Genomic DNA, 72,089 nt, shown 5'->3' with positions numbered 1-72,089 from the left:
CGAGATGCATGCTGAAATTCAAGAGAGTCTTAAAGGCTTTTTGGGGAGAAGCCCTTGTGACAGCCACTTATAAGCCAAAGGTTAGTCATTTCAAAGTTTTTGGCTCAGTGGCATGTGCTTTGGTTCCACATGCACATTGGACAAAGCTTGATGACAAGAGTGTCAAATGCATTTTTGTGGGGTATAGTACTGAAAGTAAGGGATTTAGGCTTTATAATCCCGCTACCAAAAAGGTAATAATCAGCAAAGATGTTCTCTTTGCTAAGAATGAGTGCATGCAGCCCACTAGTGCAGACTTGCCACCATATGATGACACCCCTTTGGACATCATCCAATTTGAGGATGATGAGATGAAGTCTCTTGATGCTTCCCCTTCTACTTCTCATAGTTCAGATGGCTTGCCACATGTTGAGGATGGCTCTCCCTCAAATGTTTTAGATTTGCATCCAATTAATGAGAATAGACCGCCTCATGTTTAGAGGCATTATTAATGTCGTGAGGCCACTAAAGATGTTGATGCAGCCCTGAGTGGTACTGCAGAGAAATAAAAATCCCTTTTGGTTGCCAAGGGATATGCACAAGAGGAGGGGATAGATTATGAGGAGACATTTGCTCCAGTGGCCAAGATGACCACCACTCATTCGATCATCTCTCTTGCTGCATTTTATGGTTGGTCAGTGTACCAGATGGATGTCAAGACCGCATTCCTCAATGGAGATCTTAAAGAGGAGGTCTATGTACATCAGACCCAAGGTTTTGAGGGAAGGGACAAGAGCACAAGGCATGCAAGCTCAAGAATGCTTTATATGGGCTAAAGCAAGCACCTCGTGCATGGCATCAAAAGATACATTAGTTTTTGCTGTCCCAGGGCTTCGTATACACTGATACAGAGCCAAATCTATATGTTCTATAGCAAAAATCAGAATTGGTCATTTGGTACTATATGTGGATGACATCATACTCACTGATAGTGATTTGCAAATTACAACAGTGCAATCCACTTTATGTCACAACTTTGACATGACAGATTTGGGCCTATTGCATTATTGTCTTGGCATTGAGTTTTGGCAGACCCATGATGGGATTTCTATGTCACAAACAAAGTATTCAAAGGGGTTGTTGTAGAAATTTAAAATGGAGAGCTGTAAGCCTATGGCTACTCCATTGGAAAAGGGACTCAAGCTGAGTAAGCATGATACTGCTGAAAAGTTTGATGGCACTTTGTACAGGCAGTTGGTTGGTAGTTTGATATATCTATGCTCCACACAACCTAATATTGCCTATGCCACAGGGCTTTTGAGGCAGTTCATGCATTGTCCCACGATCACACATTGGAATGCAACAAAGAGGGTTCTCAGATATGTCCATGACTCTCTCTCTCTTGGCTTGCATTATGCTTCAAATTGTGATCTAAAGCTGAGTGGTTTCACTGACTCAGATTGGTTAGGGGACATTGATGACAGACTGTCCACTACTGGCTATTGCTTCTCATTGGGTTCTCAGCGTATATCGCATGGCTCAGTAAGAAGCAAGAGCGAGTCTCTCTTTCCTCCAGTGAAGCAGAGTACAAAGTTGCAAATTCAGCCACTACGGAGTTAATGTGGTTAAGGAGGCTTTTGCATGACTTGCATCATGCACAAGATGGCAAAGCAAACTCTATCTTCTATGACAACTAGAGTTGCATTGCCATAGCCAACAATCATGTCTTTCATGCTCGCATGAAACACATTGAAAATCATTATCATTATGTATGGGATTGTATTTCTGATGGCTTCACTGATCTCATCTCTTGTCCATCTGAGGACAATGTGGCGGATATCTTCACCAAAGCCCTGTCAACAGATCTTTTCACATCGACATGGCTTGGGGATCAAAGACATTCTCACAATGTCAAGGGGGGTTGTGAAGTGATTCACAATGACATTGTTTTCATGTACTCCCATAGGTTGCATATCCATCTGGATGAATTTGTGCAACCATGGTACTTTAGGTACTACAGGGTACACCTGAGATGTTTCCAGGGTACTTTCAGCCATATCTTTGAGGGGGGATTTGTAAGAGATTACAAAGATATGGTGTTGTAGGCATAAAGTCAACCCTATGGTGGACCAGTAGTACTTGGGTACTATATATACCGAGTACTTGTATTGTTTCATTTGAACATTTCTATTGGAGCTTTCTTGTGTGTGCACTCTTTCTCACTTGTGTTCACAACTTGTCTCCACTTTGTTCCTATAATGCCTAGTATAGGCATGTGTTTTTTGATGTGATAAAGAAGATGCCTGGAAGAACTTCGTTAGAAGAGATTGGAGCCCGTTTAAGAGAACTAGAAGATTGTGAAGGTGATGCTCAAGCTATTTGCACAGTCATCATGATCATATGCTTTATGTTTGCACTCTTGAATATGTTGGTGAACTGACAACTCCGTCAGTAGGCACAATGATAGATTGGGGATTGTTTCATGCACTAGTAGCTTGGTGTGAAGAAGAGTTGAGTCTTTGGGTAGTTTTTGACTATAACAGTGGAGTGGTGATTCTCAATGCTTTCGACTTCTTTTTCTATGCAAATGATGAAGAGTACAATATCTTGAAGCTGTTATGTGCACTTCCAATTGTGACAAGGGTGATTCTTGAATGCATGTATACACAATGTTTTCATGGTGCTGGTTGGTCACTTATTTTTGAAGATTTTGTTGAGGATCACATTGTGAAGGGTTTTCAACAAGTGGTTATGCATAATATGATAAGAAGATGTGCTACAACATCAGAAGCCATAAAAAGAAAGTTGTCAAGGAGGAGTCATCAACATCAAAGAGTTGGAGCTCTGACTTAATTGATGAAGAAGAAGAGACAGGTGTAGCTCCGAGGAGTCTAGCTCAAAGGGTGAGGTGGAAGGAGTTACCTTTGGTCTTTGTCTTGCTGTTGATCGGGATGAGTCATGAGGGAACAAGTTGGTGGTACAAGAAGATCCTATAGAGACACTTCAAGTGGAGGATGTAGAGCACACTAAACAATGCCAATGCAATGAAGAGCTTCTTGGTGATTCTCTATCAAGTAGTGAGAAGCTCCAATACTTGGATATGCTAGATGATTTCCCATATCTCTTTGCAACAACAAGCTATTCACAGGTTTGACTAGTCTCTCTTGTGGAGCACAAAATTGAGTTGAAGCCAGAAAGCAAGCCAGTTGTGCAATGCTTAAGGTGATTGGGGGTGATCCAAGCTGAGGCACTAAAGAAAGAGGTAACACAACTACTTGAGGTGGGATTCATCTTTCATATTGATGATTCAGAATGGATATCTCCTGTAGTTGTCACACCAAAGAAAGGAAATAAGTGGCGGATTTGTGTGGACCTTTGTCCTTTGAATGCATGCACATAGAGGGATCATCTTCCTTTGCCATTCCAAGATGAAATACTAGACCAAGTAGTAGGGCATGAGATTTCTATATGTGATGGGTATTCTGGGTACTTTCAAATTCATATTCGGGAGGAAGATCAAAATAAAACATCATTTGTCACACCTTGGGGAGTTTTTGCTTACAAAGTGATGCCTTTTGGGTTGACCAATGCACTAGCTACATTTCAAAGGTTCATGAGTCAAGTGCTTGAGCCTTACTTGGGAAAGTTCATAGGGGTGTTTTTGGATGATTTTTGCATTTATTCTCAATGCATAGATCACATGGAGAAGTAAAGATGGCCTTAGCTAGGATTGATGAAGCAAAAGGGTGTCTAAATCCTACCAACTGTCATTAGGGCTCAAACAAAAGTAGTCTTGTTGGGGCATATTGTGTCTGAAGAAGGCTTTCAAATGGATCCTGACAAGGTTCAAGCAATCATGGCATTGCCAAGTTCCGAGAGTGTCATTGGTGTTCGTAGAATTCTAGGAAAGAGCAAGTATTATCAACGCTTTTGTGATGATTTCACAGAGATAGTGCATCCCATGAACTTGTTGACAAGAAAAGGAGTTTTTTTCCAATGGGGTGTGGAGCAACAAGAGTCTTTTCAACAACTTAAGGAGGCCATGAGTAAGGGCCCAATATTGAACCCCCCTGATTGGTCTCAAGACTTTTATGTAAATCCAAGTGTATCTTTGCATTCAGTTGGTGTTGTATTGCTACAAAACGGAGAGGCAGGTAGAATGCAACCCATCTATTATGCCAACTGACAGCTTACAGAGGTGGAAACAAGGTTTGAAGAAATGGAGCAGCAAGCTCTCTCTTTGGTGTTTTCAGTCAGAAAGTTTCACTCCTATTTATTACCTAGATCATTTTGCTTTCTTACCTCTTAGTCTGTATTAGCATATCTAGTTCACAAGCCTAATCTTAGGGGAATATTTTCAAAATGGTTGTCAGAGCTTCAAGAGTTCTCTTTCTCTTTTGTCACTGAAAATACCACTAGGTCCACTATGGCAGATTGCTCATAGGACGGGAGGATCTAAGAGAAGAAAAGAAATATAAGGAGGACATTACTGATGAAAGGGAGACACCACCAATAGCTTTTGTCTTGTATTTTGATGGGGCTTTTAGTCCTTCATGCCAACAAGGAGCCGGGGGATGGTCTTGATGAATTCTAAAGGTCAAGAAGTATGGGCTAGAGGACAAGAGCTTCCAGGTATCATAACTAACAATGCAGCTGAGTATAATGCTTTGATTCTTGGTTTGGAGGGTTGTCTTCAAAGTCAAGTTAAAGAATTGGAAGTAAGAGGAGATTCTCAGCTTATTATAAAGAAAATGCAAGGGTATTATAGGATAAGAAGTCCTCATTTGAAGGAGCTTAATCAAAAGGCCATGGCATTATGTAGTCAGTTTGATTTTTGCAAGTTTGTTCATATAAACAGAAAAGAAAATCAAAGGGCAGATGAGTTAGTTACTCAAGCCATTGTAGTACAAGACAGGGGGTGGTTTCTTTGGTAGACACTGGATGGCCAGAACTGCAAGATGTTCAGTAGTATGTGGAAGAAGGCATGTTTCCTCAAGGGTTAACTCCACAACAGAAGCAGAGATTTGTAAGGAAGGATTGTCCCTATACTATTGTTGATGACATTCTTTATAAATTGGGAAAAGATAAGGTGCTCCGTCGAGTGGTCCATCCCATGGAGACTAGGAAAATCCTAGAAATGTGTCATGAATGCTCTGGTCATTTTGCTTCAGCAAGCATAGCTAGGAGAATTCTTAATGCAGGTTACTTTTGGCAACGCCTCCATAAGGATGTATATGAATGGTGTCAAAGTTCTAAAGCATGCCAAAAGAAAGTTTGAAAGGTGACAGTTGATTCCTGGGCCCTTGAAGCCTATTCTAGCATATGGACCATTTGAGAGGTGGGGGTTGGACTTTGTGGGACCACTCCCTCACTCATCTCAGGGTAAGCATTATTTATTGGTGGCCACAGATTATGCGACTCAGTGGGCAAAGGCCAATGCACGGTGATAACTAGATGCACCAATGAGTATTGCCTTAAATTTGTTGGAAGGGGAAAGATATGACGCCAAAAATTGATATTTTTTATTTGGCATTGGTATTGTTTTTCTCTATGTTTGATTAGAGTTTGAGTATCAAGTGATAGCCTAGCGGCTCTCACTTATTTCTATTTTCTAAGATATTGTATGGAATTGAGAGGATGAGTGGAATGAATCATCATAAATACCATGTGTATGAATGATAACACCTTGGTATGTGGTGAGAGTTATTTGTGTATGGGATATTATGGGGTTTCTTCGAATATAGGAAGAGTGAATCATATAAAGAGGTGGGCTCATGTCCATGTGTTCCAATAATATAAGAGAGGCCACATGCTAAGCGTGTGGAAGGCATGTGGAGGAGTGTGGAGCCAAGAGGAATCCTTCTAGAATTCCTATGTGGAATAAGGAGGATGTGGACATATGGAAAAGAGAGGGTCCCTATGGGCTCCATGTGGGGAGACGCTTGAGCATCTTTTGATGGGACACATGGAAAGAGTAGCCAAAATAGACATGGATGGTGACATATGGGCTTATGTGATTGATGGGGAAAGGAATCTACAGGCAGCAATTGTAAATGGGTGAAGGAGGGTGACAAAAACTCTATAAAAGGAGCCCTCCTCTCCCTTGTTCATCATCTATTCCACCATTAGGCCTCTTGTTGCTGTAGCTCTAGTCTCCTCAAGCCTCTTCCATGAGCCTTCTCCCCCTCTTGTAGATATTCTCTTATGTAGACTCTTCAGTCCACCTCTCTCTAGTTTATTCTCTCTCTATGACTAGTCTTAGAGCTTCTGCTCCTCTTGTATGTATGAAACCTCTTCTTCTCCCTTGTGTTTATAGTATTTTGAGTTGCATTGGAGTGGAGTCTCACTCTATTGACAATGAAGATTACTTCGTATTCCCTCTCTTGAGTCTCTCTTCCCTTTTTTTTCTTTTTAAGACATAAAAGTTCTTTCTATTTGGCCGCTCATTGCACACACATGGTCCATCCATCTCCTGAGCCACCAAGGGAGTTATTACCCTCTTCTAGGCAAAATCTATGAGTGGTGGATCATTGATGAAGGTGGAGACTTGAGGGAGCATCCTGCTCAGGCAAAATTAGCATGGGTGGAGGGTAGTTTCTATGACAGTTTGACCCATTGTTAGTGTTTTGCTCATAACTTTCTGCTTGGTAGTCTGATTTTAATGAAATTATATGAGTGCAAATCTCTCTTCAGGGTGCATTTTTCTATGTGATTAGACCTTGAATCAGATATTACAACAAAAATTTATGAGTCTGTGTTTGATAGTCTATTTTCATGAAAGTTTTTACCCCCATCTAGTAAACTGCCCGTTACTTTTTGGCCGCTTCTTTGTTTCTTACGAAATGTATATCAATGTGAAGCCCATCTCTAGGTTCATCTCTAGATGTGTTTGAATCTTTGACATCATGTCTCTATTGAAAGTTGTAGGCCTCTATGTCTAATGACAATTTGCAGAGTGTTTTGAGCTAATTGTAAAGGTATCTATGAAGGAGGTGCAATGTTTTCTTGGAACCTACCCATCTGACCCAATCAGCCCCTTCAAACTCCTCGATATATATCAATTCATGTCATGTTGAGCCACAAGATCTTCTTTCAACAACGTATCGCTCTTCTCTTTAGCGCAGACTGGCTTGTTGAGATTATGGCCTTTGCTGATCCTTTCCTTCTCCCTATGCTTGAGTACAACATCACTTGGGATGTTACCATCTTCATTCTCATCTAAGGGAGGAAATTATGGTGTGGTATCTTGGCATAAAAGCTTCTTTTTAATGTCCCTTTCTCAGTGATAAATATCTTTCTCACTTAGTTGAAAAGCAGTAGGAAGTGAAGAGGTGCGTGAAGTTTATTACCCCCAACTTCATGTCACACCAGCTACAGGAGATGGTCAAACAAACAACCAATGGGAAGAGCAACATGATTTTGATGGAGAGAGATGCCACCAAAGACCCAAGGTGAACGAGGAACAACTAAGGAAATTTTCCTATTTCCTCTCACAGTGGAGAGAAATCCTACTCGACTTATAGACATTCACCGAACTGTATCTCTAATGCCTGAAGACAGTACCAACCGATTGTAAAAAGGTAAATAGCGTCCTCATATGCATGAAGGCGGGTATGGCAAGTCAAAGGATAGTGATTTGGTCCTTCCAAATGGAAGACTTGCCTACTCAGGTTATGGAGTAGAAAAGTCTAAGTCCAGCACCAACATCAAGGTAAATTTTCAAATTTTCACTTGCATAGTTTCTTGCGAGTCAATCGCATCAATGGTGCCACAATAGATGAGGAGTACATGGATTATTTTCTGTGTACCTTTAAAAAAATTCCCAAAGGTGGTTTAATCAATTTCTAATTGAATATTTCCTTGATTGGTATGCAATATCCGAAGCATTCCTTGCGAGGTTTAGGCAGGAAATTAATGAAGAAGATGTTCGAACGAAGGTAAGTGAGCTGAAGCAAAACAAGGGAGAGTCCGTCTAAGACTTTGTACTTAGGATGCGAGCTCTTATCAATCAGTTGATCATGGTTCCCGATGACAAGTCTATGTGAGCCTAGTTGATCATAGGTTGCACGCAGGTAGACTTGCACAAGCCAGAGATAGTCAATTCGGCTAGAACTTATGAAGAATGGCTAGACCGAGCTGTTGCTCTGGAGAAGAGTGAAGGATTAAAGAACAAGGTAGAGAAGAAATATGCTGACAGCAGTGACATCGAGGAGACGCCAGCAAAGAAAGATCAGCTCAAAATTGAGCTGAAGAAGGGCTTAAAAGAATTGGGCATTTGAGGGAAGCTAGGTAACAATGAGAAACAGAGTAACAAGTGTTCTAGGCATTGACACGTGGAAGAGGAATGTAAAGCTAAGTATTGCAATACTTACACTAAGTTTGGGCATGATGAATCCGAATGTTGGTTCAATGGTAAAAATTGCCAAGTGTCAGTGAACCAATTGATGAGACTAGACTTCTACAGGGTTGAGTTCACATTTTCAGCCTCAGCCTTGGTTTCTTTCTACCTCATTCCTCTTAGGTGTTTTTTATTACATGCTTAGCATGTTGTATTTTTGCACAGAGCTTGCTCTAGCTAGTTTCTTTCTTTCTTAATAGAAGTCTCTTTTTTGCAAAAAAAAAAAAGTTGATGAGACTGATGCTCAGCCATCAAATGGTAAGCCACCACATCCTGAGCAGAAGGAAAAAATTAAGAATGGTAAGGAGAAAATAGATCTGTCTAAGATCAAGTGCTTTTGTTGTGGGGATAATCATCTGTGTTTTGACAGTCCAATAGGGCCTGAACATTTCAAGTTTCTCAAGACTAACATGGAAAGAAAAGAAGTGGATCTAGAATGCCAAGTAGATGTAGTCGAGCCACGAGATACGGTTGATGCCCAAGTGGTCACTTGGTCAAAAGGATCAGTTGCAACCACTAAAGATATGGATTCTTCAAGTAAACACATCAATTGGAAAACTCAAAAAGAGTTAGCTGCTAAAATTGCAAGGGAGTTGAAAGGGAAAGCTCCAACAGTGGAGATGCCCAAGCAAATTCAATAGTCTATTATTGAGCGAGGGGAATCCTTAAAATCTAAGGCAAATGTAGCATAATTGAGTGCTTCATTGGAACCTAGCTAAAGCTAGCCCAAACATGGGAAATATTCAAGAACATGCAAGTTAGTCTGACATTCACCGATTTAATTTGAATACCTTCATACTATCGGGATTTCTTTGCTCATTAAATCAAAGAATCATCCGAGCAATCAAAAGAGGTACAATCTTTAGCCATCATACCTATGATTGATACTCCAGTAGTTCATGAGGAAGTGCTAGTAATCACGATCAAGGTTAAGAAACAAGTGAGTACAAGTATTCGTGAGCACTGCCTTAAGTTGTGCTAGATGCAAACAATTGTCAAGATGAATGGATGATTAATTTGCCACACCTATGATGGAAGCTCGTGAGTAGAACCATTGGAAAGTTTGAATGCTTTAATGGAACCTCTTGCAAATGCAAAGCCATTTTCAAACTCTATGTGTATGTGTGTGTGTAATTCATTATTCCCTCAATAATTGAACCATACAATCGATTCAGTCATAGATTGGCCTTAAACTAAACAATTAAAATTTAAAAATAATTCAAATATAGAGATTTAAACATTTAAAAGAAATGAGATATAATTTTATTTCAAAGGTATTGCAGCCAAACAAGGTAGGTTTACAAAAGCGTCTAGAATCCATCCGGTAGTTCAGACTCCGAGGTCAGGGTTCACTTACCTGCCACCATCCAAGAAAAACTAGGTGTTAGAATGTCATAGTTTCAATTGGGTAGACAAGTAATGGCTATATTTCATGGCATGCTATTGCTTTACCTAGGAGCAAAGACATCCATCTAGATTTAAAAATATCAAAAATTTGCATGTACAATGTTATAAGTACAATCAGTGTCAGAAACCCATCAATAGTTTGCTATCAAAATGTGTGAGACAATAAGGAGGGTAGTCCATACCCTTAAAGGAAAAAAATGAAGTGGGGGAAACTCCACTCCCCTAGGTTAGTTAATCTCAACTTTTTATTTTATAAACCAAAGAGGAATAATAACATATTAAATTAACCAAGTCTACAACAATTGATAAAAAATTGATACTAGAATCACCAAGGGATGAATCACCATTTTAATAGAATAGAATATAATTGTGGGAGTTAGTAAATCATAAATCCTGAAATACTCGACAGGGGGCAATCCACACTCTTCTCAAGATTTCTTTTTAAGTTTAGAAAAATCATGAAGGAGGGGGGTAGTCCACACCCTCAATAGAGACATTCCAAGGATTAGTACCAAAGGTCGATTTTCCATGCTTTTTATCTCCATAAGAAGAATTAATAATTAATCAATTGCTTGCAATTATATCTATATATATATATATGAAGAGCCAAAGGTATAAAACTAAAATCAGTTGTATCACTAAAGAAGAATATAATGAACCAAAGGGGAAATTTTAAATATATAATGAATTTTATATATATATATATATATAAGTATGTATACTTATACGTAATTGAACAAAGGTTTACAAATAGAGGTGTGTGAAAATAAAAAATGGGGGGTCCTAAAAAAAAAGTATAGAAGCACTATCTATATTAATTAAAGGGACAAAACGGAAGACATAAGAGAAAAAGAAATAAGGAAAACGGAAAATTAGAAGAGGAACAAAGAGAAAGACCTAAGTATATAAATAAATATACATGTATATATATCCTAAAGACATAACTATAAAAAATCAAAGAAATAACTATGTATATATCCTAAAGAAATAACATATATATAAATCCTAAAGTGTAAATAAAATGCTAGCATCATAGATAGAAAGAAATACGTGGTGCAAACATAGGCACAGGGGAGGCTTCAAGAAGCAAGAAGATGCATGTAGTAAAGGCACAAAGGGGAGCTATGTGGTCACCAAAACAGGGGTCATCCCAGTGAACCGAGAGAAGTCTGGAAACAGTAACTTCTACCGCCCGAGTTGAAGTTAGAGAGCAGCCATTACCAATAGCCAAGGTGAAAAGGCACTTGAAGAATCAAATGCAAAGCAAGAGAAGAGTTGATAATGAAGCACAATTGAGAATTCCACGTGCCAGACGAAAAGTACAATCAAGCCAAAAGAGCTGTAGGTGACACAACGGAGAGCTTTGGGAGGCAACATAAGCCTCATCAACAAAATTACTCAAACACAAAGAGTCTGTAAGTACAAAGCCACCTGAGCATCAACAAAGACACAAATGGAAACCAAGCCATCAATCAAAAGGAAGCAACAAGTGGAAGGCATGCCTATGAGAGTACGCAACTCATCAAGTATGCATGCAGTTCATCAAGTAGAAGGAACCAGGTCCAAGAGCAGATCACACAAGCTTGAAAAAGGAAGCTGAGACTTGAGTAGCGTTTAAGGAAAACCAACCGAAAGGAGGTCGCAAGGACTTCAAACTTGGAGAGAGGTCTCTATGGAGATGACGAGGTATATATAATGGATGTAAGAAGTGCAGATCATCATGCTGTGGCAGACGAAAAAGGAGGAGAGACCGTCAGTAGAGTAAAAAAATACACAAGACAAAGGTCACTTAAACAACGAGAGGTGAGAACCTAGACTATAGTAACAGTAAAGAGAAGAGAAGTAGTAAGAAAGGTTGGCTAAGGAGCAGCAAACCAGAGTCGTGAAGAAGGCAAGTGGCCAAGGGTGATGAAGATAAAGCCGAGCAAAGTAGGCATGCCGATCTTCTTGAAGGAAGAGGTAATGTGAGTAACTAAGAAAGGGGAGCACCTGAGAGAAAAGTCTAACCGTGAGGAAGTCGTTGAGGGCAAGCCGTTGAGGGGAAGTTGTTGAGGACAGATAGAAGAGCTAGGGAGCAAAACTGTGTACCATGAAGCACAAGAAAAGCGACGGAAGATGGTGCCATGTAGACAGTCAAAAAGTCAAGAGTGGCTGAGATGAAAACACCAATTTTAGCCAAGGAAATCGAAGTGCAAAAGAACAACAACCACACTCCAAGCTGCCAAAGAACATGTGAACACGTATGTGAGTCAAAGCTAAAAGGAAGGCATTTGACAAAGAGGAAGGGCAGAAGCCAAGAGCAATGAAGAGGTAGCTAACTATAAGGGACTTGTGAAGGAAAGAAGTCTTATGCAATAAATCAAGGTGAGGCAAACGTTACAAGAAAGTCCAAGGTTGGTGAGGTTGTTACGGAACAAGCTAAAAACGGGAAGGGGGACTGTGCCAAGAAGGAAGATAAAGTGTTAGCACAAGGTAGTGGGGAAGAAACTATGATGTAATTAAAAGGAGGTAGTGGATAAGAGGTTGTGGCTATTTTCGGTGCAATTACACATGAAATGCCACAGAGAACGTGTGAGGAAGGAGAGAAATGGTGAAGGGTGTAGCTATGTGAGTCTAATTATAGCAAGAAGTTTGTAGGTTAAGGGTGGTTGGGGTAGAGGTGGTAAGTGTGTGGATTAGGGTACTCAAGTTCATCCCTCGCACACATTCGCTAGTATCTGGACAGACACGGTACATACTTTGATAGCCGTATGGACGAGTATGCAGGGAGACTCTTGTGCAGCCTCAGCTAGGAGGGCTTCTTTCTTCAGGGAATGGAAGGATTCTCCTTTCTTCTCTGAGACTACTACAGGGTTGAGGTGGCACTTTCAGCCTCAGCCTTGGTTGTTTTCCACCTCACTCTAAGGGGGTTTTATTTATCCTCATGATTGCATGATGTATTCCACTTTGAGCTTGCTCTCGTGGGTTTTTTCTCTTACTTAATAGAAGTCTCTTTCTTGAAAAAAAAAAAAAAGCCACAGAGAACATGTGAGGAAGGAGAGAAATGGTGAAGGGTGTAGCTATGTGAGTCTAATTATAGCAAGTTTGTACATTAAGGGTGGTTGGGTTAGAGGTGGTAAGTGTGTGGATTAGGGCAGTTAAGTAAAGGCTTTGTAGCCTTTAAGGAAAGCACACATCAAGGGGTAAATTTAGTAACTCTAAACAAAGTTGCACACACACACACATTGGCAGAGGATACCGATTAGGGGCATAAATTTTTAGCGTCAATAAAGAAGAAATTTAAGAAATAAGGAAGGGATCACAAGGGTATAGGAAAAAATTCCGCAGAAATTTAAGAAATAAGGAAGGGATCACAAGGGTATAGGAAAAAATTCCATGTTAAACAGACCCCTGGAGGGGGCAAAAAACTTTTGGAGTGAGAGATTAACATAATGAATAAAAAGGGTTTAGGAGGGGCAATACCTTTAATTGAAAAATTATAATTACACTAAGGCCTTAGCTTTACAATATTTAGAAATAGGGTTGAGGGCAAGGGAAGCATCCTAAACAAATTAGCAATTGATAAAAATTTGATACTAGAATCACCAAGGGATGAATCACCATTTTAATAGAATAAAATGTAATTGTGGAAGTTAGTAAATCATAAATCCTGAAATACTCGACGAGGGGCAATCCATACTCTTCTCAAGATTTCTTTTTAAGTTTAGAAAAATCATGAAGGAGGGGGGTAGTCCACACCCTCAATAGAGACATTCCAAGGATCAGTACCAAAGGTCAAATTTCCATTCTTTTTATCTCCATAAGAAGAATAAATAATTAATCAATTGTATGAAGAGCCAAAGGTATAAAACTAAAATCAATTGTATCACTAAAAAAGAATATAATGAACCAAAGGGAAATTTTAAATATATAATGAATTTTATATATATATATATATATATATATATATATATATATATAAATATGTATACTTATAGGTAATTGAACAAAGGTTTACAAATAGAGTTGTGTGAAAATAAAAAACAGGGGGTTCTAAAAAAAATGTATAGAAGCACTATCTATATTAATTAAAGGGACAAAACGGAAGAGATAAGAGAAAAAGAAATAAGGAAAACAAAAAATTAGAAGAGGAACAAAGAGAAAGACCTAAGTATATAAATAAATATACATGTATATATATCCTAAAGAAATAACTATAAAAAATCAAAGAAATAACTATGTATATATTCCTACAAAAATAACATAAATATAAATCCTAAAGTGTAAACTAACCGCTGGCGTAGAAAGAAAGAAATACGTAGTGTGAACTTGGGCAAAGGGGAGGCTTCAAGAAGTAAGAAGATGCAGGTAGTAAAGGCACAAAGGGGAGCTGTGTGGTCAACAAAACAGGGGTCGTCCAGTGAGCCGATAGAAGTCTGGAAACAGTGCCATTCTACCACCCGAGTTGAAGATAGACAGCAGCCATTACCAGTAGCCAAGGTGAAAAGGCACTTGAAGAATCAAATGCAAAGCAAGAGAAGAGCTGATAACAAAGCACAATTGAGACTTCCACGTGCCAGACGGAAAGTATAATCAAGCCAAAAGAGCTATAGGTGGCACAGCAGAGAGCTTTGGGAGGCGTAAGCCTCGTCAACAAAATTACTCAAACACGAAGAGTCTGTAAGTACAAAGCCACCTGAGCATCAACAAAGACACAAATGGAAACCAAGCCATCAATCAAAAGGAAGCAACAAGTGGAAGGCATGCCTGTGAGAGTACGCAGCTCGTCAACTACGCATGCAGTTCATCAAGTAGAAGGAACCGGGTCCAAGAGCAGATCACACAAGCTTGAAAAAGGAAGCTGAGACTTGAGTAGCGTTTAAGGGAAAACCAACCGAAAGGAGGTTGCAAGGATTGTGAACTTGGAGAGAGGTATCTATGGAGATGATGAGGTATATATAATGGATGTAAGAAGTGCAGATCGTCGTGCTGTAGCAGACGGAAAAGGAGGAGAGACCGTCAGTAGTAAAAAAATACACACAAAGGTCACTTAAACAGCGAGAGGTGAGAACCCAGACTATAGTAACAGCAAAGAGAAGAGGAGTAGTAAGAAATATTGGCTAAGGAGCAGCAAACCAGAGTCGTGAAGAAGGCAAGTGGCCAAGGGCGATGAAGATAAAGCCGAGCAAAGTAGGCATGACGATCTTCTTGAAGGAAGAGGCAACGTAAGTAACTAAGAAACGGGAGCACCTGAGAGAAAAGTCTGACCGTGAGGAAGCCGTTGAGGGCAAGTCGTTGAGGACTGATAGAAGAGCTAGGGAGTGAAACTGCGTACCATGAAGCACAAGACAAGCGACGGAAGGTGGTGCCATGTAGACAGTCAAAAAGTCAAGAGTGGCTGAGATGAAAACACCAATTTTAGCCCAGGAAATCGAAGTGCAAAGGAACGACAGCCGCTGCCAAGCAAAGAACATGTGAACAAAGAGCAATGAAGAGGTAGCTAGCTATAAGGGACTTGTGAAGTACAGAAGTCTTACGCAATAAATCAAGGTGAGGAAAACGTTACAAGAAAGTTCAAGGTTGGTGAGGCTGTTACGGAACAAGCTAGAAACGGGAAGGGGACTGTGCCAAGAAGGAAGATAAAGTGTTAGCACAAGGTAGTGGGGAAGAAACTATGATGTAATTAAAAGGAGGTAGTCGAGAAGAGGTCGTGGCTATTTTCGATGCAATTACATGTGAAATGCCACAAAGAACGTGCAAGGAAGGAGAGAAATGGTCAAGGGTGTAGCCGTGTGAGTCTAATTATAGCAAGTGTGTAGGTTAAGGGTAGAGGTGGTAAGTGTGTGGGTTAGGGGGGTTAAGTAAAGGCTTTACGGCCTTTAAGGAAAGCGGTAAATTAATAACAAAGCAAGTATTAGTAAGTCTAAACAAAGTCGCACACACACATCGGCAGAGGATACCATTAGGGGGATAAATTTTTAGCGTCAATAAAGAAGAAATTTAAGAAATAAGGAAGGGGTCACAAGGGTATAGGAAAAATTTTCGCTTTAAACAGACCAGGGAGGGGGTAAAAAACTTTTGGAGTGAGAGATTAACATTATGAATAAAAAGGGTTTAGGAGGGGCAGTACCTTTAATTGAAAAATTATAATTACGCTAAGGCCTTAGCTTTACAAGATTTAGAAATAGGGTTGAGGGCAAGGGAAGCATCCTAAACAAATTAGCTTTATTTAAAAAGTTCTTATTAAAACTAGAAAAAAGTTAATGATAAATAAATAAATATTAAAAAAAGGGGATGTGAGTCTAAGTGTCAGAGAAATGTGTGTGTGTGTGTGAGAGAGAGAGAGAGAGAGAGAGAGAGAGATCAAAATAGAAGGGGGCCACTTGGCAAAAAATGGTGTGGTTTTTATACAAAAGTGTTAGTATAGTGTTGCCTAGAAGGCAATGCTAACAAAGTATAGTAGGAGTGATAATGGATGGTGGTTCCGGAGTGAACATTATTTGTAAAGAAATTGCTCAAAGATTGAAGTTCAAGTCCTACAAACCATAACCTTTCTGAGTACGCATGGAATGACCAGTTGACCCAAAAGGTATGTTATAGGATGTTGTCATCTCTATAGGTGGAATATATTATATAGTTTGCTTTATTGTGATTTCCATGGAGCAACATGCCTATCCGATACTATCGGGATGACCTTAGCTTAAGAGTGCAGAAGTACTTTATTATTGGGGTTCAAAATAGAGGATCATTAAAATAGATAGTCAAGGTGTGTGCATTCCTACAAATCCTTGGAAGGTTCCATTTAGTTGTCAACCAAAGAATTTGGAGATCATAGATCCATTTCCTTATGATGTTAAGTCATGATTGATGGAGTTGCAAAGCTTACCTGTGGGTGAGATGGTGAGATTGATATTTTCCAAGTGGCTACAGATATCAAATAGAAGTTGAAAGCCGAGTACATTGTGAAAGAAAAAGATCTCTTTCCGAGTAACTTCACCGAAGACATTGAAGGGGAATGAGAGTTGGCTAAGATACCGGTGACTATTACCGGACTGGGTATTGAGCAGTTAGTACCAGAGACAACACAAGACTAAATCTCGGAACAGAAGACAACCCTACCATGCTAGTAGTAAGTGCCAATCTTTCTTCCGAGCAACTAGGGACTACAAGAGATTTATTTGTCAGGTATAAGGACATGTTTGCCTAGAGTTACACTGACCTAAGAGGAGTCCCTCCTGAGTTGTGTCAACATAAGATACCTTTGGTGCCAGATGCAAAGCCAATTCAACAACAGAGGTACAGAATGAATCCTAACTATGCCAAACAAGTAAAAGCAGAGTTAGATCAACTCTTGCATGCTAGGCTTATCTATGCCATTGACCCTAGTGATTGGCTATTTCCTACTGTGGTTGTGCCTAAGAAAAATAGCAAACTTGGAGTTTGTGTGGACTATAGAAAGTTGAATGCGCAGACAGGACCCGTTCCCAATATCTTTCACTGATGGAATCTTGGATCAAGTTGCAAGACATGAGATGTACTCATGGTTATAGTGGCTTTAATTAAACCAATGTGGCTCCAAAAGTTGAGTCTAATACTGCCTTTATCACAAAATGGGGTGCTTATGCAATGCAAGTTATGCCTTTTGGATTGACAAATGCCCCATCAACCTTTCACAAGTTTATGGTAAAAACGTTTCGACTTAGATGATTTCTGTGTTTATTCTTCAAACAAGGATCATATTGGGTACCTGGAAAAGGTTTTTCTGAGATGTAGACAAGCGGGCATATCACTAAATTTGGCTAAGAGTGTATTTTGTGTCCGAGTAGGAATATTACATAATTTCTCAAGATGGTATACGAACTGAGCCAGGTAAGATCCGAGCTATACAACAAATGCATGTGCCTCAAACTGTAACTCAATTGCATTCTTTTGTGGGGTTTATCAAATTCTATAGGTGATTTATCAAAGATTTTGCCAAGATTGTAGCTCCATTGTATGAGCTGACAAAGAAAGATGCCAAGTTTGAGTGGACTACCGAGTCAACTGTGGTTTTCCATGAATTGAAGAACCGAGCAATGGCTACTCTTATTCTAAGGCAACCAAGGTGGGATGTTATCTTCCATGTGCATGTAGATGCTCTTGGGTATGCGTTGGGAATTATTTTGGTTCAACCGGATGGTCAACTAGATTATCCAGTATATTATGCCAGCCGATTGTTGACACCTATCGAGTCCAATTATATTATCACCAAGCGATCTGAAGCTTTAGGCATGATATTCACTGTGTAGAAACTAAGGCATTATTTACTTGTGGTAATCCTTTTATGTTCTATGTGGACCATAAAGCATTGCTTCATCTTAGCAACAAGACTGTTATTCAAGGACACTTTGTATGTTGGATGCTTCTTCTTCAGGAGTTCAACTTTAAGATCATTCATAAACCCGAGGAAAGCCATGTAGGAGATGACTATTTACACAGAGATTACCTACACCCGAGGATACACAAGGGGTCCACTGAATTGCCAGATGTTGAACTCTTTGTAGTTGATTATTGTGAGCATGAGTATGTTGAATTGATGGATTATTTGTCTAAGGCCGACGAACACAATGCCTCAGGATAGGCACTGACAATTGGCTTTGAAAGCTTGGAAATACACTTTTATTGGGACATCTCTATTGAGAGTGTCCAGATGGAGTTCTTTGTAGATGGGTTATGCCACACGAGTGAGCAGTTGTGTTGCAAGAAGTTCACTCGGGTCCATCAGGAACACATTTCCAAGGAGAGTTAACTGCCAAAAAAGTCTTGCAGGCAGGCTTATGGGTGGAAACCTTGTTCAAAGATGCTCAAACTAAGTGTATGCATTGTGACGTCTGTCAATGCACTAGACGGTTATTGTCCAATCAGTTAATGTCATTACAACCTACTCATCCGTGGGAAACCTTTCAAAGATGGGGTTTTGATTTTGTTGGTCCATTCAAATGTGCCAGGTTTACATAGAATAAATACATCATTGTCACCACAGAGTATGCTACTAAGTGGACGGACACAGGAGGTATCTATCTTTTGAAGAAGGCGATTAGGTGCACTTTCGCCTCCATAAGAAGCCTCGCTGAAAGGTAACACCAACACGAAGCTTGCTCACAGGTATTACGGTCCCTACAAGATCATCCACTAAGTTGGCGAGGTGGCATATGAGTTGGAGCTACCCAGTACCTCCAAGATTCATAATGTTTTCCATGTGTCCTTGCTGAAGCCACATGTCGGACAGCATGTCCAAGTCCTCCCTGAGCTACCACCTATGGATGAGGAGGGCCTCATACTCTATGTTCCAGAGCGCATCATGGGTTTCAAGGATCACGTACTCCGAAACAAAGTCTACACCGAGTATCTTATCAAGTGGGAAGGACTTCCTAAGGATGAGAACTCATGGCAGCCAGAGAGCATTGTCCAAGACAACCCCTATCTCCTATGGGGCTGATTATTATTTGCTGTTTTGCTGCACCTATTTAACAGCCCACATATAAAATTTTGAGGGCAAAATTCATTGGAGGGATGGCTGTAATGAAGGTGGGAAATAGTGGGGAATAAGGTGGGAAATAGGTGGCAAAAAAGGAGGGAAATTGGTGGTAAGATAGGAGAAAGAAGGGGGACTATATAAGTCAGCCCCTAATGATTTGTGTGGTACTTTTTGATGTGACATCTAATCCTATCTACTCTCCCTCCTTCCTGCTGCCTATGCTCACACTCTCTCTCCTCCCTCTATCTCTCTCTATCCCCTCATCCTTCTCTCTCTTCCTCTCTCCTTCCCCTTCTCCTCTCTTCTCCTCCCTTCCTTCTGCTATTCTATCCCCATCTCCAAATCTGCCCCTTCCCCCTTCTCTACACCCTCTTGGATCACCACCTGCCTCTCGTAGGCTTTAGTAGCTTGCTCGCTTGCTCTAGGGTGAGCTCTGCCTGCTGCTCCCTCCTGCACACACATGTACTCTCCTGCAGCATGTATGCATGTACCTTGTGGACCCTGAGGGTTGCTGATACACGGAACTGAGGAACCCTCTCAACAGGGCAAGCTAAGTAGATACAGGTCCTGCCAAATCTGCCAACCCCATCTGTGTGGTCTACCATGCCACGTGGCAGTCTGCCACTGGTCTGACCCTGCTGCAACATTGGCTCCATACTCTGCCCTCTGATGACCTGCTGCAGACAGTTCCAGACTGCTGCCAACATGTCAGATCCATCCCAGGACCTATAAAGGCCCTGCCATGTAGGAGGCCCTAGCTTGCAGCACTCAAAATGGGCCCATGGTGAGGCATCTTTCAGCCCCACAGCTAGCCCTAAAGATGGGCATGTGCACAGCCCTAATGAAGGACTGTAGGACAGGTCTGGTGGGTTTGGTGACCTATGTGGCTGCCCCAGATAGACGTGTGCACGTGGCATACTCTCCCAATCCCCCGAAGCACAGTATACACCCAACAACCAGTATGTGTCAAGCCCCATAGCACTCCTCATTTGGGGGCTCAAAGGTGGGGCATTGACCCTAGATTTCCAACACCCAAAATGTCCATATTAATCATCACTCCAGTCCTAAAGACCAACACAAAGGATTAGTGTCCTATCACATAAATCCATGCTAAGTTATTCAGAGCATAGGCTGGCTTTGAGCACTCTAAATGTTTTTAAGGTAACCTTGCCGAATCCACAGCTAAAAGCTTGAGATTCAAGAAACTGTTCCAGTAATAATATACCTTTGTAAGACTAGAATATATCCATTCATACAAATTTAGATTTTTTGGATGTTCTAAAGTCCAAAAATCTACACAGTTTTTTTGGAAAAAAAAAAATCTACACAGAAAAGAAATTCCTCCATTGATTAGTGAAAAGGAAAGAGGGGTGGAATTGAGAGGGGAAGAAAAGGAGAAGGGAGGAACGAGAGGGGTCCCAGGTGAAAAGGGACAGTAAGGGGGGACGTGGATTAAATGTGGAGTGAAGACCTTGTCGTACGTTTGATAGAGCATATGTCACACAGCCCTCCAACGCTGCAAAACACCTAAATCATAGACTAATGACTACTTAATTTCCACATTAGCATAATTTAAAACGCTAAACATATTCAGTTTGACAGAAGTATGTTTTAGAACTTCCATTAGAAAACGACCAACAACCTATAGTCCCCTAACAAGGCCAAACAAACCAAAACCTCGTCCATTCAAAATGGCTAGCTTTAACATTTAATCTTATTATTACACAGCTAAACAATAGATGATTGTAAGCACAATCCCATGGAGCCTAACCTTTTGTGGAGCTTCAAAACGTAAGTTTAACTACAAAGTTGAATCTTACAAATTGAATGAAAGAAAACCACTATAAGCATGGAACTCGTTACGACACCGTATAGCTGCAGACTACCATCAAAGTACTTTTTCACTATAGGTTTCTGAAATGCTTAGGTTATGAAGAATGTCAAATGCACAAACAAAGCCTCACATTATCTATTTAAAACACACGATGAGAAACGGTGAACTCAAGTCTTGCTAATATACAATATAATTGGACGCACAAAGCCTCGTGGCATACCCTTCAATCGTAACAGAGAGAGAGAGCGACAAAGAGACTCTCTCTCTCTCTCTCTCTCTCTCTCTCTCTCTCTCTCTCTCATACACACACACACACACACACACACTTTTTTTTAAAAGTAAAATCCAGTGCTGTGTATTTATAATGTCATGACTTTACAAGAGGGAAAGAAGATGGAGAGTATTCCACAGATCAGAAGCATAAAAAGAAAAGCTCAATGCAAGATGCATGTATATCACCCTCATGTATACACACACACACACACACACACACACACATGTATATCTAGACAATTAAGCATATTGCTCAAACTCTTAGCATAGAAGAATAAAAATCGTCCTGGCTGGCATAGAACAGAATTTATGTTAGTGAACGCAAGGCTTCATGAGAGAGGCTAGCAAACGGCAAGCCATAGTTTTTCATTCAAACACGATGACTTCAAAGAAAAGCTTTTCACAACATGAGTATGCTTACAAACAAAATTCAAGTCTAGATATTAGGGGAATACCAGACTTTCATGATTTTAGCCCAGCAATCCTCTATGTTATAGCATCTGACATAATGGTTTCCCTTGCATCCGCCTTGTAAGACAGCATCAATAATAAGTTAAAGCATCTGACATAATGGTTTCCCTTGCATCCGCTTTGTAAGACACTGGACAGCATCAATAATTGCTTAGGGAGATCCTAAACAAGCCCTAGGTGTCACCGTTGTGCTGCAGCACACCACTCGATCGAAGCGAGGCAAAGGAGATGGAAGCGAAGGGAGCTTCTTCCATTGGTATTGCCCCTCACTTATGTGACACATGCAGACTGGATAACCCGTGTAATGCGATTCGCTGTATACATAAACCAGATTGCCAGAGCCCACACATCTCAAGCTGGCTTCTTTCTGGAAAAGTTCTTGCGGCATCATACTCACCTCTTCACAGTCCATGGTCAACTCGTCAACTTTAAACAGCTTCAGGCATTCCCCCGTCGGAACTTTACAAACACCTACAACAAACAGCCCTTCCTCACAACCTACAATGAAAAGAGAGACTTTGTCGGGAATATTTAGAGTCGTCACGTTACTCCAGACCTTTTTCTCCACGTCAAAGGCCGCAATGTCTCCAGAGTGGATCTCTGCGACATAGAACAGGCTTCCGCGTACCGCGGAAGTCATCCAGTAAGAGGATTTTCCTTCAGCGAAGCCAGCTTCTGGCAGAGGATCACACACAACCCACGAAGCCAAGGAAGAATCATACAATTCCACCAACCGCGAATCGCCATCAAGCACCCCACCAACGGCAACGAACTTGAAAGAGTCGGATTCGAGGCTACCAAAGAGGCCTATCAAGGCGGAGCAACGGGTGGAGGAGGAGGGCGAGGTTTCTTTCCATGTCATTTTGGTGGGAGAGGGGGAGTAGCAGATCTTAGAAGCAGAGGAAGCGAAGAGGAGGCCATGGGTACCAGAGAGGGAAGCTCGGTTGAAGTCAGGGGGGCGAGAAGCAGGGATACGGAACCAGAGGAAAGAGGTGGGATCGAAGGTGAAGATGAGGCTACGGGTATGGATGAGTTCATTGATTCCCCAGAGGAAGAACCAGGGCTGTTTGGAGCAGGGGAGCTGTTTGGAGAAGGAATCGGAAAAGATTATGGAATGCCAAGCTTTACAGACTGTGGAGACCTTGATTGCGCAGCTTGTGGGCAGCTGCAACAGAATTCGCTCTTGCAGATCAGGGCCCAGAGATTGCCACCCTTTCTCTTCTTTCTCTGATGATGTCGATGAGGGCTTTGCAGAGTCCATTGTGCTTGTGCTCTCACAGCTCATTGTATCAAAGTGTCACAAGTAGACTTTCTTGTTATCTGCACTTCAACAAGAGCAAGAGCTGGTAAGATCAAAGCGGGTAGAGAGATCTTGGCACAAAGAGTAGGAGAAGATGGTTTATATTGAGCCAACACATTGATAGTTCATGAAAACATACATAACTCCAAATTGTGGCATGCGAGGTTTGCTAAAAGTAGATGCTAGTTAGTTGAACGTCTCATGCAGCAGATAGATCTAGGAAACTCTTTCAAAACACTTAGAGATGCACACACAAATGGAAAAACCTCACTCAAAGAATGTAAAGCGGAGAGAAGAGAAGGAGAACTCAGACTTTAATCATCCATAGATGTGGGAAAATGTGCTCATTGAACACATCCAGCAGAGGTGCTTGTCTTCACGAAGGCTCTCCCACCAGAGCAAATGGAGCACCTCATTTGATGCATGGGGATTGGACCACAGTTGTGTCATTGAGAGGGGGTTGTTAGAGATACATGCACCCACTTGTGAGCCCTGGATTTGTGGGGACAAAGGGGCATTGGGTCATAGAGGAATAGGGGACAGTTTTGGGCTACATACCAGCAGCCAACAAAGGCTGGAGGGAGGCTATACAAGTAGGGCAGTAAGCCCTAGTGAGCCTCCTAGAAGCCCCTTATATAGGTTGCCTAGGGGAGGTGCCATGAAGGGGCCAACTAGTAGGTCGGCCTGCCAGCATCTACACCAACTAGAAAGTCAGCCAGTAGCTTACAACCCTTCTAGCCCCCTAGATAAGGGGCCCCTTGTCCCCCTCATTTCTCATCATCCACAGTAGCCTACTAAAGCCTACACAAGGCAACGTGGAGGGTGATTTTAGGATTTAGGTTCCAACCCTTTGCTGGTCTTTTGTGCTCATCTTGAGCTTGTTTCTTGCCCACTATTTGGTGGAGGAATACATCTGAGTCTCTCTCATATTCTCTACCTTGTATGTGTTGTTTATACTCTATCATATGAGTGAGGTTCTCTTACATGGTCTGCATCACTGAGTAAGTGAGACAAGTGTGTTATTTCATGAAGAACAAGCAAAAGGGCTACGCGTTTACCATGAAGAAGAGCTACACCAACAACAAGACAAAGGACAAGCAAAAGACTAAGACTTGGATTATCAAAGATCATCAAGAAGAAGAAGAACCAGAGGAGATTAAGGCTCTCACTGCTTTCACCACCCAAGTCAATCTTGATGAGGGTGATGACCCATTTATCTTCTAAGTTGTTGTGTGTTGTCAATAAGGATTCTCTGTCCTGGGATGTCCCCATTAATTGATTGTTAGTCTTATGTGTGAGTTATTTCCGTGTTAGACCTATGGAAACTTCCCATGCATAGTCATTGTCCATTCTCCCAATTGTAAACTGAGAGCCATAAACAGAGTGAGTCATAGGTTGGGATTGTGGGGGTTAAAGGTCACTGTGCCTTTACCCCGGTTATGTATAATACTCAAACACATATATAAATGAATGAAAAAGAAGATTAGGGTGGTTCTGCACCCACCAAAACTTGTGGCTCTCTGTCTCTCTCTCTCCTTCTTCCGTTCTTGCTTCCGTTGAGAGCACTCTCAACTGGTATCAGGAGCCCGGGTGATCTAGCTGAACGTGCGTGAATGCTTGAAGCTCAGCAGCTCTGTGGGAGGAAGAGGAAGCTCTGTGGGAAGCTTTGTGGGTGACTTTACTTGCATCTGAGTGTGTAGAGATCTTGGAGGAACCTTTGGAAAAGTCACTTTGGTTTTGTGAAGTGGTTTTGAGAGCCTGTTAAGTGTTTTCAAAGAAAAGGTCGTTTTTTGAGCTTTTCCCTGTTCCGTTCGATGACAGAGACTCCGTATTGACTTGTAGAGGCAACTATTGCTTGCTTTTGGTGTCCACTTCACTTCAGGAGCTTGGAAACACCTTCATTCTTGAATCTGGGATCATTTCATTGGATTTCTGACTCATTGTGTTAGTTTCTACGTTTTTTGCCCGGGTGTTGGAACTCAAGTTTGGAGCAACCATTTGCAGATCTGTCAGTTCCGGTGGACTCAGGAGGTCCTAAAACTTCTATGTTGCTCATCATTCGCACTTCGGTGGAGTTTACAAACAGCTCTGTTTCCAAAAACGTTTTTCAGTCTGTGTGTTGGACCCAGTGATTGAGACCACGGTTTCCAAAACCGTCTGTCCCATTGCGTTCCGGACGCCCAAAAACCCCTACCTATCAGTTCTTGCATAATTCGATGGAGGATTTTCAGAGTTATAGATCTCTGTGTATTCGATTTCGTCTCTCTGTTATGCATTTTTCATTCTAAGGTTTTGAAACCTTAGATTTATGCCACATGGTAGTGGATAAGTGTTGACTCCCATTTCTCACTCATCGGTTGGGATTTTGGAGTTCTGGTAGAAGAGAGATATTTGTAGATTTTCTTGCTGAGTCCGATTATGCAATGGCGCCCATGTTTTGAGGCATCTCAGGTTCTATTTTCAGTAGCGGTCATTACCGTGGGACTATGATTTCTTGAGCATACCTTATGCAGATCACTCTGGTTGCAGTTTGAGCATTGTGCGCTCATTTGTGGTATGCATTGGGTTGCAGTGGATGATTTATAGGCCATTTGGATGCATTGTGGTCCTTATTGGATGCGCTGATAGGCCCAAATTGCCTTGTGGGATGCTATTTTTTTATGGACGCTTTGCACATGGATGCTATTTTATGCTGAGGGACAGCTTTGACACATTGCAGGTGATGCACTGATAGTACTATGCTCTCTTGGATGAGATATTATTGATGCATATGCCAGTGGACGACGGTGTTTATGCTTGAGTCATTTGGCACTTATTGGCATTCTAGATTGCCATTGCAGTTGGCATTTTCTTTTGGGCCAGATTTGCTCATATGGATGCATAGTATATGCACATGAGTCAGATGCATCTTTTTGATGCTTTAAGCTTTGAGTTTTGGTGATATTTCACTCTATTGTGGCATACACATTTGGGTACACCTGGTATTTGGTGTGATTCTCTCTTGCAGGCACTAGCATTTGGGATTTTGCTTTATTTGCATTATGGCATCCTCTTCCATGTCCGAAAAGGATTTTTTCAGCATTAAAAAGTTTGATGGGACAAACTTTTCTTTGTGGAAAGAACAAATAAGGGATGTGCTTATTCAAAAGAAGCAGATGAAACCCTTGGCAGGGATTGAAGCTAAGCCTGCAAATATGTCTAAGGATGATTGGAATGAGTTGGATGCATTAGCAAAATCTACTATTAGACTTCATCTTGTAGAGTCAGTTTATTTCAGAGTAGTAAATGAGCAGACTACGAAAGATTTGTGGAAGAAATTGTATGCCACTTATGAAAAGGAAACTGCCTCTAATAAAGTTTACCTCATGAAGAGGTTGTTTGAGCTACAGATGAAGGAAGGGGTCTCCATTGCTTCTCACTTGAATGAATTCAATATTATTTTTAGCCAGCTTCATGCTTAGAAGATGAATTTTGATGCGGAGACTAAGGCGATATTTCTCTTATGTTCATTGCCATCCTCATGGGATACCTTCCGTACAGCTGTCAATAACTTTGCATTTGGTGGAGTACTGAAATTTGATGATGTTGTGGGTAGCTTGTTGGCCGAGGAGATTAGATGGAAGTCTATGGATGGCAACAAACAGGATGCAGCCTTAAATGTGCAAAGGGGCAGATCACACTTCAGGGGGAAGTCCCAAGAAAGAGGGAAGTCTCGTAGCAAATCCAGGGCACGGAACATTGAGTGTTACCACTGTGGCAAGAAGGGCCATATGAAAAAGGACTGCTACAAGCTAAAAAGAGAGCAAAAGGATAAGAAAAAGAATGCAAATTGGGGTGCAAATCAAAAGGAAGAGAGTCCAAGGGAGGACAAAGGAAAAGTGAAGATCGAGGAGATCAATGCAGTCACACATGATAGTGACAATGATGTTCTCTTCATGTCTAGTTTATCTACAGAGTTGCTTACCACTTCAGATGATGCATATTCCCAGGATTGGATTTTGGATTCTGGTGCTTCATTCCATGTTACTCCCCATAGGGAATGGTTCTCCACTTATGACAGTGGAAAGACAGGTTGTGTGCATCTTGGAAATGACTATGCATGTGACATAGTGGGAGCAGGTGACATAAAGTTTTCTTTTGCAAATGGGTCTGCATTTATTTTGAAACATGTGAGACATGTGCCTAAGTTGACCAAGAGTCTTATTTCAGTGGGTCAGCTAGATGATGCTGGTTTTCACACCACTTTTGGCTTTGAGAGTTGGAAAATTCAAAAGGGCTCTATGCTTTTGGCCAGGGGTGCCAAGTGTGGGACTTTGTATCCCTTACATGTATCAGGGGTATTTGATCATGTTGTTGCAATAACCGAGTAGCCAAGCACTTCTTTGTGGCATTGCAGGTTGGGGCACATGAGCCAGAATGGAATGAAACTCTTATGCCGTTTGGGTTATGTACCGTATTTGAGTTTCTCTGATTTTGAATTTTGTGAGCACTGTCTCTATGGGAAGCAGACTAAATCAGCCCATAAAAGAAGGGGAAAGAAAGAGTTTGAAAAGCTTGATTTGGTGCATTCAGACGTATGTGGTCCCATGCCTACACGGTCATTAGGCGGGGCTGAATACTATGTGACATTCATTGATGATGCAACTAGGAAAGTGTGGGCTTATGCTATAGCTCGGAAGAGTGATGTGTTCCAGGTATTTCAAAAATGGCTAGCCTTGGTTGAGAATCAGTCAGGTAGAACGCTTAAATGCCTAGGGACTGACAATGGTGGAGAGTATCTCTCTCATGACTTTTAGCATTTCTGTGATACACATGGGATTGAGAGGGAGCTCACATCCCCTTGTACTCCAGAGCAAAATCCAGTTGCAGAAAAGATGAACCGTACCATTCAAGAAAGGTTGCAATGCATGCTTTCCAATGCAAGTCTTTTTGGTGGTTTTTGGGCTCTGAGGCAATGAAGACTGCAGTGCATGTGATCAATAGATCACCTAGTAAGAGTTTGGATGGTGGTATTCTTGAAGAGGCATGGAGTGGCAAGAAGCCCTTTTACTCTCATTTGTGTATATTTGGGTATGAGGCATATGCACATGTGCCAAAAGAGCTTCGAAAGAAGCTAGATCCTAAGTCTAGGAAATGCATCTTTCTGGGTTATGGTGAAAGTGGAGAGATGGGCTATCGTCTCTGGGATCCAGAAGCAAAGATGATCATACGCAGCCATGATGTAGTCTTCAATGAGAAGAAGATGCATAAGACACCCATGAGGGATGTGGAAATGAGGAGAATCACTTTCCAGGATGTGAATCCCCCTGCATATGTTGATAGACAGCAAGCTGTCCATGCACCAAATGTGCAAGAAATGGTACCACCAAGTACTCCCACAGGTATACAATCAAGGGTAGATGATGGGTCATCTATTGGTGGAAATGAAGAGCCAAATGTGGCTGATATGCAGGTGGGACAGCAAGCTGAAATGCCCTTGAGAAGATCATCTAGAGTGTCTAGACCGCCTGATAAGTTTGTTCCAAGGGTAGACTATGTGATGCTTACTGATTGCGGGGAGCCTTCTTGCTATAGAGAGGCTATGATGCGTGAGGATCAACGCAAGTGGGAGTATGCTATGCAATCAGAGATGAGTTCACTCATGAAGAATAAGACTTGGGACTTGGTTTCTTTGCCACATGGAAAGAAAGCATTGCCATGTAAATGGGTCTACAAAATGAAGGTCACAAGTGATGATGTGCCTAGGTACAAGGCCCGTTTGGTCGCTAAAGGGTTCAAGCAAGAGAAGGGTGTGGACTTTGATGAGATATTCTCTCCAGTTGTGAAGATGACCACACTTAGATGCATGCTTGGACTAGTGGCATTAGAGGATATGGAGCTTATGCAGATGGATGTCAAGACAGCTTTCTTGCATGGGGATATGCATGAGGTACCAAGGAGATGTGCATTTTCTTTGGTAAAGGAGACATGTGTGTACTTGGGTACACAGATTCAGACTACGCAGGGCATGTGGATAGTAGGAGATCCACTTCTGGTTATGTGTTCACCTTTGTAGGTGGTGCAGTGTCGTGGATGTCTAGCACACAGAAGTGCGTTGCTTTGTCTACCACAGAGGCTGAGTATGTTGCAGCCACAGAGGGTTGCAAGGAGGCTATATGGCTTGATCGGCTAGTGGGAGATTTGGGGATTCATACAGGTGTACCGGCATTGCATAGTGATTCCATGAGTGCTATTCAGCTAGCACGGAATCCGGTCTTTCATGCAAAGACCAAACACATTGAGGTCAGGTACCATTTCATCAGGGAGGTACTTGAGGACAAGCACATAGAGCTTGTCAAGGTTCATACAGATGATAACCCTGCAGATATGCTGAGGAAGAGTCTACCTAGTCAGCGGTTTGAGTATTGTCGTGTATTGATGGGCATTGGATAGTATGCTCACTGGTTGTTCTCCCTTAAAGGCACATTGTCCTTTAAGTGGGAGGTTGTGGGGGTTAAAGGTCACTGTGCCTTTACCCTGGTTATGTACAATACTCAAACACATATATAAATGAATGAAAAAGAAGATTAGGGTGGTTCTGCACCCACCAAAACTTGTGGCTCTCTATCTCTCTCTCTCCTTCTTCCGTTCTTGCTTCCGTTGAGAGCACTCTCAGGGATCATGAGTTTTGTTACTAGGTGTGAACAAGCCATGAAGCTTCCCATGTACTACTATTGGTATGAGGTCATCAATTTGTAGGGGGGGTATGTTGGGACAAATTTATGTAATGGATTTATACCAAGGGGTACAAGGTCAATGTGTGCTTGTGTGTGTAGGTGTGTGTGAGCTATGTGTGACTGATGATGTGTCAGTCGCAGGTTGTGATTGAGTGAATCTAGGAGTGTGGTGTGATTGAGAGATGATGATTGAGAAATCAACAGAGAAATAAGTGGAGCTTGGCTCTCTTGTATGTATCAAGTGCCTATATATTGGCCTTCTCTCATGAATAAAAGACAAGCATTTTTTTGGTTGTTCCACTCCCATCTTGCTGCTTAGCCATGTTCCAACAATCCATGATGAAATGATAGTTTTTCTAGCCTTCTAGGGCCTTGTAGTATGTTACATTGTAATAGCCATGTTTAGCATTCTTAGCTTAAGAAGTAAGTAGCAAGTAGAGCAAAAGTATAAGTCACAATGTCTTATGCACCTTCCCTTAAGGAGTACTACATTTTGAGACAAATGGTTCACGCATGCATCTAAGTGGAGAGCTCTTCTCTTTTTTATCAATGCTTATATAGATTTCTTGCGAAGGAGATGGTCTTGAAGAGGTCTTACAAATAAGGTTGCAAATAGGGGAAGCATAATTACTAGAGTTCTTCCACTCATCTATTTTGATGGCCAAAGTGGGATTGTGGGTTGACATGTTGCCAAAGAGTGTCTACCTCAAGAAAATACCAAGCCTTTCAAAAAATTAATGGTAGATAGAAAGAGCCCCTTGGATCTTGAAATCCAACAACAAATCATTATTCTAATAAGTTTTCAACATATTTCTATATAATAGAATATTTAACGACAGTCAAAATTTTGCAATGCAATGCATACTTTTATGGTAATATAACCCATCACATTGACTTTGAGGAAAGGATTTACCCAAAGATGGAAGCCATCACGTGGATGGCCTTTAAGAAGTATACAATGGGAATTGAATTTTGGGGGTGATTGGCTAACTAGGAACTATAACATGACACAAGTACAAGTATAACACTACCCATACGCCTCGACAAAGGAGGGACCAATTAAGGTCTTATGGTAACATAAAACCTAGGAGTTTAGTAAAGATTCTTTAAGAATATGCGTGTACATCCCAAGAACTGGGAGTATAAGGAAACTCCTAGAGGTGGCTATGGAGTTGAAAGGCTGAATGGTGGCAAAGGCATCATATGAGGCTATGCAATTGCACTAAAGCATTGGTTCCAAAGTAAAAACATATGACTCATATCCCCCTTCCTTTCCTTTATATTGTACTAATACACTAAGAATAAAACTTGTATATAAGAGGTGGGCCCTACCTCTGAATCATAGAAAAGCTCCCTTTTATTGGCCTTCTGTTTCTCTCCCAATTGAGACATTGCGGCACTATCAAGTTCACATACTTGAAGGATTTTTTAAAATGTATGCCTTTGGAAATCACATTCTCATGCCCTCTTTACCACATGTGTGACTCTCAACACAATAATCTCTCAAACCTTGAACATTGTTGCTCCAAATTTTTTCAAAACACTGCAATACTATCAACCCCTCTCATCCAGTCCTTGACGTATAGTTTTCAAGTGAGTGGAATCTATGAGAACGTATACCTATGAGTCCAAGTACTTCATTGAACCTTTCTTGCTCTTTACACCCATTATATATTTGCCATAGGAGACTTTGATAATGGAGGCCAGGAATTGGACAAGCAGTTTATCATTTAGATCCCATGTGGACCTCACATCCCAATTGTGGTGTTGATAAAAGGGATTAACTCTTTCATCACGTCCATTTAAGGGAAAGGGGGGAAAAAGAGTTTGCATGTAGGCTCTTAGGAGGCATGGCGGCCATACATAGTGACATGTCATTCATCCTAACGCTTTACTAGTGATGTCTCTATATAAAAACCGAGGTTCTTCCTATATTCATATGACTTAAAGGAAATGCCAAGCTTTGTCATATGTACATGTGTTCATGTCAAGCTTTGTCATATGTACGTGTGTGCATGTCAAATCAAACACACCCATGCCCAGACTCATGGATACACACATGCACAAGCATAAGCATTGTGGTGGTTAAAGGTCATTGTGCCTTTACCCCAGTTATGTACAATACTCAAACACATATATAAATGAATGAAAAAGAAGATTAGGGTTCTGCACCCACAAAAAAAACTTGTGTGGCTCTCTGTTTCTCTCTCTCTCCCTCTTCCGTTCTGCTTCTGTTGAGAGCACTCTCAACTAGTATCAGAGCCCGAGTGATCTAGCTGAGCGTGCGTTTATGCTTGGAAGCTCAGCAGCTCTATGGGAGGAAGGAGAAGCTCTGTGGCAAGCTTTGTGGGTGACTTTACTTGCATCCGAGTGTGCAGAGACCTTGAAGGAACCTTTGGAAAAGTCACTTTGGTTTTGCAAAGTGGTTTTGAGAGCCTATTAAGTGTTTTCGAAGAAAAAGTTGGTTTTTTTGCTTTTCCCTGTTCCATTCGATGACAAAGACTCTGTATTGACTTGTAGAGGCAACCATTGCTTGCTTTTGGTGTCCATTTCACTTCAGGAGCTTGGAAACACCTTCATTCTTGAATTTGAGATCATTCCGTTGGATTTCTGACTCATTGTGTCAGTTTCAACGTTTTTCTACCCGGGCGTTGGAACTCAAGTTTGGAGCAACCATTTACAGATCTGTCAATTCCAGTGGACTCAAGAGGTCCTAAAACTTCTATGTTGCTCATCATTCGCACTCCGGTGGAGTTTACAAATAGTTCAGTTTCCAAAAACGTTTTTCAGTCCGTGTGTTGGACCCAGTGATTGGGACCATGGTTTTCAAAACCGTCTATCCCATTGTGTTCCAAATGCCTAAAAACCCCTACTTGTCAGTTCTTGCACAATTCGGTGAAGTATTTTTAGAGTTATATGCATTTGATTTGGTCTCTCTATTATGCATTTTTCATTCTAAGGTTTTGAAACCTTAGATTTATGCCACATGGCAGTGGATAAGTGTTGACTCCCATTTCTCACTCATCGGTTGGGATTTTGGAGTTCCAATAGAAGAGAGATATTTGCATATTGTCTTGATGAGTCCGATTATGCAATGGCACCCGTGTTTTGAGGCATCTTAAGTTCTATTTTCAGTAGTGGTCATTGCCGTGGGACCATGATTTCTTGAGCATACCTTATGCAGATCACTCTGGTTGCAGTTTGAGCCATGTGCGCTCATTCGTGGTGTGCATTGGGTCGTGGTGGATGACTTATAGGCCATTTGGATGCATTGAGATCCTTATTGGATGCATTGATAGGCCCAGATTGCCTTGTGGGATGCTATTTTTATGGACGCTTTGCACATGGATGCTATTTTATGCTGAGGGACAACCATTTGACACATTGCAGGTGATGCACTAATAGTGTTATGCTCTCTTGGATGAGATATTGTTGATGCATATGCCCATGGACAATGTTTATGCTTGAGCCATTTGGCACTTATTGGCATTTTGGATTGCCATTGCAGTTGGCATTTTCTTTTAGGCGAGATTTGCTCATATGGATGCATAGTACATGCACATGAGTCAGCTGTATCTTTTGATGCTTTGAGCTTTGACTTTTGGTGATATTTCACTCTATTGTGGCATACACATTTGGGTGCACCTGGTATTTGGTGTGATTCTCTCTTGCAGGCACTAGAATTTGGGATTTTGCTTTATTTGCATCATGGCATCCTCTTCCATGTCTGAAAAGGAGTTTTTCAGCATTAAACCACCAAGTACTCCCACATGTATATAATCAAGGGTAGATGATTGATCATCTATTGGTGGAAATGATGAGCCAAATGTGGCTGATATGCAGGTGGGACAGCAAGCTGAAATGCCCTTGAGAAGATCATCTAGAGTGTCTAGACCTCCTGATAGGTTTGGTTCCAGGGGTAGACTATGTGATGCTTACTAATTGCGGGGAGCCTTCTTGCTACAAAGAGGCTATGATGCTCGAGGATCAATGCAAGTGGGAGTATGCTATATGCAATCAGAGATGAGTTCAGTCATGAAGAATAAGACTTGGGACTTGGTTTCTTTGCCACATGGAAAGAAAGCATTGCCATGTAAATGGGTCTACAAGATGAAGGTCACAGGTGATGATGTGCCTAGGTACAAGGCCCGTTTGGTCGCTAAAGGGTTCAAGCAAGAGAAGGGTGTGGACTTTGATGAGATATTCTCTCCGGTTGTGAAGATGACCACACTTAGATGCATGCTTGCACTAGTGGTAGTAGAGGATATGGAGCTTATGCAGATGGATGTCAAGACAACTTTCTTGCATGGGGATATGCATGAGGAAATTTACATGGTGCAGCTGGAAGGCTTTGAAGAAAAGGGCAAAGATCATTTAGTTTGCAAGCTGAAGAAGAGTCTCTATGGTCTTAAGCAAGTGCCTAGAGAATGGTATCAAAAGTTTGATGCTTTCTTTCGATTCCAAGGTCTTGGAAGGAGTGAAATTGATCACTACCTCTACACTAAAAGGGCTAAGGATAATAGCTTGATACTCCTAGCACTATATGTGGATGATATGCTATTGGCTAGCAAGAATACTTATGAGCTACATGCATTAAAGGCCAAGTTGCATGAGGCCTTTGATATGAAGGATTTGGAACTTCTCCCTCTCTTCTCCCTTCTCCCCCTTCCCTCTTTCTCTCGTGTAAACACATTGCAACAATTCGGGAGCCGCTTGAGTGATGCTTGTAGATGGCTCGTGCCTTGCATTGCTCTCACACGAAGTATCTTGGAGTGGAGGCTCCATTGGCATTCCTTCAAGATCCCCACAACACATGAGTCACCATTGAGACTACACAACTACCCATAACATCATCAAACTTTAGCACTCTGCGAGGTACAGAGTTGTTGATAGTTGTGCGAGAGGTATCCCTTGAAGGTGGCAATGAATTTAAAAGAAATATTACCTTTGTCTCTGTCTCAAAATTTAGCTTCTAGGCCTAAAGTTGGCTGAAAATAATATTGAAATCATTCAAGTGAGAAGCAATGGAGTCCCCTTCCTTCAACAGCAGCTCAAATAACCTCTTCATGAGGCGAACTTTATTAGAGGCAGTTTCCTTCTCATAAGAAGCACATAATTTTTCCCACAAATCTTTCGTAGTCTTCTCATCTACTACTATGAAATAAATTGACGCTACAAGATGAACTCTAATAGTAGACTTTGCTAATGCATCCAACTCATTCCAATCATCCATAGACATAGATGCATTCTTAGCTGCAATCCCTTCCAAGGGTTTCATCTACTTCTTTTGAATAAGCACATCCCTTATCTATTCTTTCCATAGAGAAAGTTTGTTCCATCAATCCTTTAATGCTGGAAAACTCCTTTTCATACATGGAAGAGGATGCCATGATGCAAATAAAGTAAAATCCCAAATGCTACTGCCTTCAAGAAAGAATCACACCAAATACTAGGTGCACCCAAATGTGTTGCCATAATAGAGCACAATATCACCAAAACTCAAAGCTCAAAGCATTAAAAAAATGCAACGGACTCATGTGCATATACTATGCATCCATATGAGCAAATATGACCCAAAAGAAAATGCCAAATGCAATGGCAATCCAAATTTCGATAAGTGCCAAATACCTCAAGCATGAATACAGTCCATGAGCATATGCATCAATAATATCTCATCCAAGAGAGTAGAGCACTATCAATGCATCAATTGCAATGTGTCAAAACTGTCCCTCATCATAAAATAGCATCCATGTGCAAAGCGTCCATCAAAATAGCATCCCACAAGGAAATTTGGGCCTATCAACACATCCAACAAGGATTGCAATGCATCCCAATGGCCTCTAAAGGAGTCACTATGACCCAATGCAAACCACGAATGAGCGCACACGGCTTAAACTACAACCACAGTGATCTGAATAAGGTATGCCCAAAATCATTGCAAAATAAATCATGAGATTTGTAAAACATGAGCGTTATTGCATATCCATACTCAGTGATGCAATTTGCACATTTCTCCTTTCTGTCACAACTCCAAAATCTTATCCAGTGAGGGGGTAAAAGCCAGTCAACCCTTGCAATTGACTTGAAATTGAACCTTTGAATGATTTTTCGACACATAGAAAAAAGAAGACGATTCAATGTCTCAAAGAGACAGAACTTCTCTAAATCTCCATGGGATCATGCAAGAACTGATAGGTAGGGGTTTTCGAGCCTATGAAACGCAATGGAATAGACAGTTTTGGAAACCGTGGTCCCAATCATTGAGTCCAAAACACGGAACAAAAAACGTTTTAGCAAACATATCGGTTTGTAAACACTATTGAAATGCAAATGATGAGCAACATAAAGGTCTTAGGACCTCTTAAGTCCACCCGAACTGACAGATCTACGAATAGTTACTTCAAACTCAAGTTCCAACACACGGGATGAAAAACGTTGAGAAAGAGAAAACGAATCATTTTTCCAATAAAATGATCCGACATTCAAGAATCAAGGGTTTTTAGACACTCTAAGTGCAATGGGATAGCAAAAGCAGGCAATGGTTGAACGACGAATTGATGTAATGGGGTGTACCAAGGGGTACAAGGTTTGTGTGTTGGTTAATGTGACCAAGTTAGGTGGTAGAAGGCTCTATTAAGTGTGATTGAGAGATTCATGGACTTGATTGAGAGATCAGTGGAGTGATTTGTGGATCTGGAGGTGCTCTCCTTAGGGGCACATGCATTGTATTAGTTGCCCTTAAAAGGACCTCTCTACTCTTGAATAAACTACTCTATTTCCTTTATTTGTTGATTCTTCCTTGTTGTTCCATCATAAGGTATGAGAGCCATGTTCACCCTCCTTGAGCCCTCTTTGAGTGCCATCACATCATCTTCCCCAAAAAGAGCTTTTCTTCATTCTCTTCCCATAGATTTTTCTTAGGCTTATTCTCCTCCATCTTTGAGAGTTTTTCCATGCCCTCTGAGCCCAAGCTTTCTTGTGTTGGGGTGAATCCCTGGCTAGGCCGAATCAGCTATGGCCCGTGCTAACACGTTTTTTACCTATCAAAGAAACGTGCAATTCTGCTTGTAGGGCCCACCATTCATCGAATGGCTCTAGCTGCTATTAGGAAATGCTACAAGGAGCATGTTTTGAAGTTTGAGTAACAATGGTTTAGTATATGAGGAGAAAAGACAGAAAAACTAGTCAAGAAAGGCGCTACTCTCACAAACGTTTTGACGTAGCATTGTCCAATTCTTCTCTAGGGGGTCTTCATTGGTAAAAGAGCTTTCATTTCACTACAAAAGCCCCTTCAATCCTTGCATCTACAACTTTAATTTCCGCCTCCAATCTCTGCTCATTTCGGAGTTCAAATTCTGGCAGTTTTGTGGATTTGAGGGTTGACCAAGTCAACTAATATTTGGGGCTTCTTAGTTTGATTGCAAGATTTTTTAGTACTGACTATGCTTGAGTGCTAGAGTCCTCATCCATTGGACTTGTGGGAGTTTCATTCACCTACAAACATTCTACTTGGTGTATTGACAAACTTTCCTTCATAGCTTTGTATTCATGGAAAGTTGTTATTAAACATGCCTTCTTCTTCTGGTTCTAGCAACACTCCATGTGTTAGGAAGATAAAGAAGAAGAAAACTCATAGATACACCAATAGGAAGGTCACTAAAATTCAAGGCAAATCCCAAGTCCCTCACTATTATCATCATGCAAAGGATCTTGGCTTTTTAGATTTCATTGCTTGTAACATGCATCTATATGGTGATGGTTCATTTTGAAGAATTGTAAAGGGATTAGACATTGCCAGTCTTGGTAAGACCTTCCCTATGGCCTCCAAAACCAAGATAGATAAGTTTGAGGGATTGGGTTTTCATACTTGGCAGACTAACCTCAAATTTATTATTATGAAGAAGGGGATCTGGAATGTGGCTAATGGGAAAGAAAAGAAACCAACCACTAGGGAAGGAGAGGCTTTATGGCTCCCTAAGGATGAAAAGGCACTAGCCATAATTGCTCTTGGGTTGAGTGATTCTTTTATCCATCACATTGATGGTTGTGAGACTACTCATGCTATATGGAGACATCTGGAGATTGTCTTTGAAGCACATAGGGGAAGTGTTCCGAGTTTAGTTTGCTCATCAAATTCTTTGATTTGAAGTTCGATAGAGGAGAATCAATCTCTTCACATTTAAACTCCATGAAAAGCATACTGACTCAGTTAGCTAGCATCAAGTTTGATCTTGATGATGACATTGCAATTGCTATCTTGCTCAAAAGTCTACCTGAGGAATATGGCACTATTGTAACTACTCTCACCAATCTACCAAAGATTAGTTTAGTGGAACTAGAGTCATCCCTCTTGAAAAAGGAAAGGAAAATTAAACAACGGAATAACCAAAGAAAATGGGGCATATTTGGTCAAAACCAACTTCAAAGGATCCACTGGCAAGAGCAAGATGAAGTGCAACTTATGTGGAAAGCTTGGAAATTTTTAGAAAGAGTGCTATGAAAAGAAGAAAATTTCAGCAAACCTTGTGGAAGAAGCAGAGAAAGAAGAAGAAGAAGAACTAGAGGATGTTAAAGCTCTCACTGCTTTCACCACCCAAGTCAATCTTAATAAGGTTGATGATCCATATATTTTCTAAGTTGTCTGTGTGTGTGGTCAATAAAGTTTCTCTGCCCTAGAGGTTGGGATGTTCCCCTTAAATGATTGTTACTCTTATGTTTGAGGTTTTACCTTGTTGGACCCATGGGGATTTCCATACATAGTCATTGTCCAATCTCCTAGTCGTAAACCAAGAGCCATAACCAGACTAAGTCACAAGTTGGGGTCATGAGTGTTGTTACTAGGTGTGAACAAACCATGAAGCTTCCCATGTACTACTATTGTGGTGAGGTCATCAATTTGTGGGGGGTATAAAGGACAAGTTGATGTTATGGGGTGTACCAAGGTAACCCTTTTCTTTATAGCACTCTATTGCGTTAGTGCTATGCACATGTGATCATTGCTACACACACATGATCACATGAGGTTGACCGTGAACTCTCAACACCTTCCCTCAAGATCAACATCATCAAGTAGGCCTTCCCTCAATATGATGATTCTGGGGAATCGAAGAAGGACTGAACATTACATTCCATCACACCCCTTTGATGGGAATGTCCTTCCTCTGTGTCAAACCAAGAGCTAGTCGGTGTTTCTCGAATAGCTCTATACTGAGTGGTTTGGTAAAGATGTCTACAACATTCTCTTTGCTATCACATTGATGTCACCAAGTAACACTCTTTCTATGATGAAGTGCTCTTTGACATCAATGTGCTTTGTCCTGAAGTGATATACTGGATTCTTGGCCAATTCTTGAACCGATTGATTATCAAAGTATATTGTTTTGGCTTTGACTCATCAAAGTAATCTGTTTTTGAGAATAGTCTTCTTAGCCATATAGCCTCACATGCACTTATAGTGAGTGCCCTATATTCTGCTTTAATCGAAGACAAAGAAACAATTGGCTGTTTGTTTGACAACCATGATATAGCACCTTGACCAAGGAAAAATGCATATCCTTGTGTCAATCTCCTAGTCTCATGATCTCCAGCATAGTCACTATCACAGTATCCATCCAACCGTGGATGACTTCCTCTGTATTCTATCCCAAACTATCTTGTACCTCTTATGTATCTCAAGACTCTTTTGGTTGCATTCTAGTGAGACTGTCTTGGATTTGCCATAAACTACGCTAGTGAGCTTACTACATAACAAATATCTGGCTGAGTGATAGTCAGATATATAAGAGATCTGATGAGCTGCCTATAGTATCTGTCATTGACTGTAGGCTTTTTCAAATCTTTAGTAAGTTTCAAACTCTATTCCATGGGAGTGGCTGCAATCTTGCAATCGGCCGTATGAAACTTCTTCAGGAGACTGTCAACATATTTGAGTTGACTCATAAATGTGCTATCTGAATCTCTCCAGAACTCAATTCCAAGACAATAGTGCATAAGTCCAAGATCTTTCATGTCAAACTCTACACAGATAAGTCTTGTTTTGGCTTTTTGATGAAGCTATCCTTGCTTCCTGTCACAATCAGATCATCTATACACAAAAGTGCAATAGTAATGTCTTCCCCTTGAACTTTGTAGTAGAGATTATGATCTACATTGGACTTCATGTATCCTAGATCAACAAAATACTTGTCGATTCTACTGTACCAACTTCTGGGTGCTTTCTTTAAGATGTAGAGACTTTTCTTAAGATGGCCAACCTTATTCTCCTTTACTGGCTCAACATAACCTACTAGTTGTTGCATGTAGACTTCCTCATCTCGATAACCATTGAGAAGTGCATTCTTGACATCGAGCTGATACACATTCCATCTACTGAGTGTCACTAGTGATATCAAGAACCGTATGGAATCCATATTTGCTATATTGGTGCATAAGTCTCATCATAATCTTGACCATATTGATGTGCAAATCCTTTTGCAACTAGTCTGGCTTTGTATCTTTGTATACTGCCATCTGGATTGTGCTTCACTTTGTATACCCATTTGTTTGCTATTGCCTTCTTTCCTGGTGGAAGGTCGCATAATTCCCAAGTATTATTCTTATACAAAGCATCCATTTCTTCATTCATATAGCAGTTTGCCATTATGGCTTGTCTACTACATCTTCAAAGTACACTAGCTCTTCTGTAGCCATGATAGTAGTCATAAGAGCATAGTTGGTCGTTTCAACCTGAATTGTTTTGCCTTCATAGTTGGTGTTAATCTTGGCTAGAGGTCTGTTTTCCCTAGTAAGACCGTTTGAGCTGCTGTGGCTCTGCCTGGGGTGTTTATAGCAATTCTTACTCTTCTTCATCAACATGTTCTATAGATGACTGTGAAGTCGATGCTTCCATCTCCTGTGTATTTGAGGTTTTCCATTTTGATTCCTCATCAAAGATTACATATCTGGAGATAATGACCTTGTGGTTGATGGGATCATATAACTTCTATGCTTTGCCTTCTTCACTGTAGCCAACCATGATGCATTTGCATGACTTTGCATCCAATTTCTTGCGATGATCATCATGTATGTGGGCATATGCTATGCAACCAAATATGCGGAGATGCCCAATGTGTGGCTTGTGTCTAGTGAATGCTTCATAAGGAGTCATACCTTGCATCGGTGCGATAGGAAGCCGATTAAGCAAGTAGTTTGCTGTGGCTATGGCTTCTGCCCCCAATACTGATTCAGAAGATGCTTTTCACTAAGCATTGGTCTAGCACTATCTGCTAAAGTACCATTCTTCCTTTCAACTCTTGCATTCTGCTGAGGAGTATCTGCACATGTGAATCGTCTTCACATGTCGTGATTTTTGCAAAAGTTCATGAATGCTGAAGACATGTATTCACCTCCTCTATTGGATTTCATGACTTTAATCTTTTTGCCTGTCTGGTTTTCTACCATGGCTTTGAATTCTTGAAATTTGGAAACAACTTCAGATTTCTCTTTCAAAAAGTAGACCCAACAATATCTACTGTAGTTGTCGATGAAAGTCAAGTAGTAAAGTGAACCATTGATGCTGCAGGTCTGGGCATAACCCCATACATTTGTATGTATCAAATCAAGAATACCTCGTGCACGAGAGGTACTTCTACCAAAATTGGTTTGCTTTTGTTTGCTGAAGCAGCATGCTTCGTAAACTTTTCCAGGAAACTATAGCTTCGAAATCGCAATTGCCAAATTTTGATTCCTGAGATCTAGCAAGTACTTGAAATTTGACATGACCATATCTCTTGTTCCATTTTGTGGATAGTGGCATCTGTTGCAATTGAGCTGACATGGCATGCTTATCTAGTACTGTAGCTAGCATTCGTACAAGCATCCTTCCTTGACACCTTTTGCTACTATAGCTGACATCTTCTAGATTTGTCTCTGATAGTGCATTCATCTCCGTCAAAGATGACTCGGTAGTTGTGTTCCCATCATTTGACCTACTAATAACAAGAGGTTCTTGCTGATTTTTGAAACGTAGAGCACATCTTTCACTAATCCTTTCATACCAGTGAAATTGTTCATAGGGGTAACACATGTCCCTTGAAGTGGATTCAATGTATTATTTGCTATGTAGATGATATTTTTATGACCTTCTAATGGATTCATTTCTATGAACCATTCCTAATGATTTGTCATGTGAGATGATGCACTACTATCGATGTACCAAGGATCTTGTTTTGCTTGGTCCACTTGATAGTAGTAGCTGAAATCCTCTTTTGGACTGAAATCAATATCTATGTACACTGTATCAGTTTGCTGCATTTCCTCATTTGCAAGAAACATATTCCCATGTTCATTTGCAAAATGACTGTGACTAGAATGTCCACTATGATGATTTCCTCTCACGAAAATTCCCTCGATTACTGCTGGATTGACCGCCTTGGTCATACTACTTCTTGCGGCAATCTCTTTCATAGTGTCCAAACTTGTGACCATAGTTGCACTAGATGTTTGACACATTGGTGGATGCATTCCCTCGTCCTTGGAATCTTCCTCGGTTGGAATGATTTCCTCTTTGCTAATGCTGATGTTGCTAAGGATAATGCTGATGATGATTCTGACTTTGCTGATTTTATTGTTAATGATGATTACTTTTGTGTCTCCTTTCCCGTCGAAAGTTAAAGGATGGGAAGTTCGCACTCCAAACATCGATTTAATGATCTACCTCTGCCTCTGCCTCTACTTCTGTCTAAAGCTGTGAATGCCTGATCATTAGAATGACCTTTTCGTGCTTGAATGGCTTGCATCCTAAGTTGTTCACCAAGTAGGACTGACTGGAGCTCTTCCAGTGTCGAAATTTGTGTTGGATGACAATACTCTGGACTAGATTCTTATATCCCTCTTCTAGTCCATTCAGGATTACTTGAACGATTTCTGTGGGGTTCATAGTCTCTCCTGCTGCTGCAAGTTGATTGTTGTAGTCTTTGATCCGAAGTACATAAGCATGACCGGTTTCGCTGCTATTGCGAAAACTCTTGTTGATTTGGTTTCTCAGTGTGAGAATCCTAGATGTGTTCTTGGACTTGTGGAGAGCTGCGAACATATCCCATGCTTCTTTGGATGTCTTGACTGTGTTGAGCTATCCTAGCATGACATCTTGCACATTCTTCTTGATCAGATGATAGGCATACTTGTCTTTCTTATCCTATTCTACCTAAGCTCGGGCAATGGCAGGATCTGCTACAGGTGCAAAAATAGTTTGTGTAGCTGTAGATGCCGTTGTAGATCCTACTACTGGTGTTGTGACAATAGGTGGAGTAGAGCTACTAGTGGTTGGATCGTCTAATGGTCTAGGTGCAGATCCATCAACATACTACCATTTATCCTGAAGTATGAGAATGGTCTCCATTCGGTATTTCCATGTAGTGTAATTGGAGTTGTCTAGCTTAGTAGATGCCTCTAGATTGAGGTTGCAAGTCGTAGACATGGTGCAGGAAATGTACTCAAAGTGTCATGAAAATCTCTGTATGAATCAACTACAAAACACTGACTATGCCAAGTGAAATATTAACTATCTGTGAAGATATAACTACAATATATATTCTGATCTGAATTACAAGGATTTGTGGCAAATGATGCCGGGAATAGCCAAGAGGCTTTACAAGGATGAAATGATGTGCATAATGCCATGAAATAGCCAAATAGGCTTTACAATGATGGCATGTGTGTGTGAAATCAAATCATGTGCTATCTGCCCACTGAACAATCGGTGATGCCTCTGAACACCTTGAATTTTGCCCATTGAACTGATGAACATCAGGTTTTAGGTAATGTGATGATGTGAAACCATATGTGATTGTATGAACTGACTTCGAGTAGGTACTAGTCAAGAATTTCAGGCATGGCTTAGATTGACAACTTGGGGAGATTCAAAGTGTCCCCTCTATGGTGATCTAGTCTACTCAAAGTGTCATGAAAATCTCTGTATGAATCAACTACAAAACACTGACTATGCCAAGTGAAATATTAACTATCTGTGAAGATATAACTACAATATATATTCTGATCTGAATTACAAGGCTTTGTGGCAAATGATGCCGGGAATAGCCAAGAGGCTTTACAAGGATGAAATGATGTGCATAATGCCATGAAATAGCCAAATAGGCTTTACAATGATGGCATGTGTGTGTGAAATCAAATCATGTGCTATCTGCCCACTGAACAATCGGTGATGCCTCTGAACACTCTGAATTTTGCCCATTGAACTGATGAACATCAGGTTTCAGGTAATGTGATGATGTGAAACCATATGTGATTGTATGAACTGACTTCGAGTAGGTACTAGTCAAGAATTTCAGGCATGGCTTAGATTGACAACTTGGGGAGATTCAAAGTGTCCCCTCTATGGTGATCTAGTCTACTCTAATCTAGATCTATACCAACCAGAGGCTAATGTGTGTGTGGGAAGTGCATTTGTCGATGAAGCTCAAAAGTGAGTGATACTTGTGCCAAAATGTGTGCGTGATATAACAAGTGCGTAGAGCATGAAAAATCGAGTGACTTTCCTTTTTGGAGCGCCCTCAAGTTCTTCCTAGAGCAAGAGATACGACTTGATCTAGGTGGAGGGGCAAAAGGAGTGTTGATGATGTGCCACTTTGGGTCACATGCAGTGATGATATGGTGATGTGCCTAGCAAGAGGTGTGCCTATGGAGCAATGTGCTGATGTGGCAAGAGTGGTCACATGAAGTGCCCGTGGAGCACTGTGTGTGCCTGCAGAGGTTAATGCTGATTGTGTTGCTGATGTGGCACTGGTTGACCTAAGCCAAGGTCAGGTTGACCTAACCATGGTTTGGTTGACTAACCCCAAGGTTTTTCTGACTAACCCAAGGTTTGATGATGTCATCAAGGGGGTCAGACGCCCACGTGGCATTGATGAGGTGGTAGCTAACTAGGCAATGATGACATGGCACATGTGAATTGGCACAGGTGACGTGATAGATGATGTGGCACAGGAGACATGGCAGGTGATGTGGAAAATGACATGGCAGGTGATGTAAATGTTGATGTGTACTTTGACTTGGCAGTGCTGATGTAGCTACCATCATGGTAGATAAGGATGATGTGTTAGTTGACCAGCTGGATGATGACGTGGTAGCTGAGTTAGCAAGGATGATGTGTCACTGTGGATCAGGCTGATGATGTGGTGCCCGAGGGTGATGTGGCAGATAAGATTTGACACATGGTAGACTAAGACCAAGTCTAAGGGTGGACTTATCTTACCATGTGTCAATGGATTGGTAGCCTGAATCTTCAAGATTCGCCAGAATCTATGAAGATTGCATCAAGAGGTTGATGAAGGCATCGTTGTGCTTTGCTGTGCATGGACGTTGTGAGGAGCAGCGTTTAGGCTGCATATGAGCCGTTGAGCCCTATGGGCGTAGAAGCCAAGGTGTTGTTGATGGAGAAGCTATTGTTCTGTCGTGGAGGCCCTTGTGGAAGTTGCTTGCGGTCGCTAAAGGAGTGCCCGCGTTCGAGATAGCTGCAGGCTTCGTTGTATACAGGATGGTAGAGCCTTTGAGGCTTGGAGCAGATGTCACCTTGGAAGAACTATTGCTGCTGGTCGTAGGTCCATTGGCCCTGTTAGAGGTGTCATTGCGTTGATTGCAGGGTAGGTCGCCTTGCCTATCGTTCGCAGTCCCCTTTATGGCACGCCGGTTGAAGCTGGAGAGGGCGGAGGACTTGCGCTCGATTGTGGACGTTTGGAATAGGCCCGTTGGAGGAGCGATGTCTGAGAAGGTGCTAAAGGCAGGCTATGGCCGTGTTGTAGCCCTCAGCCATCCGGGCTGCTTGACTCTTTGAAGTAGGCGGCTCGTTGCTTTGCTTGACTCCAAGGTGCTTAGGCAGCTTGTTCCTTTGAGGAAGGCAGAGGAGCGTCCTTGAGTCGCAAAGATGGAGGCTCGTTGGAGCACGCTATGGGAGTGCTTAGGAGCATTGCAGCTAGAGTAGTAGAAGGTGCACGAACCTCTCTCACACAAGAGATTGAATCACAAAGAACCTTACAAACTCAGAAAACACGGAAGGTCTCTCTCGAAAAATACTAACAAACACTACTTATATCTCTCTCTCAAAACGGAAACTTCTCAAAGCATGAACTCTCATAACAGAATAGAACATGAGTAGAATTCGACGAAAACTCTCTCAAAGAACTCTCAAGCCTCACAAAGAAATCACTCATGAGTCTCTCATGAAATGTATGGATGGAAAATTTTCAAATGGACGAAAATCCTATCACTCATCGGAAGTGAAAGAACTCTCGATCTCTCAATCTCTCAATCACTCAATCACTCTCACAAGAATGGCACCTCAACGGAAGGGAGAACCATGCTCTAATACCATGACAAATATGAAGAGGGGAGAGGAGAAGAGTGGAGATGGGCAGAGAGGGCACGGCTAGAGAGCACACCACAAATGACTAACTATACACTAGATTTAGTTGAAAATGTAGAATATATACAAACCCATTTAGGGTTAGGGTTAGGGCATCTAACCCTTTCCTTTATAGCACTCTATTGGGTTAGTGCTATGGACATATGATCACATGATGGTGCTATGCACACATGATCACATGATGTTGAGCGTGAACTCTCAACACCTTCCCTCAAGATCAACATCATGAAGTAGGCCTTCCCTCAAGATGATGATTCCAGGGAATCAAAGAAGGACTGAACATTACATTCCATCAAGAGCCTCCATCAATTGTTATGATCGAGCCCTCTTTCTCACCCACGCATGCATGAGATATGTTTTCCACACTTTATCCTACAACTCTCACTGGAACACGACCCAAGGACCTATGCTACACTTGTGAACACCTATGCTACAACGAGCAACGACACGGCTGTAGGTGGCCAACACCCTCAAAACTTGCACTTGGGAGAAACAGTGACAACAGAAAGATACACACACACTTACTATCCTCTTTTTTCCTCTTGAACATACTAATCACTTTTCTTCCCTTGAAAACCCTTGTAAACTATCTTTTCCCCTTTCTCTCTATCCGGAATTTTTTCCTCTCTCTCTCTACCCCCCCCCCCCCCCATTCTCCAAAATTCCCCTTTCTTTTCTACGCTAGTATGGAGAGAGGGAGAGAGAGAGAGAGAGAGAGAGAGAGACACACACACACACACACACATAGAGAAAGAGAGAGAGAGAGAGAGGCCAAACTATATTTAGGAGATGGAGCAAACCTATATTTAGAAACAACGGAATATAGAGTTTCTAAATATAGCTCATCTTCTCATCACTCTTGACGACCCCACTGCGTCGTGCATCTGCTGTGGACGTTTCCTATGCACCCTCTGCTTTGTCCCATCACTCCTGCCAAACCCCACTGCGAGGTGCTCTCCCTCTCTCTCTCTCTCTCTCTCTCTCTCTCTCTCTCTCTCTCTCTCTCTCTCTACGAGCTCCACAGAATTCAAGGCACTTTACCATTGTAAGTGTACACAGGAAAGCGATTTGGAGGTTTGGGGATTACCCAAACCTTCAAATTGCTTTCTTTGGTACACTTCTACAACGTCTAGGGGAGAGAGAGAGAGAGAGAGAGAGAGAGAGAGAGAGAGGGGGGGGGGGGGGAGAGAGAGAGAGAGAGAGCCAAAATAAAATTGTACAAAAGAAAGCGATTTGGAGGTTTGGGTAATGCCCAGACCTCCAAATTGCTTTCTTTTGTACACCCTTATTGAAAAACATTATAGAGAGAGAGAGAGAGAGAGAGAGAGAGAGAGAGAGAGAGAGAGAGAGTGAGTGAAAGAGAGAGAGAGAGAGAGAGAGAGAGAGAGAGAGAGAGAGAGCACCTTGCAATGGGGGTTGGCAAGCATGAAGGGAGGAGGCGAATGGTGTGTAGGAAACGTCAACAATGGATGCACGTCGTAGTGGGGGTCACCAAGAGTGATGACAAGACGAGCTAGATTTAGAAGTTTTGCATTCGTGATTTAGGAGTCAAAAGAAAGCGATTTGGAGGTTTGGGTAATCCCCAAACCTCCAAATCACTTTCTTTGTACACATTGATTGGAAATCATTATACATCCTACAAATATGTGCCAAGGGAAGAGAGAGGGGGAGAGAGAGAGAGAGAGACGGATGCCACACCTGCACCAGCGCATATCAATCTTGCTATATGTTCAAGGATAAAGTCAAGGGCGAGCAAGAAATCCTTTATTGAAGTATCAAAGGAAACAATGAAGAATCAAAGGCAAACGTTAACCCAAAAGCTTTCAAAATGGAACCAAGCTCGATGCATTTATGAGGGATAAAGTCACATGTGCAAACCCACCTACCCATTGTGTCCCCACGTACGGGCTATTATGACATTGATTTGGCACAACAACACCGAGGATAAACCCCTAAAAATAGCTATTTTGGCACTTTTAAAGCACTAACGTTCTGTCTTCTCCTAGTTATCAACGCTCCCTTCGTGACCATATCTAATCTAATCATACGCCTCCCATCTCGACAGCAGATCAACCACACGATTTACCTCGTTGTCGACATTCGTGCTTCTTCTCCTGACCAGGGAAAAAATTAGGGGCGAATTTTAGCCCAAGGGCTAATTTAGAGGCGTTCCCAAGTTAGTTGGGTTAATATTTAGAGCTTTAAATTTGATAAATTAGCCCAAAAATAAAGGTGGGCTAATTTTTAGAGCCTCAAATTTGATAAATTTGCCCTAAAAGTGGTAGTAGGGCTAATATTTATAACTCTATATGGGGAAAGATTCGCCCATTGACCTACACTGTCATAATCTTATTCTCTCCTTATTTTTACCCTGCTCCCGACTGCCACCCTGCGAGGTTCTCTCTCTCTCTCTCTAAACCGATTGGAGGTACAAAAGTATGCGATTTAGAGGTTTTGGGAAATTCCCAAACCTCCATATCACATTCTTTTGTACAAAGCTCTCTCTCTCTCTCTCTCTCTCTCTCTCTCTCTCTCTCCCTGTCACATAGTTTTAGACTTCTAAGCTCTATAGTGCTTTCCAATAATAATGTAGCTCCAAATCGCTTTCTTTTGTACACTATTTATTTTAAATATATCTCTCTCTCCCCCTCTCACATAGTTTTAGACTTCTAAGCTCTGCTTTCCAATAATAGTGTAGCTCCAAATCGCTTTCGTTTGTACACTATTTATTTTAAATATATCAGACGTTACTCGATGGCACTTCTCAAAGAATATTATACTTGCTAGAGCTCGAAAAGCAACTTATAAATTCGAACTGTTGTCCGTCTTCAAGCCGTGGGAAGAATTTTGGATAGTGCAATTGGTATTTACTAAAAAGATGGAACCATACGAATCCATTCTGTGGATGCGACAGTCTACCTTGGTTTAAAATAACCAAATGGAAATATCACCATCCTTGGCAAAGTACATTTCATTGCTCGAAATCCACCTAAACCTGCATCAAACTTGTGCAATTCCCGTGAGGAAGTAGTGGTGCATCTGAATGTAAATCTAATACATCCCCTTGAAAGATAAATCTCGTATGCAGCCAGATAGAATGCAACGTTTCTTTGATCCCAGAGCCATGAGCCCGAAAAAGCTCTCTCTGGTGGCTGAGCTATGGATTGCTAGTAGTTATGGTGCTTCAACTCCTTGTACAATACAGTGAGACTACAAGCCCCCAACTCTCTCTGGAAAACTATATAGGGAAGTGTGTATAGGTTCTAATCCTTGGCATCGCCAATGAGGCTATGAGGAGTTTCTCCGTTGCTCTCTCTCACAGAAGCTGTAGATCGTTCTATACTAATGGGTCCTGGAAAACCCTTCACACTTGGGCTCCTCTGTGTCAATGCCAGGGGTCTTGAGTGTTTGGGAGTACTGAGTGCACTACCAGTAGAAGCCTCAGTGATGGGGAAGGATAGCCTCTTTTTGGCCGATGACAAATGCTCCTTCTCAGGCGTACCAGGCCTTTGTTTAGGATTACTGAGAGATCGTGCTTTGGCTCTGGCAGATTGAGTAGCAGTCATGTAGTTTGGAACAGCAGGCGAGCTCACTAGGCTGTCATCATCTCTGATGGAAGAACCGGCTATGCTATTCCTCATGTTTATGAATCTTGGACCGAGAGAGTACATACTGGGAGTGCTTCGAGCGGTTGAAACATAACTCCCTTCCTCCTCAGCAATTTTGATACTGCGAGGACTGGCTGACCGGACGAGTACTGCCGAAGGCTTCCTGAGAGGAGGAGTCATGGGTAACTGCATTGAGGCCTTCTGTTGTTGAACTGTAGAAATAACTTTGGTCTGTATGCGGCTCTTTGGAGTAGAATTGCTAACTGGTGTTCCTGAGTCTATGCCTATGTTCTTCAATTTCAGGCCCTCTGTGCTCACTTCAGACGCATCCTTTTCGAAAAGCCGAGGCTCCCAAGGCCTCGCAGCCATCCAACGCTCAAGCCAACTCCAACCCCAATGAGGTTTATCAGGTTCACCATCGATGAACATCGAAGAAGATTGCCTTGGAGCGGATCTCCATAGCTGAACAGACAAGCACGAAAGATTAGAAATGTGGTTTCAACCTTCACTACTGAATCATCAGAGTACAAGGATAATGTTTAACAGCACCTGATGGGAAAACGCATACGCCAAGGCTCTTTCCCGTTTCAACGCAGCTTCCTGCTTGCCGAGCTTTTTGGCTTCAATTTCCTCCATGGATTGAAAACTGTCGTCCCAAACTCCCTGGTCTTGGTCACCCAACTGCATCGGAGACAGGGATCCTTGTGATTTGAGTCCTGACTTAAAGGATTTAAGATGCGAATTTCTTAACCTCAGACTCCATTGAAAGACTTACGTCGTCTTTCTGTGCGAGGATCTCCTGCTGCCGTCTCTGCCAAAGCTGTCGCTGAACCGCTTGGCCCTCCTCCGACATACGAACACGCCTTGCTCGGACACGTGCTTGTACTCTCACAAGTGCTTGCATGCAGCGCAGAGTCAATGTTGCCTGCCGTCGCACTGTGTGCCCTCGAACCAAAGCCTGGAGCCTCACTAGACCCCTCAGTGCGCGCAAAGCTCGTCGAGCCTTCACATAGCAGGAGAGCAAGAAGCAAAGCATTCATCAGATCCAGTCTAATCGCATCAAACGTAACCCATTTTATCTACTTTTCAAATGGCAGTTGCAATCACAATGCACAAAAGGGATCTCTGTCGAGATGCACTGGACATACGAGATATCCTCGAAAGGCCGTTTGTATCTTCATAGCTGCCCAATCTTCTCGGCTTAAGCTACCGAAAGATGATGGGCGTGCTGCTCCAGTGAGCCGTACAACTTCAGCCGCAGCATGCGCCGCTGCGACGGCAGCTTCTGCTGCTACTGCTGTTGCAGCAGCCACGGCAAGGGCATGCTTGTTTTGCTCTTCTTCAGCCTGACTGAAATTTTTCTCGGAGAGGATCGCGGTCTGCTTGACTGATTGTGGGCCTTCGATCGTGGAATCTAGATGAACAGATTTCCCAAAGCTCCATCTGCGCTTCTCCTTAGAACGTTTTTTCTAGGAATTCAAGTGCAATTCATATCAACAGTTAGATTCTAGAATAGCAGCCGAGTTCCACACGGTCGAGGCTTGTGCATAATTTGCAGCCTAGCCAAAAAATCACTCTTGAACTTAAAAGCTAATTGCTCTTGAGCAAGAGTAATATGATCTCTTCAAAAAGAACGACAGACATTATGGCTAAAGAATGACCCCGTCACCTTCTCAATTTTGACCTCTTCCTCTTCTTGGTTGGCAATTTTGACCGGAACATTCTCCTTGGTCCGTGCAGAGTCCTTAGAGCTCGATCTAAATGCATTCTTAACGGCTGAAAACCAATTTCCTTTCTTACCCATGCTAATTTGTTTAGCTGGAATTGAAGTTTCAGAACCTGCGGAACAGCAATGGAACCAACTCCCCATCAGTTTATGTAGCACACGAACAAAGGGGGGAGCGATTTTGGTTTTCGTCTTGGAAGCAGAGGAGACGGGGTAGGATCTCCGCCAGTTCCATCATTCGCCAATCAAAATTTGAAGCAAGCTAAGAAAGGGATCAACAGTCAAGGCCTTCGTAGAGAAAATTTGAAGACAAGATAAAGGTAAGCTCACGGCTTTCCGAAAGTGAAGATGTAGGGAGCGAGAACATAGCGTATTGGAAAACTGAGATCAAGAGCTTCAGACAGAATGTAAGAGAACTTGAAGCTGGGAAGAATGAGAGAAATGACTTTGTTGAATTCAGGCGACAAACGAGAGCCAGAATCGGCGACTGTTCATTATCTGTCGACTAGATTAGTAAGCAGAGGACCATAAGCGGACGTTTGATGCCGGATGATCAACAGATAAAACCACCATTACTGGTGAATTTGAGTCAGTTGTGAAATGAAAGCACAACAATGTCGTACGTAACAGGCCTTAGCATGAGGGTGCAAAGGTGGAACCACAGTGGATCAGCTAAACGAGTGCTTGCTTCGGAGCTCGATCGAAAGCTATGGTTGAAATAAGCGAATCGGAAAGAAGCAATGCAAGTGCGACAAGGGAAGGATGGAGCGATGCTGGGGGAAGAAATGGTGAAATCGTTGAAGAAGGAGGCAAAAGAAGGTGGATCGAGGGGGGGGGGGTGAAGGAGGGCTACGGTTCTTCGAACAGTAGGGGAACGGAAGGAAAGAAAGAGCAAGAAAACAAGAAAGAGGAGGGGAGGGATTAGCGCACCATTGTTGTGGGGGGAGGAGGAGGAGGGGGAGCAGCGCCATGCAGGCAAGGGGGGGGAAGGAGCGAGGGGGAGAGGGAGGGAGGCGAAGGAGGTAGAGCTGGGACGAACTGTAGCTGGGAGATGGAGTGATGGAGAGGGAGAGCTGATCTTTTGCAGGTTGGAAGGAAGGACGATGCAACGGCAGGGGAGATGGCTCGTTGGAGCGTTGGAGGTTTGGCTATGGCGGTCGGTGGTTCAAGAGGAGAATGCGCAGATAATATAGACAAGGCCTTAGGAAGATGATGGTGGCTATCATGGCGGAGTACTAGGAAGATCTTCACATCCCGCCATTGGTAGCGGCGTTTTTAGTTGGAAAAGTAGAGCGCCTTCTGAAGCAACTAGCGAATAAAAATTGCACGGCCCACATCGCTTCTATCAGACGGTCCTCGCTACATTTAGCTGCTACTAGAGAACAGAAGCATCGGCACCATGTCAGGAAGTAATATCGGGACTCGCTATCTCTACTATTCGCATTAACCATAGTTATCTGTCAGGGGTACTTTGACGATGTGATGGCTGAATTGTAGTGTCCGCTTGCTGGGGGGGGGGGTTTTCTTGCTGGCCCCCACTCCCACGCAACGACTCCCTCCTTTTTCAGACCCCTTCGGTCCGCCGGGCCCCCTTGTCAGCCCCAGCACGATATATAGATTCGCGCTTTAGCGCCCTTTCCCCCGCATCTATATAGGCCCCCCCCCCCGCCCGTGATCTATCTATCTATCGTCCATGTGACCTCGCTTTGCACACATGAAAAGAGCCCTTTTTGTGCGCCTCGACCGCGATTTGCCAACCACTTGTTGTGCTTTATAAACACTCCACACAGTCCGCTTTCCTTGCACGCCTCACGACGTCCGATGGCCAGTCAATCGCTCAGCTGCTGTTTCCTCATCAACCGCCAATTTCTCGATTTCTATATCCTCAACTGCTAAGTGTTAATTTCTAAAAGCCCATCGGCCCCATTCCCGACACTTTGTCATCCCACATGCTCGCCTCTCGAGTCTCCCCCCCCCCCTCTGGCCTTCGCCAACCCACACTCCTCTCTCTCCCTCTTTTTATTATTACCCTTTGTCGTATCTCGATTTACCTCCGTTACCGCCCCGCTTGTACCTCTCATATAACCTCCCGCAGACCTGCCACCCCCGCCCTGTCGAGATGTTCGCCGTCCTAATGATTGGGTGCCACACCGGTCGTTGTGTTTTTAACAATTTATCGCTCCTCATTATAATACAACGTGAACGCACAGTGCCGGTTGCCCATGGAGCTTCCATCGTCGCTCGAGTTGCGTTTTATCGCACGATGTGGTGGTGGTGATGGTGGCGGTGGCGGTGGCGGTGGCGCATGGCGTTCTCCTTTCAAGATCGCCAACCAGCCCCAGGTCGATTGGATTTGGTTTCTCTTTTGACTGACTGTTTGAACATGAGTTGCTACTCTATTTCCAATTATGTTGAATCTCTTTAACACGCTTGAAAATTAAACCCCTAGGAAATAGGTACTTTAAGGCCCTTTTGTGAAGAATTACAAGTTGAAATATAAAACAAGGGTTTAACTTAGGCTGAATGCTACTTCACGTAAGGTATTTTTAAGGGTCAAGATCAATGTAAACTTTATGTGAAAAAGATCTAAAATATCTTCTTAGGACCACTTTATGCCTAAAATAATTAATACCTTTGGAAATGAAATTGTGTTGTTAAGGTTAACTTTAATGTAACTTAAGTGGTTAACTAACATAACATATCAGTAGGTGGGAAAAGGCTTCAAAGTGCTCATTCATCTCTCATAACTCCAATAAAGCTACATGCACCTTTTCACTAAAACCAATATATATTGGTGGGCACAAAAATCAAGCCTAGCTACCCTTTAGTGCCCTAACACCTGGCTAGAGGTGTTTTTAATTTTCTCATGTGCAAACTTACACTATCTCTCATACAAGCCAGTAATGAGTTACACCATAAACAACTACAAAACTACTCACGGTTTCTTAGCAAAAAATAAAACAAAAACTCATGGGAAAATAAAAGGGAGTTCTTGATGAGTTACAACATAAAAGAAATGGAACAACTACAAAATTACAAATGGTTTCTTGGCAAAAAAACGAACCAAAAACTCTAGGAAGAATAAAAGGGAGTTTTTGTGAAAGATCCTAAAAGCCAACACATCCATGCTACACACATATGAAAATGACAACATTCCAAAAAAATTTGTGACAAAAAGAGCCAATACAAAACCAGTTGATAACACACCAAATGCAAAATCATAATATAAGTTATTCTTAATAACTCTTAGTTAATGACAAAACCAAAGACAAGGGCTTTAAAAGTTTAAAATGGCATTAAAGACCACCTAGCGCAACCCAATTAAAATGGTAGGATTGCCTTACAAAATGGCATTAAAGACCACCTGGCGCAACCCAATTAAAATGGTAGGATTGCCTTACAAAATGGCATGAAAGCCTTTTCCTTCTCTAACATGGCACTAAACTATTCATTGCCAAAATGATAGCAAGTGTTAGTTATTGGTCACAAACTTCCTTCCCCCACCTCCATCAGTGCAAACAAATTGAACCAAAGAGTGCTATGAAGCAACAGAGTAATCGACAATGGCTTAGGTCCGAGCGCCTATATAGAAAGGGGGAGGAACAGTGGTGGGTGGGGGGGAGGCGAGTAGCTGAAAGAGACAAGAGGGAGTAGGGAGAGGAGTGGGAGGAAGAAGGGAGAGGAGAAGAAGCGGGAGAGGAGAAGGGAGAGGAGAAGAAGCGGGAGAGGGAGAGGAGAGGGAGAAGGGAGAGGAGTGAGAGGAGGAGCAGGGAGAGGAGGGAGGGGGGAGGTGTGCTGAAGGGAGCGGAGAGAGAGAGGCGAGGAAGGGGGACTAAGGGAGAGGAGAGTGAGCAAAGTGATAGAGGCAAGGGAGGAGAGCCAGGGGGAGAGCAGCAATGGAGAGGCAAAGGGGGCAAGGTGGATGCGGTGAATTAATTGAATTAGCTTAGGTTAATTAACATAGGGAGGGAGAGCGAGTGAATTAATTAATTGAAATGGGAGGGAGAGTGAATAGGGAGAGCAAACTCAAAATTGACAACAAGACAACCATTATATCGAGCTGCCACTCGTGATATGCTAGGGTGACCATTATGCACTTATGTCACCGACTTGTTAGCTGCAGATGCAATTGGTACACCGCCCATGAATAATAGCTGGATGACGGCTATCTTTATGTACTCTAGTTAGTGGCTCAATTAGTATGCCACCTAGGTTAGTTGAGTTTGGCTTGAGACCCACATATAGGGTTCATCTATTCCTTTTTGTAAGAGAGAGAGTTTTTTGGCTTTCACAACTAAGAAGAGGAAAACTGTTTTTAGCCTCCATCTTTGTGTGTATTCCCCCATTGTGTATGTGAGAAAGCTGCAAGTGAGACTCCTTACGTCCCTCCCACTCTCTTCACAGATTCCCCTACATAAATTCAAGAAATCCCTTTAACCCCTCCATGCCACAACATGACTGGATGCCGTCACGACGATGATGGGGATATTGACCTCGATGCGGAGGCTAACAATTTCTTTAATTGTAGAAATAATAACAATCAAGGCAGGCACCCCCTGGGAAAATTGGAACTTCCCATAGATAATGGTACGGGAGATCCAGCCCGCTTCCTCCAGCATTTTGATGCTGCATGCCGAGCGGATCCAATGAAACCAAGGTGGCCTGGTTTCCCATGGCCTTAACCAATGAAGCATTTGAATGGTACCTAGACCTCCTAGTGGAAGAGCGGAGAGGCTACAAGATAATCCCGCTCTCTAACTAAGCAAGATCCAATAAGGCCGTCAAGAAGATGTATGCACATATCTGGGCAAGATGAAAAGATTAATTACCAAATGCGACCCATGCCCTGATGCAAAGTACCTCACGGCCTGGTTCATTGTAGGACTAAGAAAGAAAATCTGCAAGGATATGAAAAAGATTAGAAGCTATGAAACATTCAGTGCTGCTCATGTGGCAGCCATTGACATCGAGGATGGCATGACCGAATCCGATAACAGCAGTGATGATGGAAGATCCAGTGCATGGGATAAGCACTCTAAAAAGGGCAAATCCAAGTCCACTGTTGAAACATCGAATGAAGATCGCCGAGAGGCCATGACCATGAAGCTGAAAGAAGACATGATGCAGGCCATGGAACAAAAGCTTCACTTGTCTCACCCACCACCTCAGACTTATCCACGGCGAGAAAATGTCTAGTGCCCACACTGCATGGCCAATCATACAACAAATGAGTGCCCGGACCTAAGAGCTAGGATCACTACACAAGTAAATCTACCGCCAAGGTTGTGGTGCCATATTTGTGTCGTCAACGGCCACGATGAAAGTAGTTGCATCTCCAACATGCGCTACAATTCGCCTCGACCTCAATAATACCAAGAGGCACCCATGCCAGTGTACATGCAACTAGCAACCAGTGTACAGGCCCCCATCTCCAAGGCTAAATCTTGTTCCTGTTCGGACACAAGTCCCACAATTACTCAAGAATCCAAATCCACCACAATATCCAAGAGCGCCAAATCTAGCTCCTCAGGTAGTTCCGATACATCAGTTATAAGCTAACAACGTAGACTCGCCATTTGAGTATGAAGCACAGTACCCAGTGTACTATGTAGAAGGCACAGAGGGACTAATACTAGTCTATGCAAATCAAGTACATCCCAACACATATGAAGCACCAATCAAGTGCTACAGTTGTGGAGAAAATCACTAGATCACAGAATGCCCTCATCGTGGTAGGCCCGCTACTTTCCAACCACTCTGTAGAGATTGTGGCATAGGACATGCCTGTACAGATTGTCCCATGAAAAATAAGGTCCCACAACAAACAAAGGTTAAGCCTGATGTCCCAATTGGCATCATTGGGGTGGACCATCAAAGTCTGGGGCCAGCAAGCATAATATCACAACCTGTGAATGTAATTACACACCAGCAGAAAGAGGCCACCAAGGACCCTAACATATTCCAATCCAACCAAAGCGACTTCTTAAAAAGAAAGCACAAGTGCCTCCACCTCCACCAAGCAATGAGCAGCCAAGCTCATCCACATCAGCTTCCAAGCCTCAAATAAAAGAAGCTCCATACGCAATGCAAAAGTGGAGAAGGCTCATTTTCAAGCACTTCAACAATGGGTACAAAAGGAATAAGCTCAATTTGAGATTGAGAAACAAGCTCAATTTGAGGCTGAGAAACGAGCTCAAGATCTAATCCATGACTTGGCCCCACAAAGTATTGATACTGTACTCGAGCGACATAATGTAGCACCACGTCAAATTGAAGGAGCCGCACTCTCTAGCATCTTAAGTTTCCCTATGTCAATTCCACGTCAACTTGAAGGAGCCACACTCTCTAGCATCCTAAGTTGCCCTATGTCAATTCCCATCGGAATCCTCCTATGGAATTGTCCTAATCTCTGGGAGAGTTTCAAAGGCTGGATTGAACTCGCAAATCCCCCTCCACCTATGGACTACATTGAAGATATCCCTGTGCGAATGGGTGAGAGAGATGACATACGAAACATTACTGTGCCTTTGATCCACAAGGCATATAATGAAGTCCAAGCCATAGTGGATGGTGGAGCAGGTGTAAATGTCCTATCAAAGGAGCTGTACGATGAATGGAGTCTCCCATCAATGCAAAAGGCTAATTTCAACATATGCCTTGGTGATGATTCATGGGCTAAACCCTTGGGAATAGTGAATGGAGTTGTGGATCCCATGATTCATTGGGTAATCCAACCATGCTACTATCTAGAGCAGAAGTATGCATGTATTTTATGCCAGGGTCTCCATTGTGGGTCTTTCATCCACATGTAATCTTGCATTGAGGTTGCAAAACTTCTACGCATAATCCTCCACTAGCAGTTCTTTTGTCTCAATTCTCTTAGTTTTTTCCTTATATCATTTGGGGTCTTTTACTTCCAAAAACGGTCCGAAAAAGCCGCCCTCATCTCTATGTAATTAGGGAAATGGCCCACACCATATGAACCAACTCATGGCTTTTCCTACCAAAGTACCTGCAAACTGTTGCAGTTTTTTTACATCACCAAACACTGCATCAAAACCACTGGCTTGCCATCGTGTTTCGAATTGTGCCACATGGCTATCCGGATCATCCTTTTTGCATCCCTTAAACTCTACAAACTTGCACTTCAATCTTGCAACATTTGGATTCATCAAGGGAACCTGCAAAATTGGTGTTATTGGCAGATTTGCTTCAGTCCCAAGTATCTTCTTGGCAAATTCATCCTCCCCATACCTTGTTTTGATCTCTTCCAAAACTATTGACCCATGCAGAATTTGGACTGCAGCCAAGTAGGGGATTCGAGAGAGGGCATCTGCCACTACATTCTCTTTGCCAGGCTTGTACTTGATCTCGAAGTCGAAGTTGGCTAGAAAATCTTGCCACTTTGTTTGCTTGGGAGACAACTTGGGCTGTGTCACAAAATAGATGTAGTGACATTATCTATAAAAATAGAGAAGTGGTTGCCCAAGAGATAATTCTTCCAAGTCCTTAAGCAATGCACCACCGTGGTCATCTCCTTGTCATGAGTAGGGTAATGGGTCTCCCTATCAATCAGCTTCCAACTCTCGAAGGCTATAGGATGCCCGTCTTGTAAGAGGACACCTCCTATGGCAAAATCTGAGGCATCTGTCTGCACTTCAAAGGGCTTCTCAAAATTAGGCAGTGCTAGGACTGGCTGACTGCTCACAGCCTCCTTTAGTTTCTAAAAAGCATTCTCATGCTTAGGACCCCACTTCCACGATGTATCTTTTCGTGTAAGATTGGTAAGAGGGGCTGTGATTTCACTGTACATGTCAATGAATGTCCTATAGAAAGAGGCTAGCCCATTGAATGCCCATACATCATGAACACTCCTTGGGGTAGGCCACTCCACTATGGCTTTCACCTTACTCTCGTCCATCATGAGCTTCCCTTGGCTCACCTTGAAACCTAGAAAATGGACTGTTTCCCTTGCAAAATCACACTTGCTTTCCTTCAAGAATAGTCGATTTGTTCTCAGCCTGTCAAACACCTCCCTCAAGTGCTTGATGTGCTCCTTTAAAGTCTTGGAATAGATGAGGATATCATCTAAATAAACGACTACACACTCATCTAGTAGGTCATGAAAAATACCATTCATGAGTGCTGAAAAGGTTGCCAGGGCATTGGTTAACCCAAAAGTCAACACCTTCCAATCATATGAGCCATACTTGGTCCTCATAATTGTCTTTTCCACATCATCCTCAGAAATTTTGATTTGATGATACCCGGACCTTAGATCTATCTTCGTGAAGTACCGAGCATGCACCAGAGAATCAAATAACTCTCTCATGTTGGGAAGGGGGTACCGATTCTTAACAGTAACCTTGTTGAGAGCCCGGTAGTCCACACAAAGACGCAAGTCTCCTTCCTTCTTTTTGACAAAGAGAACGGGGGCTCCATATGGAGACATTGAGGGCTGGATAAATCCTGCCTCGAGTAACTCTTGCAATTGAGCTTTTAGCTCCTTGTTCTCATCTTGAGACAAACGGTAGGGTGCCTTGGCTGGAGGATTTGAATCAGGGTACACTTTTATCCTATGATCAATCTCCCGCTTTGGAGGAAGCTCCCTTGGAAGCTTCTTGGGTGGGATGTCTGCATAGTCTATCAGCAAGGCCTGAACCTCATCATGTGGTACATGTCTTTTGGCTAAAACGGAGTCCTCCTCATGCTCCTTGATGACCACTAGGTAGGCTTGATTCCCATTCCTTACTGCTTTCTTTAACTGCATGGCTAAGAGGAGTTGGGGTAAAGGGCCTCCCTTTTGCTTGGAAGCTTTTACCATCTCCCAACCTCCTTCTTTGCAAAAAACTAACTGCTCACCATGGCTATTGATGAGTACTCTATTTGCTCTCAGCCACGTTTGCCTAAACACGATCTCGAAGTCATCCATTTAGACTATTGAAAATCCAGATCTGTTGGAACAGCCTCCTACTTGCACACTTACCCCCTTTGCCACCTTTGCCACTACTTGGCCCGGGGTGTTCACTGTCTTCATGACTTTTCCCTTGCTGATTTCTGCATTCAGCCCGATCTCCTTTTCCTTCATGGGAGTGATGAAGTTGTGGCTGGCCCCACTGTCCACCATAGCCCGTACTAGGTGTCCATTTACTGTTGCAGTAATAAACAGTAAATCGGAGGCTACCTTGTCCTCACTCATTGCTCCTAGAAGCTGGAGGGGTGTCATGGTCTGAGTGGGCTACTCATTCTCTATTTCCTAGATGGTATGCAATGATTGTCTCATAGGGCAGTCCTAAGTAAAGTGTGCTCCCGTGCAAATGTAGCATCCTCTTCCCTTTGGGGCTGAAAGACTCAATGAAGCCTTCACCGATCCCACACTGCTCTTGGGCTGAGTAGTGTTCACTTTGACTTTGCCTTTCTGAGCTGTAGTAAACTTGGGTTTGGCCTACTCATCTGAAACGTCTCCCATCGGACGGTCTTTCTTCTTATTCTTTGAGCCAAATCTCTTGAATTTCTTCTTCTTGAATGGAGGGATCCCTTGTCCACTTGGCTTGGTCTTGTTGTCTCTCACCACCCTGATTCTTCTCTTGCCAATCGGTAAGGCGGTCAGCCACCTCGTAGGCTTCAGCCACTGTTTTGACATGCTCCCTCATGAGCTCATCATGTGCCCAAGGCCTTAGCCTTTTGATAAAATAGTACAACTGAGATCAGCCTCACTCATCTCCTTGATCTGAAGCATAAGGGAGGAGTGAGCCTTGATGAACTCCCTCAAAGTCTCGGTGTGTTTGAGACTATTCAAGGCATCGCGAGCTTTCCATTCAATGTCAGAGGGCAGAAATTGCAGCCTCAGCCTTTGTGAGAGCTCCTCCCATGAGGAAATGGTGTAGGTGTTGCGGTTGGTCCTCTCATCCTCCTTATAATTCCTCCACCATAGCTTTGCATCGTCCACCAAGTAGGTTGAGGCATGAAGTACTTGCTCTTGGGGCTTGACTATCTTGGCAAGGGCAAGGTATTGTTGCATGTCGTAGATGAAGTTCTCCAATATCTTTACCTCTCGTGCGCCCTTGTAGGGTTCGGGCTCCTTGAGCTTGACCCAATGCCTTCCAGATGGTCCGATCCCATCATCTTTGATTAGCTTGCTCATCACATGAGCAAGCTCGATTTGTGCTTCTGAAAGTTGCTGCTATAACAACCCCTGGCTGTTCTGCAACTCAATGAGAGTAAGCTCTATGGCCTCAAGCCTTGCATCATGTTCCCGGAACTTGATCTTGGTCCGACTCCTGGTATTGCTTGGTTCAGCACCATTGACCTCATTTGAGTCACCCATGACTGACAAGATGGTCTCCAACTGGCTGGACTGTCTATTTGAGAAAACACAGACTGTGGGAAAAAATTGTCAACTCACTTGACTCCCCAAACTGATCAAGCTGAAACTTTGGGTGAACTGACTCTGCTCAGTTCTTTCGGCTCTGATACCACTGTCATGAGGGAAAAGTTCTCACAAAAAATTTTCCTCTTTTTCCTTTGCTCCGGGCTCCCCGGGTTGGTCCCCTACCGGGATCCAAAGATCACCTTGACTTAGTTTTGGATGAGCTGCTGAGTGGAACTCCACCTCACCGAATGTACTTCACCTTCACAAAGGTTCCTTGACCATCAAACGCTTAGAAGAATGGACTGGAACTCCTTCCGTGAGCTATGAGCTATGAAGAAGCTCTCCGTCCTCTAAAGCTTGCCGGAGCACCGTGTACCAAAAGGAATACCTGCCTTTCTTCTCAAGAGACTCAAGACACGCGAGGAAACATGCTCGTGAAGTTAGATTTTGAAACCCCCAAATCTGGCTAGTTATGACTAAACTTGGCTAGCTGGGACTAAACTGGTAGAACGGCCAAAAATAGATGGCGGTGCCTCCAAAAATAGCGAACTGTGGATTTTCAAAAGCAAAGTGCCTAACCGCACCGAGAATCAAACTCAGGATCTCTTGCTAAGTACACGCAAAGCCCAATGCTAGGCTAGCCAAGGGCTCTAGTCTTGGTTAGTGTAACCAAGACGAGCCCCTAACATATATTGTGTCTTTCCCGATCGCGGGTGCTCCCAAAATGAACTGCGCATAGTAGTGCTAGGAATCGAACCCACAACCTCCTGAGTCACACGCGAAGCTCCAACCGTCGGGCTAACTCTTGGTTAGTGTAACCAAGAGGTACCACTAATCTATGACGTTTTCTCGTTGGAGAAGCAAAAGAGGGTCGGCCCCTCGTCGACTCGCACCCTGGCTCCACTCTTGGGTATTGAACCCCCAACCTCTACGCTGTCTCACAGTGAAGCACCAACCGTCGGCTAACTCTTGGTTAGTGTAACCAAGAGGTACCACTAACTTATGACGTTTTCTCGTTGGAGAAGCAAAAGAGAGTCGGCCCCCTCGTCGACTCACGCCCTGGCTCCGCTCTCGAGTATTGAACCCCCGACCTCTACGCTGTAACTTTGAATACCTCATGGCCCAACTAACCACTAGGGCCGTGACCTTGCTTGAGACTTGCTTCTACCCATAAGCTTATAAGCTCGCTCACGGGCCTCGGAGCTTCGACGACCTTCCTTCTCCCATGCACACGTCGAGATGCGGAGCTATAGAGTTGCACTGCTTCTGTGGGTGGAGGGGAACTCGTAGAAGAGGTTTGGTAGGTAATGGTTCCGGTAATCGGCCTTGAGGAAGGTCCTCGACCTTTGCGTCATCTTCCGTCGATACTTTCCGTCAATCGGCTAGAGTTCCGTCGGCTCCGATCTCCTATTTTGCTGCAATGCTATTATCGTGAGCCCGGCCCTAGGATCATGACGGCGGGGCGACCTTCTGCTCCAAAGGTCTTGAGGCATAGAGCATTAAATCTTTGCCACAAAGCTTTGCTAGCTAAGCTTCGATGGACTGCAGGTTCCGTCAGGAAGCTTCCGTCAATGTGTGATCTCAGGGGGTCTGTTCTCCCTCGTTTGGGCGAAGTAGACTCTATGTCTTTACACAATAGCTACCAAGAGGGGTCTTTAGACCTCCACAAAAGTTGGGGTCGAACGGTTTGGAGTTTAGAGCACACAGCTCTCTGCATCGATGAGAAGAGCTCATGGGTCAGAACTTCAGCACACCAAGCTTCTTCCACCTTGAACCAATCGAGCTGCCGATCAAGGAGCTCCTTCCTCAATCCATGAGGGAGCTCTAGATCTGAGGAGAGCCCACGAAACAACCTGTGTACCAAAAACGAGTTTAAAGGGGGGGAGAGAACATAGAACGTCCACAGTTACGATTAACCTCAGAAACTCAATACACCGATGGACAGCAGGAGGTAGAGTAGTTTTTATTCATCAAAAGGAATAGGACCCAATGGGCAAAATGCCTCACAGGGTCAAGATTACAAAGAGAGCATCTGTCAGATGTAGTAGAAAGTCACACTCTCTCAGGGTCTCTTCCTGGAGCTCACAACTCTCAGTCTCTCCTCTCCCAGCTGCTCTTCCTTGTCAGGTCTCAGTGGAGTTGAATCCCTCTTTGATTGAGTGAGAAAAATGGAGGGAACTAGCCCTCTAGCTCCAAACGATCAGCCGCCTCTCTTTAACAGCCTTTCCTCCTTTAGTCCTTTTCCCGAACAGCCACTTGTAAGGGCCAATCAATTCAAACTTGCCCGTTTGAATTTGATCCCTTCAAGGACCATGGTTGGGGGATCCATTCATACCATGGGCTGCTCCCCTTGGTTGGATCCTATGGTTATGTCAAAAGGGCTGCTCCCCCTTGACCCAATGGAGGGCAAGGACTTCTCCTTGCTTTTGGTGTCGAAGCCGGTCCCCGTAGAGCTGCTCCCCTGGAGGTCTAAGAGCCTTAGCCCTTAATCGATGCCGAGGATGGTGAACGATTGGCTCGAAAGTTGGTGTTGGCTCTTTCCTGCGGCATTCGTAGGAAGAGCTGGATATTCTCAGTATGCAGGGTTCCGAGGCTTTTTGTCACCTACAGATATATTAGAGTTATCGATTGTAGTATACGTGTAGCTTAGGACCTCGAGTCACATTCCGATGAGAGACGTAGGCTTAAGTGTGGTAAGCAGACATAGTGCATGCATGTGTAAAGGGAACGTGAATCATCATGGTTGAGGAAATGAAGGCTTTTGCCTTCATTGGGGGTTGTAGGGTTTAGGAGGAGTTTAAGGGTTAGGAGGAGGTTCTAGGGTTTAGAAGAGGTTCCAAGGTGTAGAAGAGGTTCTAGGGTTTAGAAGGAGTTCCAAGGCTTAGAAGGAGGTTCCAGGGTTAGAAGGAGTTCCAAGGTTTAGAAGGAGTTGCAGGGTGTAGAAGGAGTTCCAAGGTTTAGAAGGAGTTGCAAGGTTTAGAAGGAGGTTCCAGGGTTAGAAGGAGGATCCAAGGTTCAGGGTAGAGTACATGGTGGAGAACTCATCTCCCTTGTAGATCATGTAGTTTAAGGGTTGAGGAACAAAGGGTTTAGGGGAAGCATAGGAGTGGGAGAGGAAGAAGGTGTAAGAGCATGGGGGAAGTAGAGAGAGGAGGGAGGAGGAGGAGGGGGAGGAGGAGAGAGGAGGAGGAGGAGGAGGAGGGAGGAGGAGGAGGAAGGAGGAGGAAGGAGGAGAGGGAGAGGATGGGTTGCAAGGTTGGAGGAGAGGGGAGGAGGAGTTGCAAGGTTAGGACATGCTTATGGACGTGGAGTGCAAGGAAGCATGGACACTTGAGACAAATGCTTGGAATACCAAAGTAGACTCAACACAATGCCCCAAAGAGTGTGGGCTTCATTCCATTATGGGGTATTCATACAAGTTGGAGAGCTTCTCTCTCTGCATGTAGGAATTGTAACACATTCTCTCTCTACATGTGGAAGTCGTATGTAGAAGTTGTAACACATTCTCTTTCTACATGTAGAAGTCATATGTAGAAGTTGTAACACATTCTCTTTCTACATGTAGAACCTGCATGTAGAAGTTGTAACACATTCTCTTTCTACATGTAGAACTCGCATGTAGAAGTTGTAACACATTCTCTTTCTACATGTAGAAGTCGTATGTAGAAGTTGTAACACATTCTCTTTCTACATGTAGAAGTCGTATGTAGAACTTGCATGTAGAACATGCAAATTGGATTTCTAAGAGGGATTATTTCTAGCCTTAGTACAAGCGGAGCTTTGCCGCTACTCTACACACACATTCTGTTCTACCTAAGTCCATGTTGGCACACAGTCAACATACTCCCGGATCCATTTGATTACCCATCCTCGGGTTATGGCTTATTTTGATTTCGGAGTTGGGATGCCATGTGCGTAACCTAGTGGCTATTGAGCTTGTGGCATGCGAGTCATTCCAGCTGTAATGCTTTTGCACCATACAATTTTTCCTGTGTAGTCAGGAAGCTTATCTGCTCTTAAGGAGGGGTAGATGGCTGTAAATTTCAGAGGGGATCTCGTTGCTGAGGTTGCAGACTCTGTCCCCAGGAAAATCTGAGTCATCATTGGTATGGGTACCTTCTTCAGGTTCATTATCCCACTCGAGGTCAGCCATAAAGAATGGCATCTCTAGATCGATTGGTTCTTTATGTTGGAGTGGAGGATCTACCTATAGTGCCTTAGCATCGATTTGTGAGAAGATGGGGTCTAATGAATGGCAGTTGTCGATGGTTGCCAATGTTTGTATCCAGTTATTGACATTGCTTTGTGAGTCACCCGCTATGGCATGCTGTTGTAAGGGAGCTGATTTGCTTGAGATTGTTGTTGAAGATGTGTCATCCAATGCTCTAGGCACAATTGGTTTAATAGCTCCTGTCCCTAGATTCACCCTGACAGCGGTGTCACAATTCTAGATTGTCAGTCTATTAGTTCCCCAGTCATGGAGGACTGATGATTCTCGTAACCAAGGACATCCCAATAAGATTTGATAGCATTTTTTGGGGAGATCCAAGATTGTGAATTGAAGGGAAAAGCGGACTCCTGCGATCTTTGTGGACATGCCATTCACTATCCCCAAGGGTTTAGCCCGTGAATCATCGGCAAGGCGTATGTTGAAATTAGCCTTTTGCATTGGTGGGAGACCCCATTCTTCGTAGAGCTCCTTGGATAGGACATTTACACCTGCTCCACCATCCACTATGGCTTGGACTTCATTATATGCCTTGTGGATCAAAGGCATAGTAATGTTGCGTATGTCATCTCTCTCACCCATCCGCATAGGGATATCTTCGATGTCGTTCATAGGTGGAGGGGGATTTGCGAGTTCAATCCATCCTTTGAAACTCTCCCAAAGATTGGGACAGTTCCGTAAGAGGATTTCGATGGGAATTGACACAGGGCAACTCAGGATGCTAGAGAGTGCGGCTCCTTCAACTTGACGTGGCGGTACATTCTGTTGTGGAGTCTATTGTTAGAACAAAGGCTTGAGTACAATATCAATACTTTGTGGGGCCAAGTCATGGATTGGGTCTTGAGCTTGTTTCTCAGCCTCAAATTGAGCTTGTTCATTTGTACCCATTGTTGAAGTGCCTGAAAACGAGCCTTCTCCACTGCTGCATTTGGGTATGGAGCTTCTTTTATTAGAGGCTTGGGAGTTGATGTGGATGAGCTCGGTTGCTCATTGCTTGGCAGAGGTGGAGGCACTTGTGCTTTCTTTTTCAGAAAGTCGCTTTGGTTGGATTGGAATGTTAGGGTCCTTGGGGGCCTCTTTCTGTTGGCGTGTATTACATTTAGACGTTGTGATTTTACACTTGTCGGACCCAGACTTTGATGGTCCACCCCAATGATGCCGATGGGGACGTCATGCTTAATTTCTATTTATTCTGGGATCTTATTTTTCATGGGACAATCCATACAGGCATGTTCTATGCCACAATCTCTGCAAAGTGGTTGGAAAGTAGCTGGGCTACCACGATGAGGACACTCTGCGATCCGGTGATTTTCTCCACAACCGTAGCACTTGATGGTGTGCAATATGTGTTGGGACGTACTTGATTTGCATAAACTGGTATTAGACCCTCTGCACCTTCTACATAGTATACTGGGTACTCTGCTTCATACTCAAATGGCGAGTCTACTTCTCGGCTTGTAATTGATGTATTGGAACTGCCTGAGAAGCTGGATTTGGTGCTCTTGGATATGGTCGTGGATTCGGATTCCTAAGTAGTTGTGGGACTTGTGTCCGAATGGGAACAGGATTTAGCCTCGGAGCTGGGGGTGCTTGTTCAAGTGTCGGTTGCCTGTACACTAGCATGGGTGCCGCTTGGTATTGTTGAGGTCGAGGTGGGTTGTTGTGCATGTTGAAGATGCAACTGTTTTCATCATGGCTGCCGACGACGCAGATATGGCACCACAACCTTGGTGGTGGGTTTGCTTGTGCAGTGATCCTGACTCTTTAGGACCGGGCACTCATTTGCTGTATGATTGGCCATGCAATGTGGACACCAGACATTTCTCGCCATGGATATGCTTGAGTTGGTGGCTGAGATAAGTGAAGTTTTTGATCCATGGCCTGCATCATATCTTCTTTCAGCTTCAAGGTCATGGCTTCTAGGCAATCTTCATTTGATGTTTCAGCAATGGACTTGGATTTGCCTTTTTTGGAGTGCTTATCTCGGGTACTAGATTTGCCATCATCACTGCTAGTGTCTGAGTCTGTCATGCCATCCTTGATGTCAATGGCTACCGCATGAGCAGCACTGAACATTTCATAGCTGCTTATTTTTTTCATATCCTTTCGGATTTCTTTCTGAGTCCTGCAATGAACCATGCCATGAGGTACTTTGCATCTGGGTGTGGGTCACATTTGGCGATTAATCTTTTCATCTTACCCAAGTACATGCGTACATCTTCTCTCTGCCTGTTCGAGCTTGCTGAGTTGGAGAGCGGGATCATCTTGTAGCCTCTCCGTTTGAAGGCGTCTTTTAAATTCCATTTGAAGTAGGTCCCATGTGCACGCTCTTCCACTAGAAGGTCTAGGTACCATTCAGATGCTTCATCAGTTAAGGCCATGGGAAACCAAGCCACCTTGGTTTCATGGGATTGATCGCCACCTGCTCGGCATGCGGCATCAAAATGCTGGAGGAAGTGGGATGGATCTCCCTACCATTATATTTGGGAGGTTTCAATTTTCCCAAGGGGCTTTTGCTGTGATTATTATGATTTCTTCGATTAAAGAAATTGTTAGCCTCTGTATCGAGTCGATATCCCCATCATTGTCATGACGGCGTCCAGCCATGTTGGGGCGTGGAGGAGTTAAAGGGAGTGGTTGAATCTCAAGGGGGATTCGGGGTAGAGGATTGGTAGGGGCGGTTGTTGCAGCAGAGTTATATGTGGATGTGGTGAGTGTTGGAGTCAAAGGCGTTGGCCGGAACGTAGTTGCATGCAGATTGGGCGAGATTTGCCAAGGGTGTCTCTGTCACAAGTGCAGGGGTGGATGTAATGTTGTTGGGAGGGTTAGAGTTTGTGTTAGTGTGTGTAGGGACCGTCATGTTAATAATGTGCCTAAGATTGTCCTACATGTGTAGGGAAATATGCTGGTGCAGACGGATCGGTAATCGGAGGTCACGACGTGAAAATATGAGCGAATTTGTGTGAAACGAGGCCCACACAGGGGCACGAATGAGCGAGTGCTAGGGATGCCGAAATGGTGTGCAATGGGCTGGAAAAATGCTCCGTAGTGTGTTGTTTCCATGTGTGAAATTTGGGTTCAAACGGGGTTCAGTTTGGGTCCCAAACGGATGAGTTATGAGGGGTTAATGTAGGGGTAAAATTGACCTTTTTGTGGGGGCAGGGGCCTGAGGGTGGTGTGAATTTACTTAAAGTCTAATTGAGGGGTTGGAACCAAGTTGATTTAATTAGGTTAACTAACCTAGATTACTACTTGAAGGTTACCTAGCTGTTAGTAACTAACCTAGGTAAACTAACCGTAGTTAGACTAACCTAGGGTACTAAACTACCTAATCTAACCTAACCTAGTCTAACTAAACTAGAGTTAACTACCTAGGGTTAAGTTAGCTAAGCTAGGTTTAATATAGGTCAGTTTCTTTTTTTTCAACACAGTTGGTGGGGGGAGGGGGGGGGTTGGGGGTTTGCGAGGGTGGCAGGGGGAAAGAGGGGAAGGGGCGGGCAGGGGTTTGCAGGGGAGGGAGGGGAGGGGAGGGGAGGGGAGTGGAGCAGAGGGAGGACGTGGGTGGAGGGGAGGGCGTCGGCGGAGGGGAGGTCGGGGGCGCCACGATGGAGGGGCACGAGCAGAGGGGAGGTCGGGGGTGTCGCTGCGGAGGGGCACAGGCGGGCATTGCTATCACGCCGCCACTGTGTGACCGCGAGTGCGTAGCAGCAAGGGCCTTAAGGCTCTTGCTTAGGTTAGGGTATGGGGGTAGTGAAGAGAGAGAGAGAGCATGAGAAAGAGAGAGAGAGGGGGGGGAAATAGAGAGAGGGGGAGAAGGAGGGGGAGGGCGAGAGAGTAGAGAGAGAGAAAGAGAGAGAGAGTGAGAGAGTGAGAGAGAGTGAGAGAGAGAGAGAGTGAGAGAAAAAGAGAGAGAGAGAGAGTCAGAGAGAGAGAAAGAGAGAGAGAGAGAGTCAGAGAGAAGAGAGAGAGAGAGAGAGAGAGAAAGTGAGAGAGAGAGAGAAAGAGAGAGAGAGTGAAAGAGAGAGAGAGAAAAGAGAGAGAGTGAGAGAGAGAGAGAGTGAGAGAGAGAGAAAATGAGAGAGAGAGAAAGTGAGAGAGAGAGTGAGAGAGAGAGAGAGAAAAGAGAGAGAGAGTGAGAGAGAGAAAGAGAGAGAGAGTGAGAGAGAGAGAAGGAGAGAGAGAAAAGAGAGAGAGAGTGAGAGAGAGAAAAAGAAAGAAAGAGAGAGAGAGGTAGAGAGAGAGAAAAGAGAGAGAGAGAAAGTGGAGAGAGAGAGGGGGAGGGAAAGAGAGGGAGAAAGAGAGAGAAAGAGGGAGAATGAGAGAGAAAGAGAAGAGAGAGGAGAGAGAGAGAGAGAGGGGGAGGGAAAGAGAGGGAGAAAGAGAGAGAAAGAGGGAGAAAGAGAGAGAGAGAGATGAAAGGGGAGGGGGTGGTGGTGGAGGGGGAGGGGGTGGTGGAGATGGAGGGGGGGAGGGGAAGGGGGGAGGGGGGAGGGGGTGATGGAGATGGAGGGGGTAGGGGGGAGGGGTGGTGGAATGGGAGGGGAAGGGGGGAGGGGCAGATGGAGATGGAGGGGGGGAGGGGGTGGTGGAGATGGAGGGGGGGAGGGGAAAGGGGGGAGGGGGAAGGGGGAGGAGGGAGGGGGAGGGGAGAGGGGAGCTGGAGATGGAGGGGGGAGGGGGAGGGGGGGGGGGTGGTGGGATGGGGGGGGGAGGGGAAGGGGGAGGGGGGAGGGGGAGAGGAAGGGGGAGGGAGGGGGGGAGATGGAGATGGAGGGGGGGCGGGGTGGTGAAATGGGAGGAAAGAGGGGAGGGGGTGGTGAGATGGAGGGAAAGAGCGGAGGGTGGTGGAGATGGGTGGGGAGGGGGGGGGTGGGAGGAGAGAGCGGGGCGGGTGGTGGTGGTGAGCTGGCGGGGGGGGGGAGGGGTGGTGGAAATGGAGGTGGGAGGTGGTGGTGGAGATGGAGGGGGAAGGGGGGGGGGGTGGGGGTGTGGAAATGGGAGGGGAAGGGGGAAGGGGGGTGGTGGAAATGGGAGGGGGGAAAAAAGAAAAGAAGAAAAACTTGACAGAGGGAAATCCAAAGGGAGGAAGAGGTGGTCACCTAAACGCTCTCCAATCTTTCTCGATGTAACGGGATTGTTGAGGAACAATGGATGGTGGGTGGATGGCTAGGTTCTCGCTGGGCTCGAAGTCACTTACAATGTGAGGATGGGAGTAAGTTGGTGGTCGATGGAGAGGGAGGAGTGTCTTGCGTAGGGCTCAGAATGAAGAGGAGGATGGAGGCAAAATGTGAAAGATGAAGAATGAGGGGGTGGAGTGGGTTTTTATAGGAAATGAGTTTAGGTTTAGGGTTCAAGTTTAAACCCTAAACTTTTCCCAAGCCGTAACTTGTTATGCATAGCTCGGTTTGCTCTTCTGCAACCAAAGTAGACTCAACACAATGCCCCAAGAGTGTGGGCTTCATTCCATTATAGGATATTTATACAAGTTGGAGAGCTTCTCTCTCTGCATGTAGGAATTGTAACACATTCTCTCTCTACATGTAGAAGTCGTATGTAGAAGTTGTAGCACATTCTCTTGCTACATGTAGAAGTCGTATGTAGAAGTTGTAACACATTCTCTTTCTACATGTGAAGTCATATGTAGAAGTTGTAACACATCTCTTTCTACATGTAGGAGTTGTAACACATTCTCTTTCTACATGTAGAACTCGCATATAGAAGTTGTAACACATTCTATTTCTACATGTAGAACTCGCATGTAGAAGTTGTAACACATTCTCTTTCTACATGTAGAAGTCGCATGTAGAAGTTGTAACACATTTTCTTTCTATATGTAGAACTCGCATGTAGAAGTTGTAACACAT

The 72,089-nt window shown here is 43.3% G+C and overlaps 2 protein-coding genes across 2 annotated transcripts; both read right to left on the bottom strand.

Moving 5' to 3' along the window:
* Positions 1-21,664: 21,664 nt before the first annotated feature.
* Positions 21,665-23,529, bottom strand: LOC147891066 (F-box/kelch-repeat protein At3g24760-like). Its single transcript, XM_087389068.1, has 2 exons — positions 23,472-23,529; positions 21,665-23,178 (listed from the first exon to the last, which is right to left on the bottom strand). The coding sequence occupies exon 2, from the start codon at positions 23,141-23,143 to the stop codon at positions 22,010-22,012; it is 1,134 nt and encodes a 377-aa protein (XP_087245194.1). The 5' UTR covers positions 23,144-23,178; positions 23,472-23,529; the 3' UTR covers positions 21,665-22,009.
* A 25,613-nt stretch (positions 23,530-49,142) lies between these two features.
* LOC147891065 (protein IQ-DOMAIN 3-like) lies at positions 49,143-52,803 on the bottom strand. Its single transcript, XM_087389378.1, has 6 exons — positions 52,556-52,803; positions 51,569-51,738; positions 51,048-51,368; positions 50,675-50,902; positions 50,449-50,580; positions 49,143-50,361 (listed from the first exon to the last, which is right to left on the bottom strand). The coding sequence occupies exons 2-6, from the start codon at positions 51,701-51,703 to the stop codon at positions 49,555-49,557; spliced, it is 1,623 nt and encodes a 540-aa protein (XP_087245504.1). The 5' UTR covers positions 51,704-51,738; positions 52,556-52,803; the 3' UTR covers positions 49,143-49,554.
* Between the last annotated feature and the right edge of the window lie 19,286 nt (positions 52,804-72,089).

Source organism: Dipteris shenzhenensis, chromosome 18, assembly GCF_047967505.1.
Source record: "Dipteris shenzhenensis isolate YYH24624 ecotype China chromosome 18, Dip_SZ_1.0, whole genome shotgun sequence".
In the NCBI taxonomy this organism is placed as follows: domain Eukaryota; kingdom Viridiplantae; phylum Streptophyta; class Polypodiopsida; order Gleicheniales; family Dipteridaceae; genus Dipteris; species Dipteris shenzhenensis.
Note: the sequence above shows the minus strand (reverse complement) of the source record. Positions and strands in the feature narration are given on the sequence as shown.

Excerpts from the sequence above, each read along its gene's own strand:
- LOC147891066 (XM_087389068.1), bottom strand. The coding sequence starts at position 23,143 with ATGAGCTGTGAGAGCACAAGCACAATGGACTCTGCAAAGCCCTCATCG.
- LOC147891065 (XM_087389378.1), bottom strand. The coding sequence starts at position 51,703 with ATGGGTAAGAAAGGAAATTGGTTTTCAGCCGTTAAGAATGCATTTAGA. Across the intron at positions 50,581-50,674 it reads TCCTCGCACAGAAAGACGAC|TTGGGTGACCAAGACCAGGG; the intron begins GTAAGTCTTTCA and ends TCTCCGATGCAG. Across the intron at positions 50,362-50,448 it reads CGTATGCGTTTTCCCATCAG|CTATGGAGATCCGCTCCAAG; the intron begins GTGCTGTTAAAC and ends TTGTCTGTTCAG.